This window comes from Felis catus, chromosome D3 (assembly GCF_018350175.1).
Source record: "Felis catus isolate Fca126 chromosome D3, F.catus_Fca126_mat1.0, whole genome shotgun sequence".
Lineage (NCBI taxonomy): Eukaryota > Metazoa > Chordata > Mammalia > Carnivora > Felidae > Felis > Felis catus.
The window spans coordinates 68,662,590-68,733,207 of NC_058379.1; the positions used below are offsets into that span (position 1 = coordinate 68,662,590).

Sequence of the window (70,618 nt, forward strand, 5' to 3'; positions counted from 1 at the left end):
TGTGTGGATATTAAGTGCTGGTGTTGTTATTCTCTCCTGGCCCTGCCACCAATGCCCCCCACCCCTACCGAGGCTCCCCCTTCTCTTTTTGTCATTAGCTCCTCAGGGTCCTCCCAAAGCCCTGCAGGCTCCAATCAGCCAGCTCTGTGTCTGGCCAACGTGTGGGTACTTGCTTTCAAACACCTGAAATTCTTCAAGAGCAATTGTTCAATAGCCACCCATCCTTCTCCCTGTATCCTTTCAATTCCTACTGTCACCCCAGCCACCCACATCTGCTAACTCAGGGGCTCTGTTCCAGCTCAGTCCTATCACTCGGTACCACTGGATGGCAAATGTTTTAACTATTAGCCGCTTCTCAGATCGCCTTCCTCCATGACCCGGCCACACTGCTGGGATAACGTGGCCATGTCGGGACCCTCCCAAGCCCAGGCGTCCAGGAATGCCGCTGTCCCGGAACCCCGCCACAGCAGAGAAAAGGGAGCCCCAAGAATATCAGAGACTCTCAAAGACTACCTGGCCCGGGACTAATGAGTCATGTCCTAGTTGGACATAGGTTATTATTTGGTTTTCTTGGCTCTTCTTCAAAATTTCCTCCTCCAACTACTCTACGCTCTGAGCACGAGACTTTTGCTGAACTGAAAGGCAAGGAGGATGTAGACCTTGACTCCATTTCAGAGGCAGGGCTGGGCTGGGGCGTGGTGGAGATGAGTGCACGGGGCAGGACCCTGGACAAGGGCCCTGATGTCCTCCTGATACACGCCCTTCCCAAGGACACCTGTAGCGCTTGGGTAGGATGCTGTCCTGCTGTCAGGAAATGAACCACTGCTCCTTGCTGTCTTTTAGGGCTAAATGAGCATGGTGCAGAGCAAGTAAGTGTTAGAGAAGGGAAGGAAGAAACACAGAGTATGGGCATTTACAGGGCCCGTGAGAGAGACTGGGAGCCCAGAGCCTAAAGAGCATTCGTATCTTCCTGCACGAAGAGGAAGCTGCAGACGGGTGCAGAGGGTCTCTCCTCACCTCCTCCACAGGGAGACCCTCCAATCTCCCTCCCCCATCCTGGGCAGGGCTGCCCGTGGCCTTCCCAGCCCCAAGCTGTCCTCCTCTCTGATACCACTCCCTCCCCGCCTCCCCCACAGCTCTTAAACCCCTAAATCAGCATCTTACACTTGACCACCTTGACCCTTGCCTCAAAATAGGTACTTTTATGAGATGGATGGAGAAGAGTCCCCTTCATACCCTGGCCACCTCTCCAGCCATCCCCCAACAATCTATGGATGGCTTCAGGAAGCCCCTCCATGGCAAGAGGAGGCAATATTAAGAGACAGACAGACCAGGCACCAACCCCTATGCCTAGGTCAGTGAAGATTTCCACTTCTGGCTTTCCCACCAAAAGGAGACCAACTTTCCCACCAAAAACAGCTGAGAAAAGTATGAGTAAAACATATTTTTGAAACTTGTTTGAAGCCATTACAGAGGTTTAGAGGCCATGATCCTGAAGAGAAGAGATATCCAAAGAGATGAGCTCAACATTTTGGCCTTTTTCCCGCTTAGCAGTAGCTGTGAAGTTGAGAATATGAACAGAAAGTGGAGACCATTTTTTGTAATTTCGTAGGGTTAGGGAAAGGGGTTGGGGTGTGTGGAGTTCAAGCATCTCTGGGGAAGAAACGGGGCCCCCTTTTTTTTTTTTTGAGGTTTTAGTTGGACCTTTGGAAAGTACATCAAGAATAGATCAGATTGAAAGATTGAAGACAAAGACAAAAATTGAAACCCAATTTCAAATAAACTTAATTCCAGATTGTATTAAGATGAGTTGCCTGAATTCTCACTCCCTTCCAGAAACAAGAGTAAATCCTCTGTGGATCATCCAGAACTTCAGATTATCTCTAGAATTTTTCCATACACAACGGCTGGCAGTCAGCAAAGTTTACCAGGCGTACCAGGAGACAAGATCATATAACTGAAATCAAGAGAAAAAAGAAACAAACAAACAAACATAACAGCAACAGATGCACAGGAGATCCAGATACTGGCATTTAAAATAACATTTTAGGGGCACCTGGGTGGCTTAGTCAGTTGAGCATCTGACTTTTGGTTTCAGCTCAGGCCGTGATGTCATGGTCCATGAGTTCAAGCCCCACGCTGGGCACCATGCTAATAGTGTGGACCCTGCTTGGGATTCTCTCCCTCTCTCCCTCTCTCTCTGCCCCTCCATTGCTCACTCTGTCTCCTTCTCTCTCTCTCAAAATTAATAAATGAACTTAAAAAATAAAATAACACTTTAAAATAATTGCCATTAATGTATTCAAAAAGTAGATGAGATAAAAAAAAGTTTAAGCAGAGAACTGGACATTTTTTTTAACTTATCAAGTGGAAATTCTAGAAATAAAAAGTATAATCATAATTAACAATGTAATGGATGGGTTTAACAGTAGATGGATAGAGCTAATAGAGGATTAGTGAACTGGAAAACAAGGCAGTATAAAATATTGAACATTGAAGCACCGCGAGGAAATTTGATGGAATAAAAATCCTAGAGCACAAGAAGAAAAGCGTTTTTTAGAAAAATCTCTACATTTGCCTCCATAAAGTACAGTATATGTGGTTTGTGTGTTCAGCATTCTGTAGCGTAATGTCTGTGTGTGTGTGTGTGTGTGTGCATGGACAGTGTGTAATAAAGAGTACATCGGGGGCGCCTGGGTGGCTCAGTTGGTGAAGCATCCAACTTCGGCTCAGATCGTGATCTCACGGTTTGGGAGTTCAAGCTCCACATCGGTGCTGACAGCACAGACCCACTTTGGATCCAATCTCTCTCTCTCTCTCTCTCAGAAAAAAAAAAAAAAAAAAAAGTTCAGGGGAGGCCTTGGGTTGCTCAGTCGGTTGAGCATCTGAATCTTGATTTCGACTCAGGTCATTGCCTCACAGTTTGTAGGTTTCAGCCTCCCGTCCGGCTCTGTGCTAACAGCGTGGAGCCTGTGTGGGATTCTCTTTCTCACTCTCACTCTCTCTCTCTGCCCCTTCCTCCTTCCCCTCTCTCTCTGTCAAAATAAATAAGTATTTTTTTTTTAAAAAAAGAGTATATCTGTAAACTTTACAGCATTGAATCGCATAAAAGATAAGAAGCTGTTAAATATAAATGTGATGAGATTCCATGATGTATCAGGCTATGGGACAGAATGGGCTTTGGAGCTTGCTGCCTGAATCCTGCCTCCTACTATGGTGTAGTCCCTGGCCCGCGTCACATAACCTCTCTGAGGCTGTTTCATCATCTGTAAAAATGGTGTCGTGCTGTCACGAGGATCACAGGAGGTAGTGTACGTGCATGTACCCAGGGGGCACTTCATAAGTGACAGAAAAAACAATGGCTCTGTTTGGGTCTTCAGGAGCTGACTTCTCTTGGATCTCTCTCTGGCACTAAAGCCGTTACTCCATGAAAGTGTCTTGATTTTAGGTCCCTACCCCACATGAGAGAGGCACATGATATATTCATTTACACCTAGGAAGTCCTTAACGGAATGTTCGTTTCCCGAAAGGGCAGTGCCGGGAAGGGGCAACACTTAACTACTTGAGAAGACTCTGGAATGGCGGGTCTTCAGACCCAGGCAGGCCCTTTAGGAGAGGGGGCTTTGGATAGGGGATTCTTCCTTGGGTTCCTTGATCCACAACACATGGGTGATCTCCCCAAGCCCCACCTGTGGCCCTCACCCTGCTGACCACCCTCGTCAAGTCGCTGGCCTTCTTTCAACTCTATGACCTAGCAGTCTCTTTCCTACGTCAAGGCCCTTTACCATGTTATTCTATGTGCCCGGGATGGGCTTGTCCATGCCGTTCCTCGTGTCCCGCTCCTGCCCGTCCTTCAGGTCTCAGCTCAAATATCACATCTCACAGGGACCTTCCCTATGGTCCTGGCTGCATTGTGTCCCTTTTGATGACCCTGATGACACTAAGGAGTCACTTTGGGCTCTCCTTTCTTATCTCTCGATTCCTTCTACTGCTGAAGACAGCTTCTCTGAAGAAAATTACCTTCACTCCGAGTTTGACACCAAAAACGCCAAACGTCTCTGGAGCATTTACTCTGCCAGGCATAGTGAAGGCACTGGGGGTCCAGGATGAACACAACAGACCAAGTCCCTGCTCTCGGGGATCTGGGAAGAGACCCATAAACACACACCAAGCCGGTGAGAGGTGTTGAGTGCAGTTGAGAGAAATACACCCATCAAAGGGGGTGCAGAGGGTGACCGAGAGGACGGATGCCATTTCAGATGGGGGGAGTCACCAAGACCTCTCTGATGAGGTGCTATTCAAGTAAACCCTGATGGAAAGGATGGTGCTGGCCATGAAGAGAGAAGGGTGGAGCCTTCCAGAACTTCAGAACAGGGGTTGTTATGCTTGGCAAAATAGGAGCCTGTGTTTGTGTTTATTTGGTTTCCAAAGCAAATTGTCTCTTGTGACTGAATAACATAAATCCAAAGCCTGAAAATATGCATACCCTTTGACCCCCGAGTCCACTTAGGAATGCAGTCTCAGGAAAAATAATTCATACACATATATTTACGCATAAAGACACTAAATAAAGGAGAAAAGCGAAAAATACAAGCTAACATCGATGGTCGACCTCACGGAAGCGGTGAAGTAATCCACACGATGGAATACAGGGCAAGGCCTAAAAACCCGCAGCAGGGTATTTAATGATTTAGGGAAATGTTCATAACCAAGTGCTAAGTCATAATCTATCCAAGTACCATTTTGCGAAGGAAAAAAATATATACGCGTGGAAACCTTTCGAAGGCGTACGCGCCGAAGTGTTGACAGTGGTTACGAAGGAGTGGTAGGACCGTGGTTGACTTCTGCCGTTTCTTCTTTTTACTCTTCTATTGTGTCGAGCTTTCTGCGCTGAGCGTATCCCGTAGTAATTTCGCAATTTGCAAATGTGATTCAATAAAAGAAACCTAGCTGTCCCTCATACATATTAGTTTACGCGCTGAATAGATTTGTATCGAGTGCCCACTTTGTGCCGGTCGGTAACTTTCTAGGGAGAGCAGACAAGTTGACGACGAAACGGCCAAGCCGGTGGGTATCGCGGTCAGTGCCGGGAAGGGCCCGGCTGGAGGGGCGGCGAGGGGCCAGCGGGCTTCTACTCCGACCGCGGAATGACACTGAGGTGTGGAGGCTGCTGTGGAGGCAAGAAGGACGTTCTGCTTCTCTCCCCTCGGGGAGGTGTGAGGGCCAAGCCGACAACTGAGCGTGCGCAGGGGTGGGAGGTTTGAGGAAGTGTGAAATCGGAAGGACAGCAAAGTTCCCCAAAAGCACAGCGGACCTTCCAGGCAGTGACGAGGCCCTGTTGGAAGTCTGTGATGTGCCCGATCGGCCCAGCTAGAGGATTTTTTCTGGCAAGGTTCAGCTGTTTGGGAAAGGTGGGGATTCTCCAAAGAGATATGAGAGAGAGAGAGTCAAGAGAGAGAGAGAGAGGGGTCAAAAATGGTGGGGTGAAAGCCCCAACACGGGTGAAGTTGAAAAACTATTGCTGTTAAGGGTCCATCTGAGGGTCAGTGGATGGAGCTCAGAGGCCCAGAGCATCAGCCGGGAGGTCAAAGGGACGGTGAGGCCTGAGCCCATGTCTCTGGCGGAGGCTGCCCCTGGACTGCCTGGAGAGGACAAGTGTGCTAGGGGTGAGGCGTCAAGGAAATGAGACTTGGACCACGGGCACCCCCACGGAAAGTCCCAACAGGCTGAGGACAGAGCCAGCATCCCAAGGAGTGATGAAGAGTGACCAGGACCGGAGGCCAGGAGGCACCAGCCGGGGGGAGGCAGAGAGAGAGTGTGTGTGTGCCCCAGGGCGTGAGCCTCAAAAAGAGCTGGGGGTTCAGAGGGAGGAGGGAGGAGGGGGGTCGGAAGCTCCATGTGAGCAAAACTGGTGCCCGCCCGCCCTCTGGTCCTGAAATGGAAGCTGAGGTGGGAAATACTGCCTCGGCAGCGAGAGCTTCGTGGAAAGCAGCGTCCCCGGGACGACGGGCCATTCGCTCCAGGGGCACACTTGCGATCACAGATCCGGGGTTGCGGGGACCATGGAAGGCAGAGGCCGTGTCAGATCAGGGATGTCAAGAAGGGATGAGCGTCTGGGGGACAATAGAGAGTTCTGGAAAGCTGGACTCCCTTGGGGACGGAGAAAAAGAGGGATGCGGGGGCATCGAATGGGGTTAGTCTCGGTTTAGTATCCCCAAGTCCAATCCAGGTTCGAGATCCAGAGCAGGGAAGGGGTTGGTGAGGGCTGGCCGCCTGTGGGGGTGGGAAGCATGAGTCACCACTGTTGGCTCTGCTGGGGCTCAGCCTCCAAGCACGTGGCTGGGTGGTCACCCGGCACCAGTGAGGAAAGCCATAGTCCCTAGGGTCACCTAGAACAACAAAGAAATTGTGTCCAACGGCAGACTCAGGGAGATTTGCCCCAGGTCATGCAACCCAGGGCTTATACCCCCAGTAGGGGCAGGGCACACGGGGAGACAGGGCACACGGGGGCCCCCTCCTCTCTCCTCAGAAGGGGCCGCGGGCCCCTGAGCAGGCTACGCATGGCTGTCCTGACTCACTGGCCCTGGATGATCCCCCTTCCCAAGCATTCCACTGTGTTTTAATGCAGTGCTGGACTTGTTAAAAGAGTAAATTTAGCTTTTATGAGCGAAGCAGCCAGGCTTGGTCAGGGAGGTTGAGGCGGGGCCAGGGGTTCCTCGTCCACCCCCAGCCTCTCAGGAGGAGCCTGGAAAAACGCCTCCCGTTCCCTTCCTCACCTGCCACCGCCTTCCCCTGCCACAGCTCACTGTCACGAAGAGAGCTGGCAGGTGAGGCGGGGGAGGGAGGAAAGATGGGGCGGGACTCCCCCAAGCGCCCCCCGCCTGTGCGAATGCATGGGGCTGACCCGGACCCCACCTGTAAAACAGGGCAACCGTGCTGCCCCCTGGCAGGGTGCCCGGGGCATCTCAGAGCGACCGGAGAGAAAGCCTGAGGGCCAAGCTCCTGTCTTCCCCACGCTGCTGGGAGTCAGGGTCCTTGCATCCCAAGATAGGATTATGCCTGAAAGAAAATGGGGAAAAGGATGGGAAAGTGTGGGAGAGCCCTTAGATCGGGGTGCAAGTCGGACCCCGAGTGAGAGACGGGAAGAAAAGGCTCAGCAAGGCTGTCGGGAGTCCTAGAGCCAAAGTCAGACACTGGCAGTCACGTGTCTCCCGGCACCGGCCTGCCTCGGTGGCCCCACCAGGCTGGGAGCAGCCTGTGGGTCTCGAAGCCATGATTCCCGTGTGCAGCCCCAGGGCCCTGGGTCGGTTCTGCTCCTGTAGTTGGAAGACTAGAGTGAGAGCCCCAAATCCAGCCCTGGCCCCCCTCCTTACTCCTGTGGGGCCAAAGGTGCTGGGTCAGCCTCTCTATTCCTTTTCCTTGGCGATAAAACACCCACCCCAGGGGGAAGTAGTGAGGAGTTCATTATGACCAACAAAGCAACTAGCCAGGCCCTGGCGTATCAGCACTTGGGTTTACCCTTTACCCCCTGAGGCTGACACGGGGGTTCCCAACTAAGGGAAGAAACCAGTGCCCCAGGGTGTACCCCTGCTGTCAGGGGACCAACACACCTCTCTCTCCTTCTCTCCCCTTTCTTCTCCTCCTTCCTTTCTACCCCTCCTCGTCATTTCCTGTCAGAGCATCCCAGACACCGGCAGCCACCTCCTCCGGGGGGCCTTCCCGGCTTTCAGCCCCACAGCCTTCTCCCTCCTCTTGGGAATTTTCTTTTAGAATCCCACCACCCCGGAAGACACGTAAAGGATTTAAGCATCTCATCCCTGCTCGGCCTTGGGCTCCCAAGAGGCCTGTCTTGCCTTCCGCCTCCCTCAGCACGGGCTGAGCACCCAGAAGTCCCGGGATTGATGGACAACTCTCCAGAATGCCAAGCCAGCCGTTGGCACAGCCTGCTGCAGTGGGGGCTGGGAGACACTATTTATGTGTCCTGATTCTATTAATTAAGCTTATCGCCTGTCTGCTCTGCCTCCTGAGCCTGCGTAAACGTTCCGGTCTGCTCTTTTGTACGCACATTAACACAGAGCAGGTGAGCGGGACTGGACGGCTGCCTGAGGCCTGGGCGTTTCAGCCAGTGAGCACATACATCACCACGCAGGGGACATCAGCCTCAAGGACTCACTCTGGCCACCCCAAAAGCACAGAGTCTGGGGAGACGGGCCCCACCTCTCTTAAAATGGTCGCCCCTGCCTGGATGAGAGGGAGGACCTGGGACCAGAGGAGCCGAAAGCCCCCCACCCCTGCCTTCCCAATCCGGTGGGAATAATCCAGGGTCCAGGCACGGTGCTCCTGGAGGAGAGGCCAGGGGAGACCTCCCCACCACCACCGCCTAAGGAGCAGCAGGCCTCGATTTGCCGTGTTCTGAAGAGAATCAAGTTCACACTCCGATCCTTGGCCAGCTGTTCACTCAGGAGGGCCTCTGCTCTACTCCCAGGGACACCGGGATCCCTGCTCAGGGGGGATCTCCTAACCAGTGGGGCTAAGCCAGCTATGGATGGGAGGTGTCTTCCCCCAGAGCCTCTGCTGACAGCCACAGGCTTCTCTATGAAAACAGAAGTCTGTTTCTGAGGGTGCCCGGACCTGGAGAAAAGTCAAGTCTCTGTTGTGATCTTGGTTGTGTGACCCTGGGTGAGTCATTTTCCTCTCTGGACACAGGGTCCTGTCTCTAAGCTTCCTGCCTCTGTAAATGAAGGGTGGTGGGGGCGCTTGGCTTGGGAGGCCTGGTGGAAGCTGGAAGGGGTTTTCTTCTCCTGTAAAGGAAGACGGTGTGAGCCTCCTCTGGGCCTCCTCCTTCCAGGCCCCGTTGGAAGTCCAAGGGTCCCGTGCGCCAGAGGCCCAGTGGTTTTGCAGGAGGGACACAGACGGGATGGGAGGAAAGCCAGGGCCATGCTGACCTGCAAGGCCTGAGAAAGGCCGGGCTCCCTGCTCCCTCCCCCTGCCAGGGCCTGTGCTCCCCAGGGAGAGCCAGCCAGCTGACCCCCTGGTTCCCTGGGTAGGCGTGGACTTGGGACACCTCTTCCCAGGCTAGCTGGGCTGGCTGTCCATCACCATGGATGCTCTCCATCTACCCGGGAGGGCGGCACACCCCCACCCACCTGCCCTCCTTACCCACCACCCCCACCCGGCTCGGTGCTCTCCCTCCTGCCTGACAAATGTCCAGGCTGGCGATGCTCTCAGGGCTTTAGCCTGCGCCTTGTTTCCAGGCCACCCGGGCCATGCCCACCCCACCCTGCCCCGGGAGATGTGAGCCTCAAACAGCCACAGTGGTTGCACTCTGGGACCCTCCTTGGCTCTCCTCGTTTGCACCCCCAGGCTCACTGGAGGGGTGTGAGCTGCACGGGGGGACCGCAGGTGGGGGTCTGGCAGTCAGATCCTTTGGCTTTAAACCTCAGCTCTGTAGCACCCAGGCAGACCGTCTAACTCCACCGAGCTATGGTTTCTTCATCTACAGAACTAATATTAATCTTTCCTTCATTTGGCATTTATATCGTTTCAAAACAGTAAATGAAAAAAACGAACACAAAGTATTCTCACCAGACTTGGTGTGTAGTAAGCGGTCAGTTAAAAGTTAGCCTTTAGGGGCTCCTGGGTGGCTCAGTCGGTTAAGCGTCCGACTTCAGCTCAGGTCACGATCTCACGGTCCGTGAGTTCGAGCCCCGCGTCGGACTCTGGGCTGATGGCTCAGAGCCTGGAGCCTGCTTCCGATTCTGTGTCTCCCTCTCTCTCTGCCCCTCCCCCGTTCATGCTCTGTCTCTCTCTGTCTCAAAAATAGAAAATAAAAACGTTAAAAAAAAATTAAAAAAAAAAAGTTAGCCTTTAGCAGGTGAACACAGCCTATGGGGGCGGACCTTGCCCAGCCATGCCCCAGGGCCCCCAGAGCCAGGAACAGGGCTAGAAGGACCCCGGTGCTGGGTCTGAGAAGTGCAGGCCACACTGAGAAAGGCAGAGCCTGGGAATCCAGCCCTGCAGCCCTAACTCTCTGAAGTCTGATGTTTGAATCTCCCTCCTGGACTCACAGGCTGGGGCCCTACAGCTCCTGGGTTTTCTCAGGCCGCTCTCATCTCCGGAGCACACGTGGACCACACCTCACCTCGCCAGACTCAGGAGCAAGGGGCACACACACACACACACACACACACACACAGAGTGCCGGGCACCCTGGGAGGATGTGGGCCCTGCGTCTGGCAGGTGTGTGCATGGCCCCGTCCACGGGACGGGGAAGATGCCAGCATGGTCCTGGTGGAGGGTAAGAGCACATTTCCCGACGGCGCTGCCAGGCCTCACCATGTTCCAGCTTGTTGACACGGTGATGGCATAATTACAGTTTCAATCACAGATTAATAATAAGTCATTTTTGCAAACAAGGAGGCAGGTCTGCACTGGAAAGGGCCCCAAAGGGCCTGTCGCCTCTGCTATCTGAAGCTGCTGGCCACTGTTTGATGTTTTTCGCCGAGCTGAGACTTTTCTAAGGTAGATCATAACGACAACAACAACCACCCAGGTAATAATATCCCCGCCTGCCCCACTGGCCTCCAGAGAGAAGGAGATGAGGATGGGATTTGCTTTGGAGAAGGCCTGTGTGTGTGTGTGTGTGTAAGAGACAGTCGTGGCGGGATGCCTGGGTGGCGCAGTCGGTTGAGCGTCCGACTTCAGCCAGGTCACGATCTCACGGTCCGTGAGTTCGAGCCCCGCGTCAGGCTCTGGGCTGATGGCTCGGAGCCTGGAGCCTGCTTCCGATTCTGTGTCTCCCTCTCTCTCTGCCCCTCCCCCGTTCATGCTCTGTCTCTCTCTGTCCCAAAAATAAATAAACGTTGAAAAAAAAAATTTAAAAAGAGACAGCCGTGTCAATCAAGATCCGGGGGTGAATGACCACGGGTGCTGGTTTGTGTGTGCTTGATGTGTCCGTGTGTGAGCACGTGTGTATATTTGGGCGTATGTATGTTCCCACGTGACATTAGCAGTCCCCAGAGGGAACCCCACCCCAGAGAGGCCAAGGCCCCTCTTCACTCCCTCCTCTTCCCCCAGGGGGCTGTGCGGGAAGACGAGAGGGACAGAGGAGGCTCTGGACAACCCCCCCAGGTGCCCCTGAGGAGACCTTTAGGGAACAGCAGGGGACCTGGCAAGGTGTAGGTCAGCCTGGCCCCTGCTGGGGCTCCCAGCTAGAGCTGAGAACCTGCCCGGATACCTCTTTTCTGTGTGAGGTTGGCAAGGAGCTAATAATAACATCGTGACAATAGCAACCACTTACGTGTGTTCAGAGAGTTTTCTTTTCTATTCTCTTTTATCTCTGTGATCTCATTTGATCACACAACTACCCTGAAGGGGAAGAGTGCAAGCCTCATGACTCCCACTAGCCCCAGTGGAAACTGGAGTTCAAGGAGGCGGGGGACCTACTCACGGTGACCCAGCTGCTGGGCCCAGAGCCTCGGACGTTCCTGCAGCCGGACTGGAATCCTGGCCGAGTATGGGGCCTCCAGGGGACCATCCACCCTCTCCGTGGCAGACGGCCCCGAGCCACCGGGCAGACGGCATTCAGAAGCCCAGTTAACATCTTCCAAAGTCTCTTTGGAGCCACGGGGATGACAGTGTGAATCTGTAGGCTGCAAGCCCTATGTCTCCCGTGGGCAGAACCGGGGGTTTTCCAGACCTTTGCTCAAAATTCTCCAAGATTGCAGAAGAGTGAGCTACCGGGTCTCTAAGCTGGTATTCAAAGCCCCTCTCGAGCTGGCCCCCACCCACTGCTCTAACTCTCCGGCACTGCCAGGAAATTACCTTCTTAGGGTCTTTGCCTGATCAGTTCCCCCCACCCCCCTACCGCCCAGTCCACGGTCAGTGTCATTCCCTCTCTTCCTCTGTATCGGAAGCTCAGCCAACTCTCACACCACCGTGCACACGCCTGCCTCTCTCTGCGGGCCCCGGGCACCGTATCTGGTGTGCTCGGCGAGCATTTCCGGGTCTAATAAACGCCTGGCTGGTTGGCCACCTTAGCTGATGGCTCTGCCTTCTGAGCCCTTGGAGAGTAAAGTATACGAGCTATTCTCGAAGTAAGGTTTAGGCCCCTGAAGCCAGGCAGGGCTGAGTATCCCCGCTCCCTGTGTCACCAGGGGCTCCAGCGCCCCCCCCCCACAGGAGCTAGCCAATGATGGGATTTTTAAAAATACACAATTTCTGCTTTTTTTTTATCCCAGACCCTGCTTCCAATCACTAAGAATATTAGACACATTCTTCTGTTCTGACTTTGATCTTTTTGTTCTCTTATGTTTTTGCCTCTGTGGCCTGCTTGTAATGATAACAATAGATAAGAATAACAATAGGGGCGCCTGCGTGGCTCAGACTCTTGGTTTAGGCTCAGGTCACGGTCTCGTGGTTTGTGAGTTCGAGCCCCGCATCGGGCTCTGTGCTGACAGGGCAGAGCCTGCTTGACATTCTCGCTCTCTCCCTATCTCTCTGCCCCTCCCCTGCTCTCTCTCAAAAATAAATAAATAAACTTTTAAAAAATTAAAAAAAAAATTACTGAGGGCTGCTTCTGGGCCAGGCACTGTTCTAAGTGCATTGAATATATTGACTCCTCTAAATCCTGTGTCACCCTCTAGGCCAATATTCCTCAATCAGGGTCGATTTTGTTGCCAGGGGACATTTGGCAATGTCTAGAGACATTTTTGGTTGTCATAACTCGGGACAGGGCATACTCCTGGGATCTAAAGAGCCAGGATCTGTTAAACATCCTACAGTGCACAGGAGAGCCCGTCACAGTGAACAACCATCCAGTCCCAAATGGCAACAGTGTTGACCGTGAGAAACCCTGCTCTGAGACCTACAGTCTAAGCTAAGGCCTATGATCCTCACCTCATTTTACCACTGAGTAAACTGAGGCCCAGAGAAGTTAAGTAATTTTCCAAAGGTCACACAGCTAGTCAGCAGCTAGCTTTAAGCCAAGCAGCCTGGGGCCACAGTCCACACATTTGGCATCACTTTGTGGTTTCTCAGTTCACCCCTCTGGCCAGAATCCCTTTCCTTGGGGGCAGCTCTGTCTGCCTACCCCCAACACGGAGGCCATCTCCCAGTCAGAGTCCCGAAGTACTTAGCCACACTCCACTAGCCCCGAGACCCTAGGACATCCTGCACCAAGCCCCCCACCCAGGCCTGCAGCCCACGATAACCTCTTTCCTCTGAATGGGGTCACAGCCCCATGCATGATGCCTGGCCTTGTATGAAGAGCATACAGGTACCAGGACTGGGATGCCATTTTCTCCTTCGTTCCCATCCCGCCAGGCCCAGGGCCACGCATCCACAGTTGGGCCTCAGTTTTCCGTGGTTTGACCTGTGACCTGAGAGAATGGTACGAAAGTTCTGGTGTAGATGAAGATGAGGTGACTAAGGGACAGATGTGAGGCTAAGGGCCGTCAGTTGGTCTCCAGGTGCCGTAGAGGCTAAACTGGAGAGGAAGCGGTTTGCAATGAAGAAACTGTTGGGGCCTTCCAGACCGCACGCGGGAGGAAGGGGCCGTGTGCAGAGGGAGAGAGACGCCAGGACTGGCACTGGCTGCCTCAGGACGCAGACCCCTCCTTGGCCAGGCCTCTAGCTGCCCTCCCACTCGTGAGGCAGTTGGCCAGGGTGAGGGGCCCAGGCTGAAACTAGATGCAGAAACAGCCAGCTAGTGCAGTGAGAAATCTCCCCACTGCTGGGGAGGGGCGGGGCATCAGGGAAGGAGGTACCTTTCCTTCTCCCCATCCAGTCCGATGGGCAGGGTCTGGCACAATCCAGGGGTCCCCAACAGATCCTGCTGCCGATTACCTGCCTGCTAGAGAGGTGTGGTGGAGGAGGGAGGGAAACACGGCAGGAGACGTGGGCCAAAAAGAAGAAGACACTCCAAGGGGATGTGAAAATTGAAGAGAAGCCACATGATGAAAGATGAAAATCTATGGAGGAGGAAGCCCGGCTCAGGGGCAAGAGCTGGGGGAGATCAGGCTGCTTCCTACAGGAGCCCCTCACGGACAACACGGGCCTCCACTGGGCCCCTCAGCTCGGGGCTCCTCCCCCAGGCCTCCCAAGGATGCCCATGTCCCAGGAGTAGCTCCCTCTGCCTCTCTGGAGTCTGGCTCTGGCCTCACAGACACCCCAAAGTGGGCATGTCTGCCTGCCTCGTAAATGCTCAGGTCCTCTGGCTGCTTCGAGATACATCACCAACTCACAAGTCTTCTCTTCGTGTAGTTAAAGAGCTCCTTCCTTCCTCTGCAAGAGGCCTTCATGTGACACGCTTAAAGAAAAGGGGAGAGGCAGGAAAAGCCACCGCACAAAGCACATTATTACGCTTTAATATATTATCTCATTCATCCTCATAACATGCTTGCTGCTAAATCCCCAGCACCTCTCACAGTGCTGAACACAATAAGCATTTGTCTGCGCGTCACTGGGCAACCCAAAAATGAAATGAAGAAAACAATTTTATTTCCTTTTTTTTTTAAGTTTGTTATTTAGTTAAGCAATCTCTATACCCAACGTGGGGCTCAAACTCATGACTCTGAGATCAAGAGTTGCACGCTCTTCCGACCGAGCCAGCCAGGCGCCCTAAACAATTCTATTTCCAATAGCCTCAAAAAGTATGAAATGCTGAGAAACAGATTTAGCAAAATAAGGGCAATACTTAGACTCTGAAAACTACAAAACTTTGACAGGAATGTTAAAAGATCTAGATAATTGGAAGAATACCCCATGCTTACAGATCGGGAGACTCAACAATGTTAAGGTGGCAATACTCACCAAACTGATCTACAGATTCATTGCAATCCCCGTCAGAATTCCAGCCGAGCTCCTTGTAGAGATTGGCAAACTGATTCTAAAATTCAGATGGAATCGCAAGGGACCCAGAATAGCCAAAACCATCCTGAAAAAGAACAAAGTAGGAGGACCCACACTTTCTGATTTCAAACTTTACTACCAAACAGTAATCAAGACAATGTGGTCCTGGCACAAGAATAGACACATAGATTCGTGGGACAGAACTGGGAGTCCAGACATGAACTCATACATCTATAGTCAACTGATTTCTTTTTTTTTTTTTTAACGTTTGTTTATTTTTGAGACAGAGAGAGACAGAGCATGAACAGGGGAAGGGCAGAGAGACAAGGAGACACAGAATCTGAAACGGGCTCCAGGCTCCGAGCTGTCAGCACAGAGCCCGACGCGGGGCTCGAACTCACGGACTGTGAGATCGTGACCTGAGCCAAAGTCGGACGCTTAACCGACTGAGCCACCCAGGCGCCCCAATAGTCAACTGATTTCTTGACAAGGGTGCCAAGACCATCCAATGGGAAAGAACAGGTTGTCAACAAATGGCTCTGGACCACCTGGACATCCACACACAAAAGAATGAAGTTCGACCATTACCTCACACCATATATAAAAATGAAGTCAAAATGGATAAAAGACCTAAATATAAGAGTTAAAATTGTAAAAACACCTGAGGAGAAACATAAGGGTAAAACTTCATGACCTTGAGTTTGTCAAAGGATTATTAAATATGCCGCCAAAAGCATGAACAACAGAAGAAAAAAATAGATACATTGGACTTCAACAGAATTTAAAACTTCTGTGTTTCGAAGGACATCATCAAGAAAGTTAAAGAACAACCCACAGAATCAGAAAAAATATTTGCAAACCATATATCTAATAAGGGACTTGCATCCAGAATATATATAGAACTCTTACAACTCAATGATAAAAGGACAAATAACCCAATTTTAAAATGGGCCAAGGAGATGAATAGATATTTTTCCAAGAAGATGTAAAAATGGCCAAAAGTACATGAAATGATGCTCAACATCATTAGTCATCAGAGAAACGCAGATCAAAACCACAATGAGATACCACTGCATACCTCCTTGGATGTCTAGATTCAAAAAGTCCGATAATGATGAAGATGTAGAGAAATCAGAACCCTCATACACTGCAGGTGAGAATGTAAAATGGTGCAGCCACTTTGGAAAATAGTCTGGAAGATCCTCAAAATATTAAACATAGAGTTATCACATGACCCTGCAATTCCACTCCTAAGGATAGACCCAAGAGAAATAAACACATACCTTCAGGGGCACCTGGGTGGCTCAGTTGGTTAAGCGTCCGACTTCGGCTCAAGTCATGATCTCATGGTTCCTGAGTTCAAGCCCCGCATCAGGCTCTGTGCTGACAGCTCGGAGTCTGGAGCCTGTTTCAGATTCTGTGTCTCCCTCTCTCTCTGCCCCTCCCCTGTTCACGCTCTGTCTCTCTCTGTCTCAAAAATAAATAAACGTTAAAAAAAATTGAAATGGACAGTTCTGATGGTTGTACATATGTGAATATCCCAAAAACCATTTAATTTTACACTACTTAGAGTGTATGGTATGTGAAATATATAACCGTTAAGCTGTTAAGAAAAATGTATTATTAGGGTGGCTCAGTCGGTTAAGTGTCTGACTCTTGAATTCAGCTCGGGTCATGATCTCACGGTTCGTAAGTTCAAGTGCACGTCAGGCTCTACCATGACATCTCTGAGCCTGCTTGGGTTCTCTGTCTCCCTCTCTCTCTGCCTCTCCCTCCCTCTCTCAAAATAAATAAATAAATAAACAAACAAATAAATAAATAAACATTAAAAAAAAAAAAGAAAAAGACATTATTGAGATGACCGAAACTAAACACAGACTGTAGATTAGAAAATTGTGTCAATATTAAAACTTTCTGATTTTGATGATTGAAACAAAATTAAGGGACAGCTCTGTCAAGTAGGCACTATCATTATTTCCATTTTACAGATGCAGAAACTGAGGCATGGAGAGGTCAAGTTGCCCAGAATCACAGAGCAGTCTAAGGGCCCATTGTCTTTACCCTCTTCTTGTCTCCCCTGGTACCCTGGTCTTGTGTAACACTTGTCACAATTTGTAATTTGCTATTTTTGGTTCCACAAGACAATAAGCTTCTTGAGGGCAGAGGCAGGGCTCTTCCAATCACTACTGTTCCAACTATTTAAGCAAACATTTTTTGAGCCTACAGGAAGCCAGGCTTCGAGGTGTTATAAGAATCTGTGAAAATATCTAGTACAGATTCTAGCTTATAGCAGATACTGAATAGATATTTGTAGGTTGAATGGATGGATGGATTGGTGGCTGGATGGGTAGGTAGATGGATGGATGGATGGGTGGGTAGATGGATGGATGGATGGGTGGGTGGATGGATGGATGGATGGATGGATGGATGGATGGATAGATGGATGGATGGATGGATGGGTAGATGGATGGATGGATGGGTGGGTAGATGGATGGATGGATGGGTGGGTGGATGGATGGATGGATGGATGGATAGATGGATGGATGGATGGGTGGGTGGGTAGATGGATGGATGGATGGGTGGGTAGAAGGATGGATGGATGGGTGGGTAGATGGATGGATGGATGGATGGATGGATGGATGGATAGATGGATGGATGGGTGGGTAGATGGATGGATGGATGGGTGGGTGGATGGATGGATGGATAGATGGGTGGATGATGGGTGGGTAGATGGATGGATGGATGGATGGATGGATAGATGGATGGATAGATGGATGGATGGGTGGGTAGATGGATGGATGGATGGGAGGGTAGATGGATGGATGGATGGATGGATGGATGGGTAGATGGATGGATGGATGGGAGGGTAGATGGATGGATGGATGGGTGGGTAGATGGATGGATGGATGGGTGGATGGATGGATGGATGGATAGATGGATGGATGGATGGGTGGGTAGATGGATGGATGGATGGGTGGGTAGATGGATGGATGGGTGAGTGGGTAGATGGATGGATGGGTGGGTGGGTAGATGGATGGATGGGTGGGTGGGTAGATGGATGGATGGGTGGGTGGGTAGATAGATGGATGGATGGGTGGGTAGGTGAATGCATGAACAGGTGGATGGGTGGATGGTTATCCAGAAGCATGGGGAGGTAGGTTCTGGACGAGGGTGACTGGGCCTGTCCAGGCCTCATCCACCTCACCTAGCTACCTTTCCTCTCCTTCCCCTGCCCCAATCTTCAGGCCCATCACATCCTCAGACCCCCACGCCAACCCCACCCAGTGCACAGACTCCCCTCTCTTCCTCCATGAAGGCTGTTCAAACGTTCCCTATCCTTCAAGGCCCTACCAGGGCCCACTTCCTGTAGGGAAGTCTACCTAGCCCGTGTGGTCTGTCCCTTCTCTGCACTCCTTCTAATGTACAATATTTGATGGGCATCACGAGTTACTTCCTGTAGATGATCCTGTTCTGCGATTCAGATCTGGAGCTCGGGGAGAGCATGAGCCATGGCTCCCTCCTCCTCTGCTGTCCCAGGGGCAGGTCGGTGGCAGGTGCCAGGTGAAGCCATTGCATTGGCCACATGGGTAGAAGTCATGGCTTCCCCCTTGGTGGAGGGAGAGGACCCAGGCACAAGGAGGAGGAAGGCCCTCCGCACCACCAGCTCCACAGGGACTGCCAGGCCGAAGCCTGGTGGAAGCTGGGCCCAAACCTGACCCCTCAGCCAGGCTGGGGCTGGGCTGGCAGGGGGACGCAGGCATGCTGGCCACAGCAGGGGCCAGGCGTGGGCGCCTCCCTCCCCTCCCAAGCCGGGGCCGACCAGCCCCAGGCAGGCTGGAGGCCTGTTTGCCTTGGCCCCGGGCCAGGGCCGCCCCGCCAGTGAGTAATGCGTGAGGACCGCCTGGCTCCAGTTCAAGGGAAACGGGCTGGAGACGGGGCCTCCTCAGCCTACACTGGGTTAGGTTCTGGGGGCGGCTTCCCAGAAAGTGCCTGCTGTGGCTGCTTCAGGGCCAGTGCCCAGCCTGTTGTCCCCTCTTCCCATTCTCCCGCTCCACTTCACCTTCTCCTCTTCTGTAGAGACCAAGGACAGAGAGATCGTGAGTTCCCAGAAAAACATCCTCTGTCATGGCCCAGGAGGCTGCCAGCCACCCACACCCCTTAACAGAGCCTGCCGTAGCCTAGGACTGACAAATCACACTTTCTGAGCACCTACTATGTGCTGTTAGGGATGTCACAGAAGCTCAGGGGTTGAGTAGGGGGCAGGAGGGGGGAGGAGGCCCCAGAGGCTCTGGATGCCCCTACTGAATGCACTAGTACTTGAAGAGGCCTCCCAGTTTATCTGCCCATACCCCAGAGTTCTAAGTGAGGACACTGAGGCCCAGACAAAAAGAGTGACTTTCCCAAGCCACACAGCAAGTCAATTGCAGCAAGCTAAGCACCCAAGCCACCTGAGCAGGGGCGGCGGGGGAGTGGGGGGGGGGGCAGCCCCCTGCTGCTCTGTAGGATGGCCTTGGTTTTAAAACTGCATAGCTCTCAGGGGCCCCTGGTTGGCTCAGTCAGTTGAGCGTCTGACTCTTGATTTCGGCTCAGGTCACGATCCCAGGGTCGAGGGATAGAGCCCCGTGTCAAGCTGTCAGGCTCCACGCTGAGCGTGGATTTTCTCTCTCTCCCTCTGCCCCTCTCCCCAACTCACGCGCTCTCTCCTGCTCTCTAAAATTAAAAAAAAAAAAAAAATGTTTTAATTTAAAACTGCAGGGTTCCTATGAGGGAGGGACACGGCCTAGGACGTGTCTATTTCAAGGCTGGGTCCTCCTAAGAGCATTCCCAAGGGATTCTGTAACTTTACAACTCTGCCCCTCCCTGCTTAGGACCCAAGTGACCATCAGGTGGGAAGGACACCATGGCCATTGTCACCACCGGGAGGGGCGAAGATTCCCAGCCCTCCTGTCCCAGTGGGAGGACGGCGGCCAGCCATGCCCGAGGCCTCGCCCAGCTTCTAGCCACGGGCAGTCTCCATAGCTGCAAATAGCAGAAGATTATTCAGGCTGAGTTAAACACAAAAGAGAAGTCATGACAGGATCCTGGGTAGGTCACAGAATCAACAGCAGGCGGGAGAACTTCTCCATAGCAGGGGCGGCTGCCAAAACCACACCATAAAGCTGGCCTCTTGAGAACCCACTGGCCCCGCCACGGAGCACCAGATGACCCTTCTCTCCCCACTAACATCAGCACTGGACACCAAACACTGGACCGCGCTGTTGGCCCTGCAGACACTGCTGTTCCCCAGAAACAGGATGTGGCTACTTCCCACCCCTAGGGTGACTCTGCCTCGTCCCTGCTTCTCTGTTCCCAGATCCAGACGCCAAGACCGGGGCGGGGGCATCTGATTGGCCAATCCCAGGTCACGTGGCTACATTCGGCCGCTCGGGAAGCTGGGAAAACAGGTATCTCGCCCCTTGGCTGCCGGACAAACTCAAGTAAAAAGAATTCCCCAAGTCGGCTTGAGAGCCCGGGTGACACAGAGCAAATCAGCACTAACAGACATCCTCCTCCAAGTCCTTGTTTATCCCGTCCCCCGCCCACACTATCAAAAATGAACGTATATGCACAGAAGGGTGTTGCTGACGGGCTTTGGGGTTCCGCACATAATTATATCTTGTAAGGAAAACTCTTAGCATAGGCCACATAACCGGTGTTGGACGAAGCCAGGTTCTTCTCCATAAAGGGCGCATACAGATCGATGCGCAGAGGGAAGGTGACCTGTGGCTCAGCTAGCTGGTGACAGGATCTGGTCCGGGCTATGTGACCCCCTCGTTCTGTGCTCCCACAGCAGATGAGGACGGAGGTTATAAGAAAGTGTCATACAAAGCGATGCAGAACACGTTTCATGCCAACAGGCGAGACTGGAAGGCTTCTTAGAGAATTGGATACTTGGCTGAGCCTTGAAAGAAGAAATGAACTTCACCAGATGGGGCAGGGGGGTGGGGGAGTGTGATCCAGGTCAAGGGGCCTGTGCAAAGGTGTTGAGGCTGTGCAAGTGCACAGCTTTTGCAAACAAAACAACTCAGAGCTGCCTTGTACAAAAAGCCCTCTGCCATCACCGGGAGTATGGATCAGCGGGGTGATGGCAAGGGTACCGGGAGAGGGGTCAGGGGGCCTCTGAACTGCTCAGGGTGGAGGCCAAGAGTGTCTAAGCTGAGGCAGTGGCTGGGGGGAAAAAAGTGGACAGTCAGAAACTTCTAATCCAGAGTGAGAGAAAGGCACCGGGGTGGGGGGGGGGGGAGATGGGTTCGAGGTGCTGGATCCCGTGTCCAGGGCCCCTTTATATCATGGGCACCAGAAATCACTGAGAAGACAACAGGAGGGGGGGGGCATTTCTCTGCAGAGGGCTCTCCACGTGGTTTAGGTGTGAGTGGTAAGTTGTGGGGGGGCAGGGAGTGACTCCCAGAGGGGAAGCTCTGGAAACAACGGGGGACCCCTGACTAGGCTTCCGACGGGCGGTGGGAGGTCGGTTGTAGTTACCAACAGGGCTCTTAGTTCCCGTGAGTCCAGGGCCGGAATGGAATTGCCAGACATGACAGAGCAGAGGCTGAGGCTACCAATGGGTCCTTTTCTTTCCTTCTGCCACGCAGTCCTCAGCAGGTTAAGGGGTCGGGGGTGGAGCGAGGAGGAAGAAGGGGGGGGAGGGAGAAAGGAAAACATGGTACCAGCAGTATTTAACGATGATTGGCACCACGATGACAGCCTGAACCAAGAAAGGGGAACTCATGGGATCTAGGGAACAGCAGACTCACAACAACAGAGAGGTGGAGGGATGCTGTGCAGCAGGCCAGCAAGCCAGCCTGTCCAGACTAGAGCAGAAGGACTGAGGGTTCGGGAGAGAAAAAAAGGCTGAACTGACCAAATGTCTGGCCAGTCGGCCCTTGAGCCCAACTGTGTTAAGAAGGATCTGAAGAGCGTGAAAAGCAAGGGCCAAAAGTACAATGAACTCCAAGAACACTGAAAGGACCTGCTGGGAAGTCCTGTCTCCAGGACCATCAAGGAATTGGGTACGAAAATACAGGCACTCACAGTACACGCCCCAGCTCAAAGCGAACACCAGTAGTCCGATGGGAGTATGGCGTATTGATGAGAAAGGACATGGTGTGAAGATTCAAGAGAGCCAACCCCAGGCTAGAAAGTGACTAGAGATTTAATAGATAAAATACAAAATTGGGGATGTTCGGGTGGCTCAGTCAGTAAAGCATCCAACTCTTTTTTTTTTTTTTTAATGTTTATTTTTGAGAGACAGAGACAGAGCATGAGCAGGAGAGGGGCAGAGAGAGAGGGAGACACATTATCCGAAGCAGGATCCAGGCTCCGAGCTGTCAGCACAGAGCCGGACGCGAGGCTCGAACCCACGAACCGCAAGATCACGACCTGAGCCAAAGTTGGACGTTCAACCGACTGAGCCACTCAGGTGCCCCTAAGCATCCAACTCTTGATCTCAGCTCAGGTCTGGATCTCAGGGTCGTGAGTTTGAGCCCCGCGTTGGGCTCCACTCTGGGAGTGGAGCCTACTTCAAAAAAAAAAAAAAAAAATCTAAACTTGGTGTATTAAGAAATACCAGAAGAGGGATATTATTTAGAAATATGGCACCCAGCCGGGTCAGTCAAAGGAGCATGTGATTGACGTTGATCTCAGGGCCGTGGGTTCAAGCCCCACGTTGAATGCAGAGATTACTAAAAAAACTTGCAGAGATCACTAAAAAAAATAACTGAATAAACTTAAAAAAGAATTTATTTTAAAAAAGAAAGAAACATGGTAGTATAATCAGAGTTCTAATATAAATTACCTCTGAAAGTAGCCCTGAAGACACCGAGAAGGGCTTTAAATTTTTCTTAACACACCTCTGCACCTGTGAATATTTGATGATGAACGGATCTTTTTGCAACATTTTAAACCAATTAAAAAATGTTTAAGTACCGAAAAAAAAGAAGAAATGCGGCGATAAATACCAAAAGAAACAACTGGCAGAGTCGAAAGGGTTATTTCGGGTAAACTTAAGGGAGAAAAGAAAGGACAGTGAACCGTGCTGGATTTCATCATAAGGCGTTCAATAGTCTTTGACTTTAAATTTTGTGCGTGAATTACTTTGAAAAAAATTAATTGAAAAAGAAATGACCATAAAGAATAAGAAGCCAAAGGAAAAAAATAGGCCAAGGATATACATCAAAAATTCATAGAAAAAATGCAAATGTCCCTCAGACACGTGAAAAAAAAATTCACACCCTCTCCCCTCTCAATGATGAAAGAAAATGTCAGAAGTGGCCAAGCATTCCTGGACTGGAACAAACACTCATGGGAGCACAAAAGGGCTGGGTGGTGCAGTGTACAAAACGATATGATAATGTGATTTTAGAAGAATTTAACAAATTTTCTTTGAGCATCTCCTACACGGTGAGCACATCAGAATGTACTTTTTAGGGGTGCCTGGGTGGCTCAGTCGGTTAAGCATCTGCCTTCAGTGCTCTCTCTTTCTCTCAAAAATAAATAAACATTAAAACAAAATTTTTTTTAAAGAATGTATTTTTTAGAAATCTTAAAGGGTTGTGCTCTAATGTTAGCAGGTGCTCTGCGATTGTGGGACCAGATGTGATTTTTTTAAAAATTCTTTTTCCTTCTTATTTATTTAGTCTCTGATTTTAAAATCGTGAACATAGGTTGCTAAAGAGATCAAAATAAGGGCGCCTGGGTGGCTCAGTTGGTTTACTGTCCAACTCTTGGTTTCAGCTCAGGTCGTGATCTCGTGTTTCATGAGTCCGAGCCCTGCATCAGGTTCTGTGCTGTCAGCATGGAGCCTGCTTGGGATTCTCTCTCTCTCCCTCTCTCCCTGCCCCCTCCCTTGCTTGCTCGTGCTCTCTCTCTCTCTCTCTCTCTCAATTAATTAATTAACTAGTTAAAAAAAAGAGAGAGATCAAAGAGCAAAACAAACACGATTGTATGTATACATTTACCTATTTTGAGCACCCCCAAAATAAAATATATAAACAATGAATATTGGTTTGGATAAGCCCCCAATTATGAACCTGCTTGGACAGAGATTGTATGTTACTCCCGTGTTCTACCTCAGTACCCAACAGGGTCTAGCGTGTAGTGGGTCCTCAAATGTACAAACTGAACAATCAAAATTAAGCAAAAGCTGACAGGATATTATAGGCAGGGTGCTTACTGTATGTATGTGAGCCTCCAGGATGCACATAGGATACAAAAAAAACACCTACAGGGGCGCCTGGGGGGCTCAGTCAGTTGAGCATCCGACTTCGGCTCAGGTCACTGTTCCCACTGCTGTGTGATGTCCACTGTAGAAATTAACCATGTGGGTATTTTTTTTTAATTTTTAAAAATTAAAAAAATTTTAATTTTAATTAAAACATTAAATAATTTAATTAAATAATTTAATTAAAATTTTTTAATTTTTTTCTTTAAAATTTTTTTTAATTTTTAAAGAAACATTTTTTGAAGTTTATTTATTTATTTTGAGAGAGAGAGAGAGCAAGCGAGCAGGGGAGGGGCAGAGAGAGAGGATCCCAAGCAGACTCCACACTGTCAGCACAGAGCCCGATGGGGGCTCGAACCCACAAGCCGTGAGACCACGACCCGAGCGGAAACCAAGTCAGACGCTCAACCAACTTAGCCACCCAGAGGGTTCCAGTTGTCCCACACCGTCACTCCCATTCAGTATCAAGTGGTGTATCTTTTCAGTGAATACCAGCATCTTTTCAACTCAGCTCCAATACTAGACGTGAAAATGAATGGCCTACCGAAATATGTGGGATGTATTATTAAGTGACACAGACAGGTAGCAAGCCAAAATGTGTAACATGGCTTCATTCATGAAAATTGTATATGTGTGTATGTAGAATCAGAGGCCAAGTTTAGAAAGGGGATGCATTAAAGCCTCCATAGCCTCCAGGAGTGGCTCTGAAAGCATAACTTTATATTTTTTTAATGTTTATTTCTTTTCTGAGAGAGAGAGAGAGAGAGAGGGAGGGAGGGGAAGAGAGGAGACAGAGGATCCAAAGAGGGCTCTGTGCTGATTGCAGAGAGCCCGACGTGGGGCTGGAACTCACAAACTGTGAGATCGTGACCTGAGCCGAAGTTGGACCCTTAACCAACTGAGCCATGCAGGCGCCCCTGGAAGGCGTAGCTTCAAATGATGACATTGAGGGTGGTTTTGACTTTTCATTTTGGGGTTTTCAGTGTTTTTAAAATCTGGAAACAAAAGTCTGCATAAATCAAGTAAAATTACCCATCCCACATTCCCCATTACTGGCACACACCATTCCATTACCTAAGGCTGGCAGCCTGACCCTGTCTTTCTTGTTATTCCCAGCATCCTCTCCTGCTCTGGAATTACCCTGGGCTGGGCCTCTGGGACAAGTCTCCCGAGCACTGTAATTTCCCTGGCTGCAGTGTGTCATTAAAAGATCTGGTGCTGATGACGCAAAGCCCAGATGCAGCAAAGATTCCAGACCCTGATGGCACAGGACAGCCTGGCCACGGAGCCAGCCTCCTGGCAGGGATACCCCTAGAGTCTCAAGCTGCCTCAGTGGGACATATCTTCGCTTGGAGGAAAGAAACCGTGAAAACTGCACTTTCAAAACAGCGGCCTCCTATGGGGGCTCAGGGCTCAACTCAAGGGGTGTAGAATTAGGCAGACCTGCTCCTGCTCTGCTACTCCCTGGGCCTCCACTTCCTCACCTGTAAAATGGGATAATAACAACCCTTACCTTAAAGACAACACCAAGTCCCTGGCAGAGAGAGCCTGGCACAAACTTAGCCGTCAGAAACTGCATTTACCTTGGGGGGAGTGGGGATAAAGACAAGAATGCACCCTTTCTTTTCACAAATATAAAGCAAGCGCTTTTCTTGGGGAAAACTGGTTTTGCCTGGAACTTGAATTGCGTGTATTTGAGTTGAAAGTGAAGTAGTCATGCAACACTGATTCAACCAAGGAATATTTGTCACGTGCCCACGGTGTGCTGGGCACTGTTCTAGATACCGGGGGATGCGGCAGCGGCCAGAGCCAAGTTCCTGCTGTCTTGAAGCTTTGTCTCTGCTCGAAGAGCCAGCCAGTAGCCAAACCAATAAACAGATATATCGTGAAGTGTTAAACATGCATGTAATACAATACATGCGATGTCAAACAGTGCTGTGAAGAAAGATAAAGCAGGATAAGAGGATAAGGGGTGTGGGAGGGTGGTCCTGGGTGGCTCAGTCGGTTAAGCATCCGACTCCAGCTCAGGCCATGATCTCACAGTCTGTGGGTTCGAGCCCCGCGTCAGGCTCTGCGCTGACAGCTCAGAGCCTGGAACCCGCTTCGGATCCTGTGTCTCCCTCTCTCTCTGCGCCTCCCCCGCTTATGCTCTGTCTCTCTCTGCCTCTCGAAAATGAATACACATTAAAAATAATAATAATAAAAAAATAAAACAAGAAGATATCCTGGGAATGCTACCTGAGGATTCAAATCACTGTGTTCAGTTGAGCCTGGGCTCTGCTCTGGAACTCTCTCTCTCTCCTTGGCTGAGTGAAGAAGCCCAGGAGGGCACTGGTCTCGGCTGGATCTAAGCTGGCAGCAACCTAGGCTGGACCGCTGTGGGTAGCTTGCTCCTGTGGAGACGGGAGGGGCTGCGAGCGGCTTGTAGGAGGTGAGGAGCAGGCCAGGGGGCACTTTGATGAGTAGTGGGGAGACCGTGCCCTCAGAGGGCACCCCAGCCATCCTCAGAAAGCACGCTGGAGCTCGGTCCATGTCAACTATAGCGGGCATTAACTGTGCACCTACTATAAGCCCAGAGCTGGGTTCGTGCTCTGAAAGATTCGAATCAGTACGAGAGCGGGTGCCTGACCTCAAGGAGCCCCAGGCACGCTGCAGGTACGAGACCAGTCTTCATAAAGACGAAGAAGGCACGACAGACTGGGTGAGCACCTACGTGCGTGGAGCGGGCCACCGATTCATCTGGACGGGCAAAGTGCCCAATCTCAGCCCGGTGACACACAAAAAGTGACATTTACACGCAGTCGGCTTCCCGGAGCAGTGTTTCAGGTCTTCTTCTCCAATGGGGCTCTGCGGAAGCCGCCATCCCGCATCAGGAGCAGAATGCGTGTGCAAGGGCTCTCTGCACTGCTGCCATTATCTACGAATTAACCGGTATTTTCTTTCGGGTTCAGTGCAGCCCCAAGAGATACGTCCCATTTCTACCTCCAGGGCCTGTATATCCAAGGCACAGACCGACTCCATCTCATACTTTTCCACCAAAGTGCCCACGCTGGCCTGGGACCACACTGAGAGCAGCACCAGGAGCAAAGCATCTTGGTTTTGTTTTTGCTTTTGTCTTTTTTCCCAACAATTTATGTCACGTTTGCAAACTACTACCTCACAGACAGGGGCTTGTCTTAGGATCAAAACAATTCTAGTCTTTTTTTTCCCTGAAGATCCTACTAAAATGGCAGCACCAGGAAGGTGCCCTGGGGTTTATTTACCAGCTTAGCCTGGCCCAGGGCACACGTGTCCATGGGACCACCTCAGGGCTGGGGCTGAGATCCTGTGGCTCTTAAATCTTCATCACATAGACTCTCCAGAAAGAGGCTCCCAGCTCTCCTAGTCTCTGTGGCTCCGACGGGCACCAAACGGTGAGTCCACCCCGGCCCGCCCCCAGCTCTCACCCAGCCTTCATCCCGGGTCTCCCACCTCCCCACCCCCACTAGCCAGTAAATCGTCCCTGAATTAATCAAAGTGCTTGCACTGGTCCGAACCCACCAGGGGCCGCCTCCAGCGGCCACTTTGTGTTCGGTAGATTAATTGCAGCGGGGGGAGGGGAGGGAATCCATTTTTAGAAAATCATTACTTTCAGAAAGAGAGGGGGGCACTTCTGGTTGGGGAAAACTGCTGAGCTGGCAGCTCAGGCCTGCTGCTGAAGCACCAGGAAACCCGGGGCTGTGCAGGCTGCTCGTGGCTCAGCGGGCACCGCTGGGGGGCCCACGCCCCTTCCCCAAGGCCAGGGCACCCCAGCCCTCCTGGCTGCCTCCTGCCGGCATTCACCTCCTGCTCTCACCTGGGCTCAGCGGTTTGCTGGCCGTTCTGAGCAGGAAGGGGTCACCCCAGTATTGACCATCCCCCACTGCCGATGGCCTTAGTTGTGCAGCCGGCCAGCTTGCACTACAGCACACGGAGGTCACCGTCAGCCCCTGCCGGCAGCTCCACAGCCAAAAGAAGGTTGGGGACCCCTAACCGCCGCTGCCTTGAATGGAGCATCTAGCAGATGAAGCGATATGAAATTGCCATCTTCGTAGGTCACAACGGTCAGATATTAGCAGTCCCACGTGGTTCAGCCTAATTACCATACGGCCAGCTCTTCAGATGTATTTTCTCACTAATCCCCCTCTTGGCCCCATGAGGCAGGTATAATGTCCATTTTGTTTCAGAAATCGAGGTTCAGAGAGGTTAAGTGACTTGCCCGAGTAAGTACTCAAACCCCGGTCGATGTGACTCCAAAACCCAGGACCGTGAGTCACATCCTCTTTTATGTCAGATCCCCGTCCCACCTGCCCCCGCACTCACTCATTCATGAGCTGTGCTTCGAGCCGTTGCCCCGGCCAACAAGCACACTGGACAGAAAGCGGGCTGAGTGTGGGGCCTCGCTGGCCCGCCAGGAGGTCTGCGCGTGCTGGCGTCGGGTGCCCCACCAGCCTCCCTCACCCACTGGAGCGCTGGCTCCCACGGCCTAGCTAAGGCCCGCCTGCCTCGCTGCTGCGGCGCGGGGCCACGGGGGGGCACGACGCTGGCGAGGCCTTGGTGCCTACAACCGGGCACAGACGTCAGGTGTCGCTTCTGTTGTTTGGCCGTCGGATCAGCTTGGTCCTTTCAAACCAGAACTTGTTTTAGGGGAAAAAAAACGTGCCCAACACGGTCACCCCCTGACACAGGCGTGCCCCTAGAGATTAGACAGCAGAGAGATGATGAAATCTGACACCGCCGCTTACCAGCTGGGGGACTTGGGCAACTCTTTGAACCTCGGTTTCTTCATCTGTAGAATGGGGCTAATAATGGCATCTATTTTTAGGGCGGTTTGTAAGGATTATATGGGATAATCCCAGTGTGCTTGGAATGCTTGGAACACTGCCTAGCGCACAGGTCACAAGCAACGCTGCCTGTTTTTATTCCCAGGCCAAACTAAGCCTCCCTCTTCCTAGTTCAGGGGACAAGCCCTGTCTGAGCACTGTGCTAGGAAATGTTAGGATAGCAGATCCTAAGTGGGGCCGCAGCTGATGCTTCGGAGCACCAAGAGTTTATGATTCAGTAGGGGAGACAGAATCCTACACCACCGATGTCTCTTCAGGGCAGGTATTTTTAAAGGGGGGGAAAGAGGCTTCCTGGAGGAGGTGTGGCCTGAGCTACATCCTGAAGGATAAGAAGAGAGCCAATCGAAGAGGATGGAAAGCACTTGCTTGGAAGCCCAGAAGCAAGGTGTGTTTGAGGAACTACAAATGCCTGGGGCCAAGGGTCCGGGGTGAGGAGGCTAAAAGGTGAGCACTGCCGAGAGGCGCTACAAGGCCCTGAAAGGAATCCTACTAAGTGGAGTCTGAGAAGGGAAAGTAGGAGAGAGATTTGCATTTTATAATTACAGATTGAATGAGGCAGGGAGGACGGGATTTGGTTGTTTTATTGCATGATGGCAGACAGGGCTAGGGAGATGAGAAAACCCAGGTTCCTGGTGGGGGCTGAGATATCTACAGGCGAGAGGGATAAGGCCACCAGAGTGATGTCGCTGCCCAGGGAGGGGGGCAGTACCCTGTAAGACACCCCAAAATTTGAGGGGTGAACTGAGACAAAAGAGAGTAGAACCAGGCAGGGACACCTTCACTTCCCTCCACTAATCCAAACTCCAGCTGGTCTGGGAGCCCCGCCTCTGGGAGCCCGGGGCTGGGCTCCCCTGTGGGTTGGCGTGTGGTCCTCCAGTGGCACTTGGAAGGCCTGTGGGTGGTGACCACTCTGGCCAGGGGAGGCAGGTGGGCTACCAGGAAAACCTGGCTTCCCCTATGCACCCCTCTTTCTCTGCCTGCCCACAGAAGGCCAGGCTGCCGGGGTCCACACGCCCCCACCCCAATTCCAGCCTCCTGGGGCTGAAAGTCAAGTCCAGGTAACACAGGAGGGCACACAGGTGCTGCTGCCACAGCAGCTCCTGCCTCCTGCAGCCAAGGTCCTGCCCAAACAGCGGGGCCAGGCCAGTGTGGTGGCCCACCTTCTGATTGTGTTTCGGGGCTGTCACCATACAGGACTCTATCAAATAAACATCTCAGCAGGGACCAAGGACTAAGCCCAGATCCTCCTGATCTAAGCACTTCCTCCCTAAGCGACCTTGGGCAAGTCTCTTAACCTCTCAAAGCCTGCATTTTTGCAGAAGGTCCCAGTGAGGATTAATTCCCTTGAATGCTTAGCATCGTGCCCGGCACCTGGTTACGGCACCTGGTTAGGCATCCAATAAATGACAGCTATTATTATTATTAAAGTGCTTCCTGCGGGTTGATGCAAGTTAGAGCAAACCAAAATGGCTTTGCCGGCTCCCTAATGTAACACCTCCCAATCCCACCCCTCCTCCAGACTACCACCCCAGGAGTTAATTAAAACCCTCCTTGGGTGTTTTCCAGACACGGGATTTTACACTTATTCTGGGTTGCAGAACTAGAATGGGGGCAGGTTTCACTTCAGCTGATAAAAAGCCAAACGCTGCTTTGAGAGGTAGTGAGCTCCCCGTCAGCTCACGTGAATAAGCTGGCCCAGATGACCATTTGGCAGTAACGCTCGAGCATAAACGAACATGTATTAGCATTTCTCAAGAGGCCTTTGAGTCCAAACCGTGGTTTAGATCAAACAGCAGAAATCCACCCACCTTTGCAACTCGGGGCTCCCCAAGGGTGACAAATTGAGGATGCCTGGCCAGCTACACCCTAAAGTCACTGCATACCAACAGGAAGAGGGGTCCTTGTAACAGATGCTGGAAGAGCAGGTGTCCTGCAGGTCCCTTTGGTGACTGACCTCCCCATCCCCAATCAAGCACTGGGCCGAAGAGACCCCATGTCCTGATTCCAAAGGATGCCCCTCCCTACTCCCCTCCCAGCAGAAGAAAAAGGAGCTAGAGGACATGGAATCAAGTATACATTTTAAAAATTGTTTAATGGAACATAAACTCCTTTAGAAAAACATTCAGCCAGGTGATAACACCCATAGAAAAAAACACCAATCTCGTGTTTATCTTTTTTTAATTTGGCATTTGTTATTTGCATTTATATTAAAGCAAAGTGCATCTTTTCTTTATTTTTCTTGTTTATACACATTGCACAATACATAAATAATGATGCTTATAAAACGTCTTTATATTTACAAGTAATAATATATTTATATATAACATAAAATACATTTTCTTTAATAAATCTCAGGTTTTTTTTTTTCCAGGAGTCCTTTCTCTCTCAAAGCACTACAATGCTAAATTTCCAATGAGAATGCTTCTCTTGTTCATTTAAACCTTTGTAGTTAGAAAAATAGCTTATGTTAAAGTCTAAACATGCTCATTGAGCTAAGAGCAGTGTCAACGTATCATACGAGTGTATGAGTTTGTAGAAGAAATGAAAGAGTTAGGTGACAGCCCAGGGTGGTACCTTGGGTTATGATGGACCGAATCCTTCTTGGTGGGAAGGGGGGCTGCTGAGAAGTCTCCCTCCCAGGGCGGCTCCCCTCGCTGGTCTAACAGCAGAGCTCAACACCCAGGCGGCAGAGGGGAGGAAAGTGCTGAGCTGGTTTTCGGAGTTGGAGGTGGGGATGGGGGGGTGGGGGGGTGGGCGCACCTGATATGACCAGGGCAGGGCAGAGGCTGAGGGGTTTGGGAGGATGCTGGGTGGGCAATACTGTGCCAGGGTGGCCCCCGGCAGCCCTCGGGAAGCCCGTCTCAAGAGATATCCAGGAGCAGATGGCCAAAAAAGAAAGAGGTGACAAGGACAGCAGGGTGGCTGGAGGGGAGTTAGGACAAGCAGGAAACAACTGGTTTCTGGTTCAGCCTCTTTGCAGGGTTGCTTCTAAGAAGCCTGCAGACAGGCCCGTGTCCTAGGAGGGGAGAGATGGGGCAGGGAGGCTTCCCCGGGGGCGGGGAGGAGGGGCAGAGCCTGGCTTCTGGCAGCTGTCCAAACCCCAGCTGCCAGCTTGCCCAGGTACGGCCTCTGCCCCACTGAGCATATGTCCAAAGGGCAGGTGACACACAGCTTGGGGGCGCAGGCCTCTCAGCAGTCACCGTAAGACACGCGCGCGCACGGACGCACACTCACTCACACATGCGCCCTGACGAGGGAAAACGAGGACCCCAAAGTCAGGGCCTGCTCCCCATTCTTCCACTGTGTTTTGCTGGGTGCTCACTGTTGCTTCCCCTTTTCATCCTGGGGTGTGCTCGGCCAGCCATACCCCGCCCTCCCCCCAAAACCCCAACAACTCTTTTCATAAGCTATTTCTCAAAGAACAAAACAAAACAGAACAGAAACGAGGACCAGCACGGTGGGGGGGGGGGGGGGGGGGGGGGGCGGGGGCCGGGGACACACAACGACAAAAGAGTCTGCGTGAAAAGCAAGCACTCGGGAGGGAAGTATTAGCAGCAAAGTAGTTTGGACTGGGCCCGCTCGGCTCCCGCTCCGTCCTGTCCCCACGCGGCTACCGGCTGTTGAAAATGACCTCCAGCCAGCACGGGCAGCTGCTGATGAACTGGCGGGTGTAGCACTGGCCCCAGCCCTTCACAAAGCTAATCTGCACAGTGAAGCCAGTCCACGGCTGCTGCATGAATTCATGGTCGTTGGGCCGCTGCAGGCTGTACGCTTTCTCGTAGTCAAAAGCCTTGATGGAGAAACCGGGGAACACTTTGTGCACCAACAGCGTCCTGGAGTCCGGGTTGTCCAGTGTGGCTGACTTGATGAAGATGGGGTAACTGCTGCGGTTGTACACCCACACGCCATCCACTTCCCGCGTGAGCTGGATGCCACAGCCGATTTTGCTCCGCACTTTCTGCACCAGCTGACTCTTGTTGTCCGAATTGAGCTGTCCGAGGCAAAAGCCATTCCCCTGAGGTAGATCATAGAAGATGTCCAGGGAGGGCTCCTGGACACAGTAGAGCCTCCCCACTCTCGTCTTCTCCTCCCAGTATGCCACCACGCACCAGTGTGACCGATCCCCAGGCTCCAGAAGAAGTTGGGAATCTACAAAACAAAATGGCAGACGCGGTTGGTGGTGATGGGGATTGGCGTTTTCCTCCCTCAAGGATCGAGGCACACACCCGCAGTTCGTTACCACCCTCGAGCTCTCCTAAGACAGAGGCGGTGCTGCTGGTGCTTGGATAGGCTGCCGGCTCTGCAGTCCTACTGTGGCTCAGAAATCTTGACCCAGTGGTGCAAGAACCCACCTTTAAACACGGGGCTCTCTGGGGCACCTCCTTCCTCCACTCCCCCAACCCAGGACGCCATCACGTTGACCCGTGGGGCCAATGGAAGCTCCATCCCTGCCGAGCCCAGAAGCTAGGGAACCCTTAGGAACTTCACTGGTCCTGTTTTAGGGCAAGAAAAGGGCTTCCAGATGGCCTAGAGTTGCAGTTCTTTAAACTGGACGGACCCCAGGAGGCTAGCTGCTCTAGCCCCTGATCATCCTCAGGAGAAAAACCAGGACCCAGAAAGCTTGCTGGCTTGGGCCCCACGGACGACACAGCCACACCTAGAACCCAGGTCTCCAGACTCCAGGGTCACGTGCTATGCGGTCTCTGTGTTGCCCAGCGCTTAGGTCAGTGCCTCAAGTCATAGAGGAGCGCCGTCTGATAAAAATGGAAAGTGGAGTTGCTTTGGGGCCGAAACACCTTCCTAATAGAAAACCATCTCTCAGTGTGTGTGTCAGCAGCAGCTCTGTATGCAAAGGGTGAATTTGGTCAAAATGTCAAATCACAACACACCGACTGGTGTTAACCCAGACTACCTTGACGAAGCTGCCTTCAGCCCAGACAGAAGATTATGTGTCTGAAATGGGTTGACCTTCCTTGAAGTGCCCTTCTCTGCCTGTACCCTCTCTCTCCCCTCCCTCCCTAGAAGCATGCAGACACCTTGCCCTAGCCCCGTTTCCCCACTACCCCTGTCCCCTCCCCCAGGGGCCCCACCCCAACTTTCCTAGACTTGGTTCTTCCCACAGGCAGCCAGGAGACCGGGAGGGATCCTGGGAAGGTGACTTTCCTGAACAGGCGCTAGGAGGTCTTTAAAGGGGGGATCACAGGGAGGGAAAGGGGGCCCCAGCGGCTGGCATTCCAACTCCTCCTTAAGCTGGAGCCAGCGGGGCAGGCCTCAGACTGGGAACCATAAATCTCCCCAGCCGGGCCGGGCTGCAGGAACGCTGTGGTTTGTGGGGCAGGGCGGAGACCGGAAGTCTTGTATTTGTTAACAAAAATGGGGAAAGGCAGGCAGCAGAGACCTCCTCCTGCCTTCCCCTGTAGCCCTTACTGCTCACTCACTGGGGGTTTGGGGCCTGAAGGCGGGGGTTGGCTGTGAGACGATTTTTTGGTTTGTTTGGGCCTTTTTGATTTTGGAACAACTGAGGGCCAGTGCTGATGGAGTCTACAGCATGGCAGCTAGGGGTGGAGGAGGGCTCAGGGACCCATGTCCTGCTGCCCCAGCAGGCTGGATATACAACTAACCCAAGGCAGCTCAACACATAACTGCTTCCAACCTTTACAGGCATGTTAGGACCTGGGAACCAGTCGGCTCCATTATTTTATTTATTTATTTTTTTTTTAAAGCAGCAGTCTTGCATGGAGGTGTTCTGTGAATCAGTCCGTGCAAATGCGCACCGTGACCCACGGAGGCAGCCACGAACACACATCCTGAGTGGTTGTCTCCTCCAGACACCCCAACCGACCTTCCCAAATGCCTACCCAGACAGCCACACAAAATGGGGAAGCTGAGGGCTCACTCCTCTCCCTCAACCCCCACCCCCCTGAAAATCAGCCCCAGAAAACTGGCCTGCCCCCCAAAACGCATGCATCTATAAAACACAAGTGCATGTGAGAGACATTGGGTGTCCGTGAGTGTGAACACATGTGCGAGTGTTATGTGAGCATGCGTGTGCTTGCGTGCATACACGCTGGAACATATGGAAAAACAAGAGAGGGACAAGGGCTCCAAGCAGAGGTGACTCATCAGGCATTAACTTGTTTCTGCAAAGTATCCATCAACTGCTAATAAATTCGTGAGTGCTGGCAATCTTTGAACTTTCTTGTTGAGGGAGTTCAGCTCTGAAGGCTACACCAAAGACCCATAATATCCATGTAAATAAGAATACTCTGGCGTGCAAGTTTGCTGGGAAGGAGAAAGCCCTCTTCTGGAAGGTACGGGGCAAACTGTTTTGGGGAGGAGGGAGTTTTGAAATGTAGGAAGCTCTCGCTGATTATTATATCCCAACTCAGGACGACAAATGTGGTCTGGGAAGAAGACTGGGGGAGTCACTGGGAGGGAGGTGCAGGAGACCCTCCGGGAGCCTCCCGATACTTTGTTTCATGGATCTTGGCCCCCCCCCCCCCGAAACCTGGCACCGGCTAGCAGGGAAAAAAGAGGGGCAGGGGGAGGAGGTGCAGGGTGGGGTGGGGTGGGGGCCTGGGATCAAGTTGCCTATGCCAGGCCCACCAGTAAAGGGTGGGGGGCCCTGTCTGCCCAGCAGCCTCCGGAGGCGGGGGGAAGCCGGGCTGGACTGGGCTGGGCTGGACTGGCCCAGAGCCCCGGGGGTGGGGGGGAGGGGGAGGAGAGGGGGAGGGGGGAAGTGTTCTGGCGGGTTTCTCTTTCATCTGTACAGCCCGCCAGTCCACCCAGCAATTTGCCGCCAGACATCCCTGGAAAAAGCCTTTTTCTGTTGAGGTTAATGGCCCAGCCCAGATAAACAGAGGGGAATGGGTGTCCCTGTGTGTGAACAAGGCCCCTGAAAGCCCACTAGGACCCTCGCCGGCTCCTCCCCTGCCCTGACCCTCCAGCCTGCCCCGCTGTCACCCCTCAGCCTCCCAGCACCCTGATGCCCCTTTTCTCCTCACTGCTCTTGGGCTATCTCTGGGCACAAAAACACGCTCTCCAGCGAAACCGTCACCCCCACGAAGGCCCCTTGTAACACATGATACTTCTGGGGGCCCGTGACAACAGCCCATGTTGCCAAGTCAGAGACCTGCCCCCAAGATCTGCACCATGTGGGCCCATTTCTGGGAAACATTCAGCATCCTCTTCAGAGAAGCACGTTCCCCTGAACTGGGCCCACAGCCCACAAGCGTCTCCCCACAAAGGTCTGTGCAGACGTTTCGCCCCCAGAGGGGCTTCCCAGGCCTCACGGCGAGGGGCTGGGAGGCTCTCACACAGGAGTCCCCCTCATTCCCAAGGACTAAGGAAGAGTCTCAGAAGCCCAACTTGGCTTCTCCTCACGGTCGCTGATACTTAACCTCCAAAAGCAAGACTCGCAGGCCCTTGTTAACTTCCCTCAGCTTTACAACCCTTTTCCGGTATTTTCAGCAACTTCTCTCCCTCCTCAGAAAACTATACAGGGGCTTGTTTTAAAACTGTATTTGTGCATTTTTAAAGCATCCAAAAAGAAAAGCTGTGTTGTAAAAGCCAACTAATCAGATGCCTGCTCACAATTTTTTCTTTTTATTACAGTTTAGGGAATTTTTGGAGCAACCCCAGAAAAATGCTGAATCCGCCTAAAATTCCTTTAAGGTTGTTTCCCCCCCCCCCCTTCCTCATTTCCCTTAAAGCATAAAATCTACCCTTGAAAGGGAAGGGGGTGGGTGGGTGTTGAGAAGGGAAAGGATTTTGCTTGTGTTTGCACTTGCATTAGGGAAGACCACTTAACAAGGAGCTCCCTGCCTCTTACAAAGAGTTATTTAATTACCCTGGTCATGAATGAACAGACCTGACCCTTCTAGAAGACTGGAGGCTCATGAATGACTCTCACGCCCAAGGTTCTCAATGGCACGGGGTGACCAGAGCTCAGGATTTTAAATTAAAAAAAAAAAAAATTATGTTTATTTTTGAGAGCATGGGCGGGGGAGGGGCAGAGAGAGAGGGAGACACAGAATCGGAAGCAGGCTCCAGGCTCTGAGCCATCAGCCCAGAGCCCGATGAGGGGCTCGAACACACGAGCTGTGAGATCATGACCTGAGCTGAAGTTGGATCCTTAACCAACTGAGCCCCACAGGTGCCCCAAGGGCCCAACTCTTGATTTCAGTTCAGGTCACGATCTCATGGTTGATGAGTTTGAGCCCCGCATTGGGCTCTGCACTGATAGTTCGGAAACTGCTTGGGATTTTCTCTCTCCCTCTCTCTCTCTCTCTCTGCCACTCCCCTGCTCACGCTCTTTCTCTCAAAATAAATACATAAAACTTATAAAAATAATAAACAAAAAGGAAAATCTTTTTTAAAAATAAACTTTAAAAAATTAAAAACAAAATTTTTTTAAGAAGATCTCTCTAGGGGCACCTGGGTGGCTCAGTCGGTTGAGCGTCTGGCTTCAGCTCAGGTCATGATCTCGCAGTTCGTGGGTTCGAGCCCCGCGTGGGGCTCTGTGCTGATAGCTCAGAGCCCGGAGCCTGCTTTGGATTCTGGGTCTCCCTTGCTCTCTGCCCCTCCCCCGCTCATGCTCTGTCTCTTTCAAAAGTAAGTAAACATTAAAAAAAATGTTTTTCAAGGACATCTCTCTGCCAAAATCCTACCGTGGGCAAAGGCCTGTGTGCCCCCTCCACAGTGGTCCCGCAGGGCCAGAAGGCTGAAGATGGAGAAGCCAGGGGAGACAGGGCAGAAGTGGCTGCCTGACACAGGTGGGTGAGGGCAAGCAAAGGGCACAAAGGGAGACAGAGAAGTTAAACCTGGCGATCCTGGAACGCAAACACCGCCACGCCTCGCCTGCTGTAGGTCCAGGGTCCTCCCTCCTCGGGACTCAGGCGCCACCAAGGGTTGCCTCATCCTGTCCTTCCCCCACCTCAGACATCTCAAAGGTTAAGAGCACCCGTCAGCCCTGCTCCCCACCCGGGTCAGGAAACTGGCTGTTCTGAGAGCAAACCAGCCCGGCTTCAGGGACAAGGGCTGAGATAATGGGGACGCGGGGCCAATCCGCCCCATCTGTCCTCAACCCAAACACTCTCAATTCACGAGGAACCTTGCTGGTCTCTTGTCTGAGAGGCAAATGACCAGAAACCAAAGCAGACGCTTGCTGAGGTGTCTGGGCTCACCGTTGAGTTCCAGAGTGAGCTCTGATCGGCCATGTGTACAACCTCATCCAGATCCTGACAGATTCTGCCAGGGCACCCTCAGATTCCTAAGACAGCAGGGACAACCCCGGGGTTTGGAACAAGTTACCCAAAGGGAGTGAAACAAACTCGAAACATTTCAGGTTCACCCTCAGTTACCCAGAAAACGCTCAGACTCAACCCATCACCACTAACCCCAAGCTCCTCCACCAAAGAGATCTGGACTCTGGCCGGTAGACGGCAAGACTGAGAAAAGGCTGGGTTGTTTTCAGCACTCTGCAACAAGCTATCTCCACTGAGGTGGCTGGACTGGGTACCATGGTGGGCAGCGGGTACCATGGGGTCTCCTTCAAAGGCCAGGGTGCTTGCTCAGGTCCCTGTGCCCAGCCAGCTCCTGCCCCACCCCCCCCCCGCCCCAGGAAACTCCAGTGTTTTGCAGTATCCTCCCACCCCCCAGTTTCGGAGTCAGACACCCTGCTGAGACCTACTTCCCATGGGACCTTGGCGGTGACTTAAGCTCTTCCCCTAAAACAGCTCCCAGTGCCAGCCTCATAGGGCTGTTGTGACAATCTGATACAAAGTGGCCAGCGGCCAGGAACTAGCTTGCGGCTACACATGCTGGTCTCATCTCTCAGACCTCTCGTCTTGGGTTCTCCAACCGCTCAGAAAATGCTACCCACCCACCCCCCACCCCTCCCCAGGGGACAGAACAGTTCTGGGCCATGCCGGCCCCTAATAATGTACAGGCCCTGTTGGAAGGGGCTGGTGACAACCCTGTGAGGTCGCATCCTATTACTGTCCTTATGTTAAAGAAGGGGGAAATGAGACACAGGTCACTTGCCAAACAGGCAAGTGGGCAGCCACCCCAGACCTCTAAGGCCACCGGAGCTCTCCAAATGCTAGAGGGGGAAAAAGACGCGTCCTTCCAAAACACATTCTGGAAACGTGATTCCTACTTGAGGGCTGAGTGTGGGGTCCAGCTCCCTCGTACCAAGCAGGGAATGAAACGGTTTCTTTGGCAGCATGCTGCTCTTCGATCCTGGCCAAATGGCTTGCCCTCGAAGAGTCTCAGTCTGACCCAGCCATCCACAACTCACGTGAAGGAGGCTGGGGCACAGCAGGCCACCTTGGGGCTCTGACAGTCCCCTGGCTACACTCTGAATCACAGAAATGCCCCATCCCTACGAATGCTCCTTCCATTTATTTTTACTATGTTCAGGAGAATAAGAAAATCACTTTGGGGAGCAGGGCACATTTTTGCATTTAATTTGCAACGATAACAACAAAATCAAAAGGAAAAGGAAATATGAGGCAGACTTGGCCGCGCCCACCTGGAAACCAATTTTTCTTTAAGAACTTCAAGTTACAAACTTGTGTCCCTTCTGTCTTGTCTTTCGTGGCCCTCGGGAAAAGGTGGATCCCCAGGGGAGGAGGGTCTGCCCGGGCTTGGTGCCCTTAAGTTCCTCACCCATCATCACCCTCCTCCTCCTGAGAGGTCTCTCAAGCTTACAAATTTGGCAGATCCTGCTCGTCTGGAAGACTGATTCGTGACTCTGCCTTACAGACTAATGATGATGAGTAATCAGTTACTAAAGCTACAACGTACTCCCCCCCCCCCCGCTCCCCCAACTGGCCCCAGCCCCGTCTCCTGGGGGTCTAAAGCCCCCATCCTGGGGGTCCCTCCTAAGAGAAGTTATTTGGCCAGCGGAGAATATAATTGAGGGTAGTGCCGGGCAGGAGAGGGAAGCCACACAAATCAAAAGCTCTCGTCTGTCTCGCCAGCCGGGCTGACACGGCTTCCTGTGCTCCAGTCTTCAGCCATGCAAATTATAGCGTGTACCCGGCTGCCTGCCTTCTGAGGAGGCCAGCTCTGCCCGGCTCCGAGAGGACTCAGAGGAAGGGTGGGGACTCCCAGCCTGGCCAACTCCATTCATAATATTTACAGTAAATGGGCCTCTCTGGCTGTTGTTGGTATGCACCCAGCCTCATCATTTCTCGAGTTTGAATTTCAAGACTCTTCCCCTCCCTCATGTACCACAAAGCTCCCACCATTCCCCCCCCTAAATAACTAAGCCACTCTTTTCAGAAAGGGGGTTCACACACCTGCACACATACAGCGCCCCCCCCGACCCGCATGGCATTATCTGTTCACCTGCCTGTCCACGGGGTATGACCCCGGCCAGTCCCAGGAAGACACAAGATGTCCAAGTCAAATCTCTAAGCTGACCCACCCGCCTCCCTCCTGGAGAGAGTCCAGAGCTAGCCCTTCCCCCAGGCCCCCCCAACAAATTCCACATGTGGATTCCCAAGTGGGAATGCGTACATGAATCCAACAAAAGGATCTTCTCTTAAACCACCAAAAAGTCCCGCATTTTCTTCTTTGTGTTGACCCCTTCTAAGTACATAGGATACACACTAAAGCCCAGTGAGGATCTTGATAAAAATGGATGCATATGTCAACTGCTTTAAAGGACACACCCCCAGAGGTACAGAACAGTTCTGGCCTGCCTTTGCTGTGGGCCTCATTTTAATAAAGCCCCATGCACACTGACCTCCGGGGCCCCAAAAGGCAGTACAGTGTTACAGGACCCAGTCGCAGGCCCTGCCCTGCCCCTCCCATCCCCCCACACAGCTCCAGCTTTTCTAGGGGGTAGAAAAACCATCGAAGACGTGGAAAAACACAGGGAGGAACAAAAGTCCTTTTCATCCCTCCCCTCCCCCAGCTCCCCTTGTTCCATAACAATTATGAAAACTGTTGGATGGGATGGCATTTTGAACATTTACTGCATTCCGGCCAATAAATTCCAACGCGGGATCTGATGGAAAAGGCTCCCTTCTCCGGCCAGCTCCTGGCTCCCCCCACCCAGCTCGCGAGAGCCGTCATTCCTTCTTTCTTTACAACCCAACACCAGGGCCTGGCCAGGCCAGGCCCGCACTGTGCTCACAGGGAAAAACAACAGTAGGCAGACTGGAAAAGTTAATCATTACTTCTGTCTGCCTCTGTAATCTAATCTCTCTGGCTTTGACACACTCACTGTTCAGCCATCCCAGCCCTTTCACCCCCAAAGCACCAGGGCCTCCTAGGCCTGGGGCCTGCCCCAGGCCCTCCCCGTGAAAGAGGGATGAAGCCTCCCCCAGCCTGCCCTTGCCATGGCAAGGCCCCCTGGGGCCCACCATAAATCGCTATGGCTGCTCTGTGCTGTGTGCCCCATATTTCAGAGGACTCCGGGCCAGACACTCTTTTTGGGTTCCAATGTGGCTTGTATTACTTTGCAGAGAGCCAGGCTGCCCCCCCCACTCCCACGCGAGGACACTCAGCACCCCCACTGCCACCCCTACCCTTCTCTCACTCCCCCTGCACCAGGGCTCACCCAGAAACCCACCCAGCTGCATCCAGGAGTGACGGCTGGTCTGACTTGCCCACCCCACGCGATCGATCCACACAGAGACACAAGTCACGATGGCCCTGCCCTATGACGGTGCCTCAAAAACTAAACATGGAGTCACCGCATGACCCAGAAACTCCATTTCTGGGTATATGTCCAGAAAAGTTTTGAAGAGATTATGCACACACCCATGGTCATAGCAGCATTATTCACAACAGCCAAAGAGTGGGAGCAACCCAAGTGTGTCCACTGAAGGATGAATGAATAAAGCCATAGACACACACACACACACACACACACACTAAAAAAGAAAGGCAATTCTGACGCAGGTTACAACCCGGATGAACCTTGAAGACAGTATGCTGAGTGAAATAAGCCAGAGGCAAAAGGTCAAATATGGTGCGATTCCACTCACATGTAGTACCCAAAGGAGTCAAGTTCACACAGACTGAAAGCAGAATGGTGGCTGCCAGGGGAGAGACGGACTGGGGGGGGGGGGGGGGTGAGGGGGGAAGCTAGTGTTTAGTGGAGACAGAGTCTCAGTCTGGGCAAGTGAAAAGGTTCTGGAGATGGACGGCGGGTGCACGGGGATGTGATGGACTTAACACCACCGAGCTGTGCACTCAGAAATGGTCAGGATGGATGGAACTCCTGGGTGGCTTAGTAGGTGAAGTGTCTTCAGACTCTTGATCTCAGCTCAGGTCATGATCTCAGTTTCGTGAGCTAGGGGCCCTCCGTTGGGCTCTGCCATGGCACAGCCTGCTTGGGATTCTCTCTCTCTCTCTCTCTCTCTCTCTCTCTTCCCCTCCCCTGCTCACGCTCTCTCAAAATAAACTTAAAAAAAAAAATGGTCAGGATGGTAAATGTTGGGTATATTTTGCCCAAAAAGAAGGGAAGGGGAAGGAGAAAGGGAAGGGAAAGGGAACAGAAGAAGGCCCTACCTCTTCTAATGCTTTCTCGTGCTCCCCCGTTAACCTGCCTGCCTTAAGTACAGGGGATTTACTGGTGGGCTTCCGCCCATCACAAGGATAAAGGCCCCCTGGAAATGTATGCAAATACTGATATGCAGACGCATTTTTACGGGGAAAGAAAGATTCCTCAACTTTCACTCATTCTCCGGAGGTTTGCAAGCCAAGAAATGTGAAGAACTATAATCTTTTTATTCAGTAGGCAAGAGGCCATTAGCTACCCACCACCTCAGCAACAGGGGGTCTCATTCCCACAAACCCTCAAATCCAAGAACCAGAGACCACACAGATCACGGGAGGTCTTGCAAGATTCTGGCATGGGGACTTGGAGAGACCAGGTCCAATCTCTTACTTTGCAGATGAGGGAAAAAAAAAACAAAACAACGGAGGCCCCGGGACAGGCGTGGCCCTGGAGGCTGAAATCCCCACCTTCAACCACGGAAGCAGGCCAGCCTCTAGGGACAGGCACCTGGAGGGGGCTCTCCCTCCCACTGTCATTCTCCAGGTGCCCTCCCAGGACTCGGAGTTGGGGGTGGGGGTTGCTTCTGAATCTTTGCATGTCCCTCACCCCAGGCCTCTCCCCCCAGGAAACCCCTCTCAGCGGGGTTTGAACTGTGACCCCACTAAGCTGGAGATGGGCCTATTTCTAAGAGCTGTACAACGCACCCAGCTTCTCCCTCTGGGTTACTCATTAATGAGGGGGAGGGGCTGTGCTGGCTAAGAGGCTGCCCTGGGGCGGGCGAGGTCCCCAAGCACTTTCTGGGCTGAGCAGCTCCTCAAGACCCTTTGGTGGCCTCAGAAGTTCATTCGGCCTACTGGGCAAGGCGACATTTCCAGCTTCTTGTTAGGTGCCTGGAAGCAGTGGAAGCCGGGCTAGGGTGATGGGGACAACTATTTAACCTCCGAGTGGCAAATGCAGAAAGGTGAGTCCACAGAGAGCACAGCCTGGCGTCTTACTGTTTCTGTTCCTGTTGAGCAACCAGCCCCAAGTTAAAAGTAAAAAGGCGACTCTCAAATGAACAAACCCGAGGGCCGCGAACAGTCCCTGGCCAGTTAACTGAGCTGTCTTCGGACAGAAACTCCCAACGTTGACAAGATGAAACTGGGGTTGAGATCAGTTCTTCCCTTTCTGCCCTGATCAAACCCCAAGCCAAACCAGCTCTGATTTGTTTCTGGCCAGTGGGGTTCCACAGCACAGTAGTAGATAAACTAGATAGATAAATTAAATGAGGGACCTCCAAGAACAGAGGCATCGGGTCAGCCTGGGGGAAACAGGCAGGGACAGGATGAGCGCGGAAATGAAAACACTTTGGTCACTGCACATTCGACCACCCTGTACAAAACCACCGCTAGGGGCCTCCTACATGGGGCCGGCATCTCAGAAATGGGCTTGACCATCAGACTGAAAATTTAAAAGCAACAGTTGCATCTGCAAAAGCCCACAGGAGTTCTAAAGGGAAAGTCAAGCTCCAGGGCTTTGAAGATAGCCCACCTGCCCTGTGGCTGTCAAGACATTAAACACTATCTCTCCAGACATCTGTGTCTGGTGCCCACCCCTCCCCCCACAAGCCGCCGCTCCCCCCCACCCCCCCACCCAGGGGCAAAGCCAGTGCAAGGCTGGTCACCTCTGCTCCACGCAGCACTCCCAGGTACTATACCAGGGTCTGGATTATAACTGTACCTCCTAAGGTTACTGCTTATTATCTTACAATCGGGGGCCGGGGGGGGGGGGGTGGTGATGGAGCCCGAGGAGACAGACCTCTGTTTATCCACAAGCTTTGTTTTATCTCAACTCTCAACAGACCACACAACCAAAGCAGAGGCAAAAGCCGATGACAGAAAAGCTCTTGCCAACCCGGCGTGCTCAGACAATCACCCCAGGGGCCCATCCCTGCACCTCTACCGCGTCTCACAACACCTACGGCCCGGCTCCGAGCCCAAGCTCCTTCTGTCCTGTAGAAATTGCCTGAGAAGCCGCCCTCTGTCTGTACTCCAGACAGAGCCAAATCCCGTGCAAGAAAGAGCCTCCACCTCGCTGACCCCAAAAGCCCTCCAGACAAACCACTGCATGCTGCTCTTCGTTCCGGCTCTGGCAGCCCCAAAACTGCAGAGGCTGGCACATAGTAGGTGCTCAATAAATAATCACTACATGAATGAGCCGGAGACAGGCTGGCTTCTCCCAGAACAGGTGGTCCACCCAGCCTGACACCTGCCAGAGGGAGGTACGAGGGAACCTGGCTGGGAGGGGAGCATGCCTTCCAGGCAGGGGTCGGCCAGAAAGGCCCAGGCCGTGTCCCAGTTCCCAGGGGAGACGGGCAGAGAGAAGCCCCTGTCCTCACCTACTTCCCAGCCAGCTGCGGCAGATCCGGAGGTGTTTCCAAGCCAGGCGCCGGCCCGGCAACCTCTGTGGGCACACCACCTGCCCACAGCATTCTGCCTTGGCGTCCTGCTCTGTTTGGACAAGTTACCCTCACCGAGTGTTCAACAATGCTCTTACACACCCCAGGGCTCTTGTTGTGTTATGAAAACAAAACAACGCACGCTAAGGAAAAAAAGCTGGGGTGGGGGACCGGAGTGAGTGGGGAGCAAGCAAGCCACACACAAATCTCTTTCCGACCTCCAGCCTAAAGAGGGCCCCTTAGCAGCATGGGTCAGGGGCACTAGCCCCTGTCACCAGAACGAGGAATGACATCGTCCAAGAGGGGACTCAGAAACCCAGAGATGAGTAAATGGAAACTGCTTTTACACCCAGGACACCTACTTCTCCACACCACATGAGGCTGTGGCAAGCCCTCTTTCTGGGGGAAGCTTCTGGGTGACTGGGTGCAGTCCCCCCAGGGCAGAGCAGAGCTGTACCAGGAGAACTCTGAAGCCGGTTTCCCTCCACTCCTCACTAGCACCCAGGAAACAGATAGTCTCAGAAGGGAAGGAATTCCTGGGGGCTGCTGGGGTGGACACAGGACTGGCCTCGAGGCAGCCTTGACTTCTAATCTGCCCCAGGCCAGGCACCCGCGTCAGGGGAAGGCAACGCTGGGGTGGAACACTGCGGGCACGGACGAATTCTTACCCACCCCCTACCAAAAAGAGGTTTTTTTTCTTTTGCAAGTTAAAACGGAGCTAATGACCCTGGGTGGGGCTCAGTGTCGAGGACCTCGAGCAGCCAAACCAAAATTCGCTTCCAGCCAAGAGCTGCTTGGCCTCACCATTTGGGGAAGGAAGCTGAAAAAAATCATGAAAGATTCTTTAGTGAACCAGGAAATAAGGCTGCAGTTAACATTTCAACTGAAGGTGACCCTTCTGGTAAAATATTTTTTTAAATAATAAAAATAACATAAAGTTCTCAAACAGCCTCTTTCTTAAACAAAATGGCCTAAAAGTTCTCGTGGGAGTGGAAAGGAAGAAGGGGGGAGAAACCCACTCCCCCCCCCCCCGCAAAAAAAAAAAAAGGAAAAAAAAAAGGCTGGCCTCATCTTAGCCGCTACCTTTCATGAACAACTTTTTTCTGGAGTTCTTATAGAAGGAAAGATGCAATTTCCTGTCTTATTCCCAGTATTTCCTGTTCGTTTACAAGGTGAAAGTTATCACTCTGTTTTAAATGACGGTCCTCAACTCCACAGAAAGCTCCTTTTTCCATCTGGGGTCCCCATTCCCAACACAGAATCTCCCCACCTCAGGATATAAACACTACCACGTCCTACACCTTTAAACGATTGGCTCAATTAAAACGGTTCGATCTCTCGGTGGCACACAGGATCTCCGATGGTAGCTTCCCCGCCCCAGATCCCCAAGGACACCCCACGGGGAGACGGGGAAGGGGCTGGGAGCAGCCCGGCGTGTTTGCGTAGAGCTGCCGCTGACAAAGTGAGTGTTGCTTTCTTGGTGTGTTAGCCACTAAATTGAGAACTGTGCCTCAGCAGTTAATAATATCTTCCCGCTGAAAATAGCCCAGAGAGGAAGCCTCTCTGTGACAGTAGGCACACAGCCAGCCTCTGGGCTAGCCATTCAATACTGAGCGAGGAAGATGGTAGGACCAGTGGTGACCTCCCAGCGGCCACGGCGCACAGGATCCTTTCACGAGTCTCCTGCAAAGGGAGGGCTCCGGGGAAGTCACCTGCCCACCTCTGCAGCCCTATAACCTCAGTGGGGAGGTCACATGGACCAGGGGCCTTGGGAGTAGAGCCGGGGAAAGGGTCTGGATCGCGGGGGAGGGGCAAGGGGTCAGGAGGCCCGGGACTTTGAGGGACAGCACCTGCGTCACCCTCGGTCTCCAATCCCTGGGCTGGCGAGGGTGCAGGGAACCGGGCTGGGTAGACCAGGGGATAATGGCATCTGGGGCAGAGCGGGAAGAAGTGCACTCACTTCCCCTGCAGAAAGGTCAGGCTCGGAAAGAACCACAGGGAACTTTCCTGCCTCTCATTTCTGCAACCCGCATGGAAAAGGGAAGGTCAAAAAAAAAAAAAAAAAAAAAACCAACACAGAGATGCGCCCGCTTCTCCCTGCTTCTTCAGGTAATAAGAGTCAGAGAGACAGGCTCCCAGCCCATCAAAGGGCCCCCCCCACCCCCAACCCAGGAGACCTCAGAAGTCCTGTGGCAACACGACTGTCTGTCAATGGTGGATCCCAGGCACCAAACACAAGTCTCTCCACTTTTAGTCTCTGGAATCCCCGCTCTTGATTATCTAAAATATATTTAAAAGCCACCACAGGTCACTACTTTTAAAAACTGTGGTAAAATACACATAACATAAAATTTACCATTAGTGACACTGAGTGCATTCACAGAGCTGTGTGTAACCATCACCACTATCTAGTTCCAGAACACTGTTATCACCCCAAAAGGAAACTCTGTCCCACGGGTCGCCTTTACAAGGTCATTAACAACAGCAAAGTCAACTGGAGGAAGGTGCAAAGTTAATGCACCTTGTCAAGTTCTTACAATGCAGCAAAAATCTTATTTGAGAAGAGGCTCATTGAGCCAGGCGCTCAAATTCTTCACTACGGGAGCAGACAGGGAATCACAGAAAAACCTGCCCGGCCACCAAGAGAAGCCGCCAGAGATCCCCCACGGGGACACAGACCCCTCCTTCCCCTTCCATGAGGGGTTCCTCACCCCGGGGAGCTTCAAAACATACCGATCCTGGGTCCCCACCCGCGGGGACTGTGATTCAGAAGATCCCAGGGTCTCCTGATGTTGGAGGCACATCTATCTGGCACTCCCACCCTGGGCCTTGTTTTCTCTCGCCAGGGTTGCTCGCACCTGCTTTGAAGTTGCCACTGCAGCGAAGGCAATCACAGCACTGGCGGGACCAAAATTTTGGTGTAGTAACAGCAACAATAAAGATGCAGAGGAAGTCAAACTTGAGCATGACTTTGGCATGTCTTCCTTGTTCACTGCCCTACTGGCTCGGAGCTTGCCAGCGAGGTCCTATAGGTCTAGAAGGCCACCAGGCTACAGCCCGGCTAAGGGAAGGTCCAAGGCGAACGGTGAGATTTAATGTGCTGGACTTTACCCAGAAGCGACTCTGGACAGAACCCGGCCCTTACCTGGCCCCCTGCCCCTTTGCTGGGAGGCCCTGTTCTGCCTCAGTGACAGGATGCATGAGGCGGAAGCCCGTCCAGTCTGGCCAGGAGAGCAGCCCAGATTTGCTCCAGAGACTTTAAATGCTGTCTCCCTGCATTTAACCCCTGCCTGACTACCTCATTCTTTCCAGGACAAAGGGGGTTTCATCAGTGAGCCCTGATCCAGGGCCGGGAGCATGACCTCGAGCATTGCAAAAACCTGAGCTGCTGTCCAGGACCGGTCCTTCACTGGGGCGTAGGTGTGCAGCAGGTGAGCCGACGGAGGCCCGAGTCATTACACTGGCATTTAGGGAGATATGGGCTGAGTCCCTAGAGATCCGGACTGTCTGGATCTGGGGTGTAAGGGAGTGGGCAGGTAAGGAAGCTCACTCACAGTCACAGGTGCTGGTCCATCTGACTCCCCCAAACAGTAGAGACCTCAGCAAAACCACCAGCTGCTCGTTCCCAGGCAGAGGAAGGAGACACAAAAACACGGCAACAGCCACCCGGGTCCCAAATTCCCAGTGTCCCATCGCCACTCCAAGCCAGACAATAAGGACTTGTTCACAGGTATCTGATGAACAAGATGAAGCAAACTTTCCTAAGCTCCTTGCTTTGAGCCTAAATTTACTACTTGGACGGAGCCGGAACCACATTTTCTGATTAGACAGATACTTTTGAAGACTCTTGTCTCTCTGAGGCAATCCAAGACGCCTGCAGGGACCAAAGAGAAGGAAGAGACAAGTTCCAGGAGTGGCCGCTGACCTCCCGTCACCCAGAAGTGGCAACCAGGAGCTAAACAAAGGAGAGGCTGCAAAGGAGTTGGCCTCCCTTAGGCTGGTGGGACGGCGTCTCTCCAATAAGCGTGACTCTACGCAGCCAAGAGCTGGGGCTCCCTCAACTCCCCCCAACAAGCCCCGCGAGACACGTCAGTACCTATGTCACCACTGCCTCCCAGCTCCTTCCTTGAAATCCACGGTGGCGTCTCTCTTGAAGTTTAAAGAGGTACAAAGTGTTGGCCTCCAATCCGCGTCCCAACCCAAGGAAGCGCTGACGGCGGAGGCCCAGCCAGCTCCAGACATTAATATATACAGGAGGAGGCTGAAGGATGGGTCTACGGCTGAACCCGGAATCTGCAGGCGAGACGGTGCTCCTCCATCCGGCCCAAACCAGGACAGCAGACGAGCTAAACGAGAGAGCCCCACCGGGGACTCCAGATGGAGGCTGCAAACATGGCGGCTTCTAGCACATGCTTTTGATCACCAGGGAGACGGTGAAAGCTCCGGGAGCAAATCCTTCCCGCTTCCACCACCACTGAGCCGAACGAAGAAGCTTCCCCTCAACAGCAGACCTCTCCAAAGGTGGGTCTTCCTGGGCCAGGACAAAGACACTCCAGCAGCAAGGGCTTATTCTGGAGATGCCCGCCTTTGAAAAGGCACTGTCCGCCCAGAGCTTAACTAAGCGCTGCCAGATCCCAGTTCGGACCCAATGCACCAACACTCCACCCCCGACCCCCAGAGTGCATACCCTGCCGTCCGCCTACCCCTTGGCCCATCCCACAGCCTGCCTGCGGGCACCTGCCTGCTCGTGTGTTCTGTGCACGGGATCGGCTATCTGTACGTCTGCAGCACACGCGTGCGCACACACGCACACACAAAACCATGCACCAAGCAATCCATCTGTCTCAGAGAGCCGGCTGTCAGAAATGAAAGTACAATCTCCTGGAACCGAGTCACAGCCTTCTAAAAATGTGCCGTTTTTCCCAGACTGAGGAAACTTGCAGGGGTGGGGTATGTTTCCCTGCAAGTCCCGGAGGCCTGGGCCTGTCGCCTCCCCGGCCAGACCCAAGCTGCAAGGCTGGAACTTCAAGTGCAGCCAGCGGGCCTGCTCCCAGGGCTCCCACCCGCCCACTCCCCTTCCTCGCACGAGAGGGAAGGGCCAGCCTTGGAGTCACCCCGGCAGTTCAGGAGGGGAATGCCTTTGAGCACACCCCCACCCCCACCTCCGAGGCACCACATTTTCACATTTGGCTGTTTTTTCTTTCCCTTCTTCCCTTGCCAAGAGAATCAAGCCCTGGCTCCCGCTCCCGACCTTCCTCCCACCCTAAACTGAGCCCCATTCATTAAGCCCGCTCTCAGCCAGGGCAGGACAGGAAGGAAAACAGCACACAGGGCCTGTGAAAGAGACACTCAGAGAGGTTATTTCAAGGGGGAGGAGGGGGCAAATCCTTGTGGGCGCGTTCACCGCTCCCCACCTTGATGCCCAGTGCCCCCCCCTTCCTGAAGCAGGCTCCCACCTTCCAGCCTCTGCTAACCCCTTCCCCCACGCAGCCCTGTCCCACTCGGCTACGTCTCCACAGCCCCCACCAGCCTCACCCTCCAAGGTGGACACACCCAAGCCAACCCCCCCATGGAAAGATCAACTTGGGAAGGACGAGGTCTGGGCTCTCTCCATCTGCAAAACCCTCGTCCTGGACCCGGGCCATTAAACCATCTTTTCGGGGGCACTCTCGCCACAAAGGGTGTAGCCCTGGGTTTCTCTGTGCCCATCGCCTCCCCTGACACCCCCCAAACCACTGGGCGCCAACCCAAAACTCAAGTTCCTTCAATTTCCCCCCACAGCACATTATTAATAAGCTGTTCCAACTCCGAACGGAAAGAAGAAAGAGCTCAAACTTTGAAGCCTTGGGAATTAGTAAATTAAGAGCTAAAATTCAAAACAAATGCTCTTTCATGTGGAGGCCCCCTGGTCTTTTTCTCTTTTGCAGTTTTGTTAAACCATTCGATCCCTTCAGAGACAACCACTCCTCCTCCCAAGCAGCGCCTCAGTAATCTAAATGGTTGCAATTACCTTGGGGGGGCGGGGAGAGCAGTTAATAATTGTTTTACTCACCTCCCCCCACCCCCCCCGCCCCGTCCCGGTTTCTTTCTAGGACTGGAATGGCTTTGGGAACAGAAAGCCCACCTAACTCAGATAGGGCTGCACGGGGCCGAGGAAGGAGATGCTCGGCTTGGTGTCGTCATTTCCTCCAGCAGACAAGACAGACGAGATGTTATCAATAAGACAACCCTTCCGAAAAGCCCCCTTTCAAAAGCTACCACTTCCCTTGCTTATTTCAAGTGGTTCAAAAGGGCTGGGGCTCCTCCCTGCACACTCAGGATTTAAAAAATAAACCCATCGAACAACATCCTGAATGTGTTGTTTTGCCCAGACCCTCTCCTCTTCTTGGCCTTCTTTCTTTCAGGAACTTTCTCAGCCTTAGAAAGCAGAAAAGACGCAGTTCACCCGTTCCAGCATGTTCTCCCTCCTCCACCGCCGCGGTCCCCCGCCCCTCCCCGGGTCCCTCTTCTTCCTGCCCACTTCTCATTAGGAGCTTTGTGTAAACAATACCCTCTGCGGCAGATAAGTCAAGAGTATATATTGCCCTGAAATAAAAACAAACAAGGGTCTTCCTAAAGGCGTCCTCAGCAAGCTCCGTTCCTGGACAGGAGAGCCTGGGAGGGGCTGGCCAGGATGAGCATGACCATGGCCTTAGAGGCAGCATCCAGCCAATAAGAGGTCACCTCACAAAAGAGGGCACACCACAGCAGCCCCCCCCAGACGGTTCCATCTGAGCCGTCATGCTCCTCTGCCAACGTCCCAGAGGCAAGCAACGACAAATGCACGGAACCCTGGAATTTCTCCCCTACCCCGACCCCCCCCCCGCAACCGGGTGACTCTCCCTCTTGCTTTAGCTGGCTCTTGGAAAATCCAGAGACGGCACACTGGGTGGGAAAATCAGGTAGAAATAGGATGTCTTTTGAAAAAGAGGAAAATGCTTCCTACTTACGTTGCTAATGAGCTCCTACAAGTTTATGACTCTCTTCTCATGCCCCTCAGGGGCAGTGATGCTCAGGCTACCTCCCTCGTTCCCATAGCCCTCCAGCACTGGCATTCCAGACCTTCCCTCCCGGGTAGCACTGCCAAGTCTCTACTGTCCTCAGTGCTTCCATCCTGTGGCTCCCGTCTCCGGATACGCGCTACAGAATCCTGCACTAAAGCTAGACCGGGAATTAAAACCTGCACAGAAGCATCAAGGACATCTGCGTTGAACTCCCACCCTACGCCTGGGATCTGTCTTCAACGGGTTCCCAAAAGGTGGATCGATCCCCTTCCAAGACACTCCATGCACTAAGGGCAAGTGCAAGAAAGAGCTTAAGCTTAAACCCATGAACTAATGCCAAAGTCACCGAGCGGAAGCCCCCAGAGCCAGTAGCTGCTTTAACAATAACCATGAAACACAGCATCATGCCAGTCCCCGGCTGGCCCCCACGTCCTCAACAGAGCAGGCCCAGGGTCCTGATGCGTAAGGGACTGCAGAATGGCGAGCTCAAGGGCCAGAGTCGCCACGGATGCATCCAGTTCAAGCACATAAAAGTGAGAATTAATTCCAGACCAGCTGGGGTGGCAGAAGGCCACCCCGATTCCTCTCGTCTCCAGTCATTTCAAGAGGTCTTGAAACTGCCAGGGAAATAAGAGAAAATGTCTCACCTGAAAGCCCCCCAGGGGCCAGATAATTCGTTCCCCCTGTTTCAGCGGAGGAAGGCACAGCATCTGGACAGTCTGCTGTGGATGTGAAAAGGAGAGAAATAAATACACAAACAAATAAATAAAAACACCAAGATTAATTTTTAAGCACATTCTAAACAGCATTAAAGAGAAACCACACATTCCAAACAGCTGACTCCCCACCGCGACGCTGATTATTAATGGTCTGCTCAGGCTTCGCTGCCCATCAGAAGACAGACCACAGCACCTTGTCACCGGTCTGGGCTCTGGGCAGCCAGTTAATCATTAGTCAAGTCAGGCTCGATCGCAGACTGGCTGGAATTTCTCTTTTATTGCAAGTCCCCCATTGAGGAAACCAGGTAGTTCCCAAGGTCAAAGGAAGCCTGGGCTCTGCTCTCAACCCCCAAGGTGAAGCCTTCCTGTAGATCCAGAGGCCTCTCTGCCACTCCCATAGACCAGTGTCTCCCTCATCTTGTTAGACTTCCCAGTTCTTCAGGACTTTCTCAAGACTGCCCTTGGGCTGAAGGGACTTTTTCCTCTTTTAACTAATGTATCAGAAGTATAATGAGGCATACAAATCTCAAGGACAACCCCATGGTGGGCACTTGGGTGACTCGGCCGGTTACGCGTCCGGCATTAGATCTCGGCTCAGGTCGTGATCTCGAGGTTGATGGGATCGATCCCGGTGTCAGGCTCTGCCCTGGCAGCACAGAGCCTGCTTGGGATTCTCTCTCTCTGTCTCTGTCTGTCTGTCTGTCTCTCTCCCCCTCTCTCTGCCCCTTCCCTGCTGGTGCTCTGTCTCCCTCTCAAAATAAATAAACATGAAAAAAATTTTTGAATTAAAATAAAATAAAAAGAACCCAATGAATCTTACTCATGTGCACATCTGTATAAAGCCACCGGCACATCAGGACCGAGAACAAGGCTCCCAGCTGAAGGGGAAATGTTCTACCTCCTTCTAGGCCTGGTCCAAACTCCTCTCTGGAAACCTTCCCGGGGCAGCCCCAGACCTGCAAGGCTCCCTTGCCCTTGGTTCCTATAAAATTTTTCTGGCATCCAGCACTTGGAATTCCCTTCTGCCGACTTTGCTCATCTTTTACCTTCAGATCCTGTAAGCCCTAACCAGCCTATAAGCTTCTCTTCAATGTCTCTGTCACCCTCAGGTGCTTAGCACGGTGACCTAAACGCTAACGAGGCTAATGACAATTCTAGCTGAGAAACAGACTCCACAACCTCCCTCCGAGCAATTAAACCAAAACCTAATGCCCACGAAACACAACTAATTAGCCCCATGAAACAAAAGTACACAAGACCCTGAAAGCTCATCATGCATCACTGCCAAGGCCAAACTGAGGGCCACAGTGAGAGGCAGGCTCCGGAAAGGGGCTTCGCGGCTCCACCGCAAGCACACTGGGTTAGATGGTTCAATTCCCGTCCCCCAACCACCCCAGGTCACCAGCAGGATGAACCTGGGGTGTGTTCTACCAGTTTCCCATTGGAACCACTTGGCCACGCCAGCAAACAGGAAGCCAATGGAAAGAGAAGCCCGGAGGCAAGTAAGCCCATTTGGAGTCCTTTATTAGTAGCCCAGCAGCAGCCTTCATTCCCCAATAAAAGGGGGGGGGGGGGGGAGGGACTGAGCATGGCCTACCCAGGGCCCCCAAACCACGTCTGGATTTCTGCTGCCTACCCCTCCAACTCTGAGATTCTCTCTCTAATCCCAGAACCTTCCGTCTCCCGAATTCTCTCTCAGGCTGGAAGAACAACTTTTCAAGAATTCTCAACAGGGGCGTGAGGGGAGGAGGGGGGGGGGCAGAGGGGAGGAGTGGGGGCCATATGCAGAGCAAGAGAGAAAAGACTGTGTGCGTAATCTCATTTTATCAGGATAAAGTGTAATTCCTAACAGGAATATACAGTTTTACAGGAGACACTTAATCACATGGAAAACAATAGGGGAGCAGAAAATGGAAGCTGCTTGTTAAATGGTGTATACCCTGCACTTTTTAAACTGCTTGGATGGCCTTCACCATGTTCGAGAGATAGGTTTTACCTACCCACAAGCGGAAGACACCCCCACATTAAACAGGAGGACGTATCCACGGCCACTGCCCCCTGCCTTCCTCCGGCTTTGGCTGGCTGAATCCCAGGGGCAAAGTGGGTTTCAAAGGAAGAGCCTGGCATCTCAGGGCAGAGCTGGGACCACATTCAAGGTGTCAGCCTGTCTCAGATCAAAGGTAAGCCAGCTCCGGCAACCACAAGCGTTTTTATGAAATGGTGCTCTGCCCTTCTGCAGAGCCTTTGATCTCAAGAGGGATTTACAAACATTAATTAGGCCTCCCCGCCACCTCTGTGAAGTATTAAAGTATACCTGTTGGACCCGCACCTTGGTAAACTGAGGCGTCACTGACTAGCCCAGGGGGCCACCCAGTGAGCTGGGCCGTGAGCAAGAGTTGAGCGCTCATCCAGCCCATCCCACAGCTCTCCCTCCCCAGGGGCCCAAGTCCTCACTCTTCCCTGCAGGTAGTTAGGCCCAGACGGCCTCAGCATCCAGACTGGCCTCCTCAAGCTACTGCAGGGCTCGTAAAGGTCCAAGAGGCCACACCCCCAGCCCTCACCCAGAGACAGAGGTCCAAAGCCAGTGTCTCAGCCTCTGCCTGTGTCCCCAGCTCTCCAGGGCCCAGGATGCACACACTCTAGGCTCTAGCCCATTCCTGGCTCTTATCCACCGTTAAACATTACCAAGCACCCAGTAAGTGCTGGGTTCTCTGGGAGAAAAAGACAGTCCTTGAAGACGCAAGCCTGGGGACCAGCCAAGGAATGAGCTGTACAAGGAACACAAGGTGAAGGGGCTGGGGATTCTATTCCTCTCACCAAGAGAATGGTTCCAGGAGAGCTCAGATATTCTCGTCAACACAGTTCTGAGCTTCCCAAGAGCCACCGGGGCCCAAGGAGCCCCAGCCCCGCTCCCCCAACCACACGCTCAATGTCCCAGCTCTGCCCCCCAATCCACAGCTCCCATGAACCCTGGTTAGAGCACAATCCACTGCATGGGAATCATCCACATTTTCAGGCAGGCACATCATTAGGCCTGTAGAATGAATGAACGAACCAATAAATGAGCAAATGAATGAATCATCTAACTCTTAACTCTTTGATCAACTAGATTTACAGAGGCCCAGAAAAATCAGGAGACGGTGAGTTAAGAGGTAAAAGCAGGCCTAGATCCCAGACTTCTCAACTACCCTTTGGAGGCTGGATCTACCAAATGGGTGCTGGTCACCTGAGACCCTGGCCTAAGCAAATACAGTGTCCCCAGCAACATCCTCAACTCCAGCCATTCTGGGAAGTCTTGCACACCACCAGATGCAGAGGACACGGGGAGCAGGGCCCACACAGCAACCCCTCAGCATCCCCCCCCGCCCCCCACAACGTAAGTTCTACTTTCGAACAGCATGTTCCTATCCCTTGCGGGAGAGGAAGGAGCCTTCTTGACTTCAGATAGTCACAAGTCACAGCCACCTTGCCCTTTGGTTCAGGTATGTCTAACCCTTCCCGGAAGATCCTACTGGTTTGGGTCCGCCTAGCACCCAGGTCCCTTCCCCAGGTCCCTTCCCACCGCCTCTTCCCAAGCTGGAGACTTCACAGAAGGGATTCCCTTTTCCCTTCGTTGTGTAGCCAGTTAAGACTTTCACAGCTGTCCATTGTAAAACCTGGCTCCTGGTTCTCACCTAGTCACCCCAGACCAAAACTTCAACCTGGGGCTCACACGCTCAAGAAAGCAAGCAGCTGATCTGAATTTCCCAGCCAAGTACTCTCCTCCCATGTACAAGGTGAAGACGAAAAGCGGGGGCAGCATCCCATCTGTGTGTGTGACCTCAACGGCCCTGGCCCTGGCCACAGCAGCCGGCAAAACCGGCCCCGGACCTGTCCCTAGCCCCACGGTTCCCAGACCTGGCTGCCCTCCAGCAAGTCGGGACAGTTCCTTCCACAGGGGCATGGCCTGTACCACCTCACGTCCTTCACCCACGACAGGGCCTTTCTTCATTCCCTTTCTTGTTTTGTTTCGAACAAAACGTTTTGGGTGAGTAACCAGCTGTTTGAGTTTCCGATTGGCAGGTTAATCACTTCCTATTGGCTGATCTGGAAAACTTTTTCTCCCCCTTGGAAATGGCACATTCCTGTCTTTGTGGCTTCTCTGTTTACACACATTTTGCTACCTAATGTCAACACTTGCTAATGAATAAATATATCACTCCACTCACTGCAAATGAGGTCCTGGCCTGGCAGAAGGACCGCCTGAATGCTGCGAACAGATTTATCCTGATATCTCTGCAGGAAACCCGGGAGAATTGTGGCCCTTCTGTTCTACAGTTTTAGGAGGTTTCTGGGAGCATTTATTCACCCCTAGCAATCTTTACTCCTGGGGCCAAGGTGACTGGTCTTTCTCTCTTGCAAGGAATCCCTCCAGATTGGAAGGCTACAGAAGGAGAAACAAAAACGGGGCAGGCGGGGATGGCCCCTTACAGAGCAAACCTCATGAAAGAATTCTGGGTCCTGATGCCAAAAGCCCAGTCAAGTTACATTCTTTGAGAAAACAGAGCTTGGGAATTTCAGTTAACGTTTGTTACAGATACAGAGAGCCGGTTATCTCCTCATTAATGACCATTTATCTGGTGTTTTGTAAATCGAAAGCAAAATATCACATGCTTTGCAGGCCACTTATTAGACAGGCACCGGGCAGGCAGCAACGCCTCCCGACTTCAGGGAGCGGCGGAGTCCCGGGGGGGCTGGCTGCAGAACATGGGCTTTGGTTACACCGTTCATTAAAGTATTTAATTTATGACAACGCCCCAGCAAAACTTTTAATTAGTGGGGGGAAAGGCCCAACAGCCAAAACTCATGAGGCGGAAGGACTTGTGAATTCCAAGACAGAAATGGGGCCCAACCCTTCACTTCTCCTTCTCCCAGAACCTTGGCAAAAGAAAGATGTCACAAGGGTTGCATTTTTCAGGCATCAGTATACAGGCCTGAAGACCGAGGTTAACAATCCGTACTCCTCAGCTAGGGCATCTCCCGCTGCTTTAAGAAGGCGCTCTGGGACAGTGGGGCCCATCCCTGGAGGCACTCCCAAAGCCCCGTTCTGCTGACCCCTGTGCCCCGTGGCACTGTTACCTCCACAGGATGAGCCCCTGCACTGCCAGCTAGAAGCTGAATACAGACAACCGCAACAGGGCTGGTGCCAGTCTCAAATGGGCTTTTGCTCTGGCCCTGGGCCATCTAGGGACAAAGCAACAGGCAGGCAGAGTTATGCTAAAAACCTGCATGGTCTCGAGCTCGAATTCTGAGAAAACGCGGGCCAGAGCTGACTAGCAGGTGTCAGAAGCACAGAACACCCAGCAGGACGCTGTTGCCTTTACTTCTCGGATTTTCTAAGCTCCTACTTCAAACCAAGACCTGCTCTGCACCTTTGAAACGGGCTTCCCTCTGTCATCAAATTATCCACTCTTCTCACGGATTCTTCTGGCCCTCACAAAACTCTCCGAATTCTCCCATCAACCTGTCCTATTTGGCTCTCGAGACACTTCTTCGTGGATCAAATTCCACATGTTAAAGCTGAGCCAATTTGGTTACAGAGTGAAAATACACAAAACAGGAACAAAAACATCTTTGCAAAAAAGAAAATCATAGTAGATAGATAGATCTACACACACACACACACACACACACACACACACACACACACACCCACTCCAGCCACAACAAAAACAGAAAAATCCACCAAATTTCCAACAGAGGAAACCCAGAACCACCTCGGGGCAAGCCCAGCGCCTCCCCAAAGCCGCTGCCTAGACATAAAAATCCGCGTTCTAGAGGCTCCATTTCTAACTTGAGATAGGAAGGGTATTTTTAAAATCATCTACTCACCAGTTGGTTTGAGAAAATCCATCGGGTATCTGGAGTAAGGAGGAGGGGGAGACTCTGGAATTAAAAAAGTAAGAGAAAATAAAGGCCGAGCCATGAGAAAGAGAGATAGAAACTTATGATAACAGAGACATTCTTTTAGCCCAACTGTTTGTCTTAGCTGTGGGGGTTGGAGGCAGGGCCGCGAGGCGGTGATTGCCTTGATATTTAGCTGTCAGATAAACAAAAGAGGCCGCCTGGCGCCAGCCTCGGCGCTCAGCTCCTCCACGTCTGCAGCCGCCGCCGCCGCCGCCGCCGCCGCCGCCGCCGCGCTCCGCCGGCCCGGCTGGAAATCACCGGCTCGGGCCGCGCACTTCACAGTTCACGGGGCGGGGAGCGACAAAGCCCCCTCCCCGCCCCCGCCCCCCAGGGGTGCAATTCACCCCGCCCGCCCCCCTCCCGCCGCACCGCTGCACGCCCGCGCAGAAACTCGGGGATCCCCATTCCCAGCCCACCCGGGAGACGCGCCCCAAGTGCGCTGGTGAACTTGGGAGGATCTGTGGGCGCCCGAGGTACATCCCCCGCTGTGCACAGAGACGTGGAGAAACGGGAAGCAACAGAGGAGGCTGGGAGGAAAAAGACAGGGAGGCTGGGGTCTCAGAGGTGAAGCCCAGGCCCTGGCGCAATAAAAGGGCAGCAAAGGCACAGAGGCGCTGGGGGCAGACCATCCTATAGTCCACTGTGTGCTTTACTGAAAGAAAGGAAAAAGTTGGGGACACCCAACTTCTGATCGCTTGCTCTTTTCCATCCTGGCTGGCTGGCTTGAGAGCGGGTATCCCGTCCTGCCTCCCATCCTAACCTTCTTTGCCCCAAGACCCCAGAGCTGCGGGGCCGGGGAGTATCCCGACCTGACTGTCCTTATTTACTAAAGGAGCAGAGACTTTCCAGCCTCTACAACTCGCTTCTCCCAACCTTCCTCGGCGGGCCTGGCCCGAATCCAACTCGGCCACACACCTCAGTGCTTTTCCGGGTGCAGGGGAGGCGTGACCCCCCACTTCTCTCTGCACCGCCTAGCTGCTGTGGAAATGAAGGCATTTAAATTTTGAGCCGCGTGTCTGTGGAGTGCGTGCACAAGCTGTGCCCACAGCCCACCTCGGGGCAGCAGAGGAGAAAAAACTGGAAGGGAACCCCCAGGGAATGCCCTTGCAGATTCCCCTTGTCCTTTCTCTACTTTTGTCCCTAAAGGCTCTTCCCAGGAGGGGATGTACACGCCCCCCCCCCCCTCCGGAGAGGTGGCGGCTGCACACACAGACACACACAGCCCGGGAGAGTGGGGGTTCTTCTACCACTTGCGCGCCAGGGGGAGGAGGCAAGAGGGTGGGCGCAGAATAACTTCTTACCTAGTTCGCAGAGTCGGCTAAGGTGATGGGGGTTGCAGCACACCAGCTCGGGGTTGATCTTCCCGTAAGATTCACAGCAACACAGCCTCTTGACTTCCGAGGAATGCCTGAGATCCGGCCACCTGAACACTTTGCACAGCAGGAGGGGGAGCGAGTAGGACGAGGGCGGCTGCGCGGGCTGCGAGCCGGCGGGCGCCCCCAGGCCCAGCCTGCAGTCCAGGCGACCGGGCAGCAGGAGGCACGCGGTGCGCGTACCGCCGCGGGACTCCACGGCCTGGAGCAGCAGCTCCAACTGCCGTTCCTTCAGTTTCTTGAGCACCGAGTGCGTGAGCGCCTTCAGATCCGCCTCGGCGCCCCCGGCCGCGCCGGCGCCCGTGGCTGGGGGGTGGGGATGGTGGTGACCTTTGGCACCTCTGACCGCCTTGCCCAGGCAGCAGCCAGCCCTGCCCGCGCCGCCGCCACCGGCCCCATGCGCCCGGCCGTCCGTCGCCCCTTCTCCCCGCAGCTCGCCTCCTCCTCCGCCTCCCCCCGCGCCCTCCTCCTCGTCCTCGCCGCCGGGCGCACGGCTCCTCCAGAGACGCCGGACGAGCGCAGATCGTTTGGTCCTGAACATGCGGGGCGAGGAGGCAAGGAGAAAAGTCGTTTGCCGGCTAAGGAGCGAACATGACCTCCGCACACCATGAAGAAGTCGGGCGCCGAGTTGGGGCAGCAGGCGCAGGCGACAGCAGCAGCAGCAGGGGCCCGGGCAGGAGCGGCGGCGGCCCGAGGGGCGCTCCGTGGCATGCGCCAGTCTCCCGGAGGCCGGGGCGCGCGCGGGGGCCCGGGGGCGCCCGCCGGGGCTCGGGGGCCTGCGCTCTGGCTGCCCCACCCCGCGCGGCCCGCGCCGAGCGCGGCTCTCGGGCCCCGGCGCACCCCGGAGGAACGCGGCCGCCGCTTCCCTGGGGGCGGCGAAGCCTGCCCCGGTCGGCGCCTCCCAAAAAAGAGGCCCCCCCGCAGCGGCTCCCGAGTGTCGGGCTCGCCAGCCTCGGCTTCCTACATGGAAGATCCGCGGGGGCAAAAAACGAAAAGGCTTTCGGCTGGGCTGCTGGAGGGAGGAAAAAGCCTCTCTCCCCCTTGCTAAGCAACTTAATTTGGGGGTGGGGAGAAACAGGCAATTAAAAAAAAAAAAGCAGGCACGCGATTTATTTTTTTCCTCTATATCCTTAGTAACCGGATCTCCTCGAATTCCGTGCACACGAAGACTCGGAGGAGGGGGCCGAGTGGACTTCACCCCACATGAGATGTCTGGCGAAATGAGAAGGCTCTCAAAAAAATCTAAGAACCAAATATGCAAAGCCCAAAATGAAAAACACCACCTCCTCGCACCCCCGGAGGTCTGGGGGCGTCCGGCTGGAGCTGGGGTTTAAAAAAAGAAAATGTTTACAAAGTAGAACAAGACGTTTGAGGGGTGGAAAAAAAAAAAAACGTATCCACGAGTTACATCCCCTTTTTTCCTTGCAGAGCCCCGCTGGTCTTCCTTTCCTTTTCTTCTGCCAAGGGAAAAAAAAAATCGTATATTTTTTTAATCCACAGAAAGCTCTGGCTAGGCTGCTTCAATCCTCGGCATCTGCGTGTTTGGGGGGAGTCTGGTCTTTCCTCCTGCGCTCCCGGGGGCCCCGGTCCTCGGCGGGGACTTCCTCGGGGCTGGCGGGGGCGCAGGGGCAGAAGATGCTGCGGCGGCGGCTGCGCCCGGCGGGGCTGACAGCGCGGGGGAGGGCGGCGCGGCGGCGGCGGCGGCGGCGGCGGCGGGCCCCTGGCGGGTCGCGCGCTCTCGCCCTCCTGGGCGCAAGCTGCTCACTAATGCGGGGGCCGCCGGCGCCCCCTCCCCTGGCCGCCGCTGGCCGCCTGGACTCCCCGTAGGAGCTGCTCGCCCCGACCCGGCTGCGGCGGCAAGGAGGCCCGGGTGTCCTCACGCCGCCTCCTCCACCGAGACTCTCCTCGTCGCGCCCGGGAGCCTCCTTGTCCCCCGTCCGCCCTCTCCTGGCGCTCGGGTCCTTCTGCCGCCGCCGGGGGCTCGCCGCGCCGCACTCAGGGTCTCCGGGGCCGGACGCTCGGCAGCTCGGCGCCGGCGGGCTGGCTCTGTCTCGGGCAGCTCTCTCCCGCGCGGCGAGCGGACCGAGCACGGCGCCCGGCTGGCTCGGCTGGCGCGGCTCGGGGACAGGCTGCTCCGTGCGCCGAGCGAGTGAGCGAGTGTGCCCGCGGCTCGCCGCCTCCCGCAAGGCCTCCCGCCCCCGCCCCCTTCCCTCCCCCTTCCTCCCCCTTCGCTCCCCCGCCCCCAGCCGCCGCCGCCGCCGCCGCCTCCTCCCCGCCCCCCGCTCCCCCCCCTCGGGCCCTCTGCTCTGCTGGTTCCACTGCGCAGTGGCGCGCCCGGCTCCGGCCTCGTCACGTGGCCGTCTAGACACCCTGTCGCTTTAAAAAAAAAAAAAAAAGCGATTGTGTTTCGCAAACAACAGATCGGGTTTCTAAAAGCTATTTCTCCCCCCCACACACACCCCCGCCACCGCCACCCCCTCCCCGGTCTGCAGAAGGGGTACCACTCGGGGGGTGGGGGTGCGGGTAAAGGTGGGGAGCTGAGGAGCTCCCAGAATCGACGGAGACCTGGCCGGATCAGAGGAGAAATGGGAAAACCCAAAAGCACCGAGCGGGCTTCGCCGGAGGGTTTTCAAGCGGAACGAACCGGTCGGCGGCCCGATTTAGACGCAGCCGGGGGAGCTTCGCAGCGGCTGTCCCGCGCGCGCTCGCCCTAGCGCTTCATTCATTCGTTTTGTTTTAAAGGCCCTGGCGGCGGATCCCCTGGCCGCGCTGGAGGGAAGGGGGAGGAGAGCGCTGTCTCCGTTTTAAAAGACATTTACACCGGACTGGACCGCGGCCCTGGGAAGTGTGCGCTGGAGGGAACAGCCGGGCCGCCGAGGGCGGGGAGGCGGCGCGAATGTGACCTCAGCGGCGGCCGCGCGCTCCCTCCCGCCCTCTCCCGCTCCGGGCTCGGGTTTCTAGGACTGCCTGGAGAAGTGTGTCTTGTGCACAGCTCTGGAATGCATTTGGCCGGCTGACGAGCTGCGAGGGGCAGCATCCAGGCGGGAGAAGGGGCGGGGGCGAGGTGGGGGGTGGCTCTCCGGCCCCGCCGCCGGCAGGTTTCCTCCGGAGCCCGGAAGACCTCCGGCACCCCGCCTCCCGGCGCGGGAAGGTTACCTTTCCGAGCAGACCTGCCTAGGGCATGCATATGCACGCACGGCCTGTTTCTGCGCCCTTTCTCGGCTCCGTAGCGTTCAAGGTGCTCAGGGTCATAGAGTTTAGCCCCTGACCCCAGGTTCGGGAGAAGAGAGACCCAGCTAGCAGATTACGGCAAGGAAATGGGGTAAGGCCTTGGTAGGGCACACGACCAGAATGCGTTTATTTCGTGAAAACTGATGGTACTGAGAAAAGAAATGATTTAAATATATACGCATCACTATTGACGAGGCCACTAGTTGGCATGGTGATCTAACCTCACAGATTATTCAGTGAAATAAAAAAGATTTTTTTAAGGGATTTACAATTGTGATATCAGGACAACAGTGAACCTCATTGGGGATGAGATGAACGACGAATCTTCAGGAAAGGTGCGATGTACTATTTTCATTATCCCAGTTAAATTATACCTTCTTAGAAGGAAATGGGACAGATTAATTTTAGCTTTACAGTTCAGCCCCCTCCCCTCCAGCAATTTAAGAGGCGCCTGACAGGCAGTAGATGCTTAATAAACATTGAGGAACCAACATAGGATGCAAAGGGGGCACTTGGACTGCTCCCCCCAGATCTAACAAAAGCACCTTTGGAGATAAAAGTGTGAGAGAAAATCAGCAATGTTGCTTACACCATCAGCTCCAGGCAAGAGACCCCTGAAGCTTGTTAACTTGTAAGACACAGGGGTGCCGAGCAGTGTAGAAATGTATGTAGGACAGGGCAGAAGCTGGCATTCTAAACGTTTACTTTGTAAGGCCACATAGCTGCAATTGTGTAAGGTCATAATTTTATTGTAAATAAAAATGTTGCCTAGTGCAAAGGGCATTGAGACCGTGTGTGTGTGTGTGTGTGTGTGTGAAACTTTGTAAAGAAGCACCTTGCAAACACAGCAGCAAGAAAGCCCCAGGAAGAAATGGATGAGTGGCTCTGGGTGATCCCATCATCATAGGCAGGAAGGACAAAAGAGACAGAAATAAGATTTCTGGGAAATACACAATATACTCCCCTTAGAAAGGCTTATTAAGAATCCCAGGCTAGACGTCAGAAAACCTGATTCCAGGCTGGGGCTCTGCCCTCACTGGTTAACTAACTTGCACCAGTGGTTATCCTCACGTTTGGCCTCGGCCGTATACTTGGCAGGGATTAAAAAGCTTTCTGGGCAAGTTTCCTACCCTCACAGGGTCCCATTCCCTCTCTCTGCTCTGGGCCTCCCTACACGGTCTTTGCTTTTCAAGAGAGGCTAGGCTAGGCTGCAAAGTGACAAGGACATAAATAAGGGAAAGCAAATGTCATAATTCTAATTAAGCATCTTGGCTAAATGGAGAAGCTGAAGACTCTTTTAGAAATCTGGCCAATGGTGCTAATAGTCTGTGATGAGAGGCCAGAGCACACACAGGGCAGGTAGATTTAGTGGGTGTTTCAGGAGCTGAATCTGACATCACAGCTTGTCTGAGTACAGCATGCATATACTTGCAGAGATATGTTCCCATAGAGTGTAATTGTGGGTGTTTTAATTCAGGCGTCACCTCTCTCTTACCCTCTGTCCACAGCTTTCCTCCATTTTACTACCCGACGTAGATGATGGCTGGGATGCTGGGCAAGTAGCAGCAGTGATTGGTGCTGCCTTGTGGCTCCCTGACATCCCCTGAATCAGTTAACATCCCAAGCCTTCCTGAGAGCCAGCCCCGCCCCACTGCATTCTTGTCCCTTTCCTTTCCAAGAAAGAAGCCAGCCCAGGGAGGAACTCCTGGCTGGCTGGTGTGCCTAGAAAGGAGTTCCTTTCGTCTCCACAGGCACAAGCAGAGACTGACAAGCACCCCGTTTCAAGCTATTCTGATCCTTAAAAAAAAAAAGAAAGAAAGCCAAAGTTTAGAGTTCACCCAACTATTGTGAATGAGTGTGATTCTAATCATTTGCTGGCAGGGAATATGGAATAAAATATCTCATTTGCAGTGGTTTATTTCCTGTTGTGGCTTCTATTTTCATCTTTTAGTCACTTTGGTGATAGTAATCAAACCCTAATCATGGTGCAGCCACCAGTCACAGAGACCAAAATAACTTGCAGCAGCGTTACGACAAACGAAGATGGCCTCAGCCAAAGACCCGGCTACTTAATCACTGGCCACTGGCACCGGGAGGACGGCGGGGGGGGGGGGGGGGGGCTGCCACTCGACCGACCGTGGGCGAAGCATCTAGTTGAGGGAGGAAGCCGGAGGGAAGTTGCTCCCCAGCAGGCAGGGCCCCAGAGTACACGAGGAAGGGGAGCTATGCTAGCCTGGAGGAAGCAGAGGACAAGCAGGTGAACTCCCCACGACTGTCAGGGGACAGAAAAAGGGAGCAAAAGCGCATCTGCAAAGGCCACACCTACAAGCAACGCTCAGCAAAAGCCAAAAGCACAAACAAACAAACAAAAACCCTCCTGCCTGAGGAAGCCAGGCTTCTTCCTTGCAGTACTTTTTCTCATTTCCAATGGTTCTGGGAAGAGAGGGGCAGAGAGGCCCCGAGCACATGTGGGTGTGTGTGTGCAGGCAGGGCTGAGGACAGGGGTGAGGCAGGGCTGAGGATTTGCTCTTGCAGAAGCCAAAAGAAGAAACCATTGAAGGGGCCAAAAAAGTGCTGGAAAATATCGACATTTCTTGCACAACCGTCCCCTGAAAAATGTGTGAGTGAGCTCTAAACCATCCTGGGCTGGCAGCATTACAAATGGAAGCAATGGTTCATGAACGGAAGATGGCATGAGTGAGGCCGATGTGGCCATCAGCACTTCTTGGCTTATCTTAGAAGAACAGGAACGTAAGTGAATGAAAATGCATCTAATTCACAATCGAATAAAGATGCTCATCAAATATTCTTGTAGTACAGACATGCTGTCAGCTGATCCGTAACATTTGCCAGGTGGCTGTGCAGGGAGGGCCCTCAACGCAGTACAGGGTGCTGGGGGGAGGGGCAGGATGAAAAGAACATTGTTCTGGAGGAACGAGAGGAACATCCAGAAAAAGTCAAGATCGAGGACAACAGAGACATTCAACTATACAATCACATACAGATATGCTTCCCTCCAGGGACACCCACTGGATGGCTGACGACCAGAGCAGGGTGGGAAACTTAACTTTTTGTGCCTTTACAAATTTTGCACCATGTGAATGTGTTACTTATTCAACAATAGACAGATTTCAAGATTTGAAAGCGACAAAAAACTCTGCCTGCTTTTCTCGTTTCCTGAAATTTGCTGTTCTGATGTCCTTGTAGAAAAGGACGAGTTGGCAAGGTCCCACGTGGAAGGGAGGCCGCAGACAGCTTCTCTCTCTGTGGGGCAGTTACTACAGGAAGGCCGATGACAACAGAGGCCAATGTGTCATCCCAGACGGCAAGGGTGGAGGCTGCCTCGTCATGACCCTGCCGGGAGTCAGCGAGGAAACACGCCAGTCCTAATCAAAAGTCATTCTAGATATCAGTCAGGTGCAAGTCCTAACACGGGCCGGCCGGCCTCATAAATACTCATGTCGCGACGACCAGAGACACAGGAAGGAGCCTGCCCGATCTGAGAAAATGAGAGCCTCGCGTTTTGGAACAGAAATGTGTTCACATGATTCTCGATCCATTCAGCCAGCATCGGTTCAAGATGTGATGCCAACCACCCGGGGAGATGGCTCAGGGATGTGAAGCCAATACCAAGTAGTGTCTGCCCTCAAGAGGCGCATCATCTAGAAGGGAGTTAAAATATGAAAACAGTCAGGGCGCCTGGGTGGCTCAGTCGGTTAGGCGTCCGACTTCGGCTCAGGTCGTGATCTCCTGGTTAGTGAGTTCGAGCCCCGCATTGGGCTCTGAGCTGGCAGCCCAGAGCCTGGAGCCTGCTTCGGATTCTGTGTCCCCCTCTCTCTCTGCCTCTCCCCGGCTCGTGCTGTCTCCCTCTCCTTCAAAAATAAAATATGAAAATAATAAATCCTTGCAAAATGTGACCAAAGCCACACTAGCAGGAAGAATGGAGGCGCTTTTTTTCTTGAGAACGAAAACTCAAGCAGCTTCTTCTCTCTGGGAGGGGTCTTGAAAGGTTTCTCAAAACAAAGATTTCACACTAGTTGGCTGAGTTGACTAACCAGGCAGAGAGGTGTTCAAGGTACCAGTGGTCACACGCAGAAGAAACACACGAAAAAAAAAAAAATCGTTGTTTGCGGTCAGCTTGGAGGTAACTCTTCAGAACCCCCACCATGCGTGTCATTTTAAGTATCTAACTTTATCCCCAAACACTCCTGAGCCTCAGGACGTCCACGATGGACGTGAAGCTTCCGCAGTAGGTTTTCGGGGGATCATCTCCCTCAGCATAAAGTTTTCTTCGTAGAGAGGATTTGCGGGACGGACACTAGTCGGTCTATAGTTACAGAAAAAGTTTCTCCTCAAATCACTGGGGGAATTTCCATGATCTCCCCTTCTCGAATCAACAGCCGGGCCTCACTTGTGTCAGACTGGTTCACGTCAGGAAATGATGCCAGTTTCAACACAAGTGCAAGGGAAGTGCCTTCAACAGTGGAGTAGGCCTGTGACAGTTCAGTAACAGGAGTGCTTAGACAGTCCTCTCAAATACCAACAACAAAAATTATTATTCCCCACCGCAGTACAGACAGACAATTTGGGGGATTGCCACAGGCACTACAAAATAAGTACATAAATAGAAAAGGAAAAAAAATATATTTTAAAGACAGCAAGGCAAGGAAATCGATGTTGAAACCAACCAACCGGACACACCCTCAGGAACCCTGACCTTTTTCCCCACCGTCCATGCCTGGGGGGCGGGCAGGGGGCCTCCATTCTGAACCTCAAGCGGACTCCATTGTGACCTCAAGCTTTCTAGCTGGGTTCTTTCCAGCTAGTCTCTAGGTTCAGGCAGCACACCCTGAGGGCAGAGGCTCCCCTGAAGGGAGCCGAAACTACATCCCCCCCAAGCAATGAGGACCGCCCTGAGCCAGCAAGACCCCGCCCATGATTGACTCCTCGAGGCCCAGACCATGATGGACTTGACCTTCATTGCCCCCCCTCCCCGACCTTTGCCGTACATTTTCCTGATATAAACCTGGAAGTATTTTAAGCACTTTGGAGCCCGTCTTTAAAAAGCTAGTCCGCTATCTTCAGGTGTTGGCTTCACGGAAATAAATTCTTTTCTTCTACCACCACTCCTTTCTATGCCTTTGGATTTTGACAGTGGGCAGTGATGGAACGTGATCTGTTTAGGACTCCCCCACCCCCACCCAGCCAGGTGCTCTCGCATTTCTGTGCCCCCTGGCTACAAAGCCACACCCAAGGGGCACCTGGGTGGCTCAGTCGGTTAAGCGTCTGACTTTGGCTCAGGTCCTGACCTCACGGTCTGAGAGTTTGAGCCCCACATTGGGCTCTGTGCTGAAAGCTCAGAGCCTGGACCCTGCTTTGGATTCTGTGTCTCCTTCTCTCTCTGCCCCTCCCCCACTTGTGCTCTGTCTCTCGCTCTCAAAAATAAAATAAATGTAAAAAACAAAAACCAAAAACAAAGCCACACTCAAAATAGATTCCCCCTCCTACCAAAAAAAAAAAAAAAAAAAGAAGAAGAAGAATCCGAATCGGATTACCAAATTAACCTTAGCTGTTTTCTGATTCCCTCCCCACCCCCCCTGCCATTTTTATCTTTCCCATTCCAGAAGTCATTAGGAGATGAATTCGGTGCTCAGTTCTGCCTAGTATGTGCTGGGTAGGATCCAAGTAACGAGACATCTGGTAATGGTGAATCAGTACCGGCAGCATGCAGAAGGGGTGAATGATGTCTGGAGCAGAGCTTTAGAGTCATGGTGACCACACACACTGGTCCTGGCACGTTCTGGGACCCACCAAAGGAGCCAGGCCTCATGAGTGATGGCAAAGGCATTTCTCCTGGTGAGGACCTCAGGAAACAGAAGGGACCCTCAGCCCAGGTGTAGAATGAAATCTACTCTCCTGCCATTACTAGCTTCGCGGTCTTGGAAAAGCCTGTTTCCACAGTCTGTCTGCTTTCCTCCTGCGACAAACACCGACTTAACATCTTGTGTGTGCCAGACCTACTGGGAGGTTGCAAGCACAAAGCCCTCACCCCGGGGTTGCGGGGCGAGGCGTGGACACACCCCCCAGCACTAGCGCTATGTAAACGAAGTGGCATACAGATGCTAATTGTCATGATTATCATGGATTCGGAGGTCAGGGCCGCCCTGTAAGCTCATTTTGTTTAACCTTCCAAGTAGGAAATGAAGTTTTCCAGGAGAGAAGTGTCCTAGGGATAGGGTGTTGAAGAAGGAAGCCAATTCCCTCGTGTCTGGGACGTTGTGTGGGTTTCCCTAGGACCAGTCGGGACGCTGTCAAAGAAGTAAGGCCAACATCAGAGTTTAAAAGCAAGCCACCAAACAAGCCTGGGAAATCGTTCGCCAAGAACGACACAGGGAGAGCACAATAAAAAGTGTTTCTTGTTCTTTTCTGGCATGACTGCGAGTCAGAAATATTTTCCTGTGTCCTGGGAATCACTTTGTTGGTGATTGTGACAGGCGAGGAGGAAGTCACAAGAGGTCCACCTTCACGGGGACAGAGACACCCAGCGGGCAGAACGCCGCCCTGCTGAGTTCAGTCCCGATCCCCCACGAGAAACCCCGTAAACATTTGTTTTGAAGGCTTTCAAGGTCGGGGAAATACGCTGTTACTCTGCAGTGCTCAAGTCTGGCCTCTCAATAAGAAACGGTAAGAAAAGTGCAGTGACATGAGGTCGGAGCCGGCAGCGATTTTCAGGGTCCCATTCCCCGACCTGTCATACACACGGGAACTCGTCTTCCCGAATCAAGTTTGCAACGTGGGGTGCGTTTTCTCAGGTGCTTCGTTATTCGACATTTTTAGTTCTCTTTTTATGCCTTTTTGACCTTTGAACAGATGACATATGCATAAGGGTACACAATTCAAAGGGTACAAAAGGGCACAAAGAAAAGCAAGGCTTCCTTCTGCCGCGGCCCCGGCCACACAGGCCTCCCTCCCCTCAAGAAGCAGCCCTCATTACAGCCAAAGGTGCCGAAACTGAGTCAAATTACAAGGCTCCCTTGTGCTTTGAACAGGTGGGTGGCCCCACGTGGCCACCAGCATATCTGCCGTCTCCCCTTGGGTGCCTCAAAGAGGGACTCAAGGTTTTGTTCCAGACAAGGCATCTTCTTCCAGAACCTGCTTCTCCACCGGAGCTCTGCCCTCAGAGAGCCCACCCACCCGCCTCCACCGGGTGGTGGGCGTTGGCCTTTCTTCCCCCTTTCACACCCAGACCAGCCTTCAACATCTTGTCAATTTCACCTTCAAAGGCACCTCTCAACCCAGCCGCTTTTCCCCAGGCCCTCCCACAGCGACCCGCCCCAACGGAAGCCATCGTCACACTCAGGTGACTGACGACAGAGCTT

At 53.0% G+C, this 70,618-nt stretch overlaps 1 protein-coding gene across 2 annotated transcripts; it reads right to left on the bottom strand.

Annotated features, from left to right (window-relative positions):
* Nucleotides 1-31,044: 31,044 nt before the first annotated feature.
* SMAD7 (SMAD family member 7) lies at nt 31,045-60,549 on the bottom strand. Of its 2 annotated transcripts, none has more exons than XM_023241980.2 (4): nt 59,937-60,549; nt 58,561-58,614; nt 52,618-52,689; nt 31,045-33,120 (listed from the first exon to the last, which is right to left on the bottom strand). In XM_023241980.2, the coding sequence occupies exons 1-4, from the start codon at nt 60,547-60,549 to the stop codon at nt 32,582-32,584; spliced, it is 1,278 nt and encodes a 425-aa protein (XP_023097748.1). In that variant the 3' UTR covers nt 31,045-32,581. The 2 variants fall into 2 exon arrangements, with proteins under 2 accessions (XP_023097748.1, XP_023097747.1); XM_023241979.2 differs by having other exon boundaries at nt 52,618-52,692.
* Between the last annotated feature and the right edge of the window lie 10,069 nt (nt 60,550-70,618).

What these genes read in the sequence shown, in the direction of transcription:
- SMAD7 (XM_023241979.2), bottom strand. Translation starts at nt 60,549, where the DNA reads ATGTTCAGGACCAAACGATCTGCGCTCGTCCGGCGTCTCTGGAGGAGC. An exon ending in TAGCCGACTCTGCGAACTAG is followed by an intron (nt 58,615 to 59,936) that starts GTAAGAAGTTAT and finishes TTTTAATTCCAG; the next exon opens with AGTCTCCCCCTCCTCCTTAC. An exon ending in GGATTTTCTCAAACCAACTG is followed by an intron (nt 52,693 to 58,560) that starts GTGAGTAGATGA and finishes TCACATCCACAG; the next exon opens with CAGACTGTCCAGATGCTGTG.